This window comes from Plectrocnemia conspersa, unplaced genomic scaffold (assembly GCF_051122295.1).
Source record: "Plectrocnemia conspersa isolate PC_06_02 unplaced genomic scaffold, ASM5112229v1 ptg000005l, whole genome shotgun sequence".
NCBI classification, from domain to species: domain Eukaryota; kingdom Metazoa; phylum Arthropoda; class Insecta; order Trichoptera; family Polycentropodidae; genus Plectrocnemia; species Plectrocnemia conspersa.
In genome coordinates, this window is record NW_028277169.1 from 35,103,942 (window position 1) to 35,176,030 (window position 72,089).

At 30.4% G+C, this 72,089-nt stretch overlaps 2 protein-coding genes and 1 long non-coding RNA gene across 4 annotated transcripts; 2 read left to right on the forward strand and 1 right to left on the reverse strand.

Annotated features, from left to right (window-relative positions):
• Nucleotides 1-24,240: 24,240 nt before the first annotated feature.
• On the forward strand, nucleotides 24,241-25,548 carry LOC148235504 (uncharacterized). Of its 2 annotated transcripts, none has more exons than XM_088186141.1 (4): nucleotides 24,241-24,368; nucleotides 24,438-24,473; nucleotides 24,545-24,586; nucleotides 24,644-25,536. In XM_088186141.1, the coding sequence occupies exons 1-4, from the start codon at nucleotides 24,305-24,307 to the stop codon at nucleotides 24,841-24,843; spliced, it is 342 nt and encodes a 113-aa protein (XP_088042267.1). In that variant the 5' UTR covers nucleotides 24,241-24,304; the 3' UTR covers nucleotides 24,844-25,536. The 2 variants fall into 2 exon arrangements, with proteins under 2 accessions (XP_088042267.1, XP_088042268.1); XM_088186142.1 differs by having other exon boundaries at nucleotides 24,299-24,368; nucleotides 24,545-24,575; nucleotides 24,644-25,548.
• Nucleotides 25,549-38,947: 13,399 nt separating this feature from the next.
• On the reverse strand, nucleotides 38,948-39,396 carry LOC148235505 (uncharacterized). Its single transcript, XR_015809726.1, has 2 exons — nucleotides 39,217-39,396; nucleotides 38,948-39,156 (listed from the first exon to the last, which is right to left on the reverse strand). It is a non-coding gene; the product is annotated as an uncharacterized LOC148235505 (long non-coding RNA).
• A 7,607-nt stretch (nucleotides 39,397-47,003) lies between these two features.
• On the forward strand, nucleotides 47,004-51,674 carry LOC148235506 (uncharacterized). Its single transcript, XM_088185985.1, has 5 exons — nucleotides 47,004-47,204; nucleotides 47,269-47,334; nucleotides 48,155-48,333; nucleotides 48,398-48,566; nucleotides 51,520-51,674. The coding sequence occupies exons 1-3, from the start codon at nucleotides 47,051-47,053 to the stop codon at nucleotides 48,280-48,282; spliced, it is 348 nt and encodes a 115-aa protein (XP_088042111.1). The 5' UTR covers nucleotides 47,004-47,050; the 3' UTR covers nucleotides 48,283-48,333; nucleotides 48,398-48,566; nucleotides 51,520-51,674.
• The last annotated feature ends 20,415 nt before the right edge of the window (nucleotides 51,675-72,089 follow it).

Below are 72,089 nucleotides of genomic sequence, written 5' to 3' on the forward strand. Positions count from 1 at the left end.
ACGGCCATTGTTGCGCTACTTTATTTATTTATCGGTAATTTAGTGCCGAGATAAAAGATAGGTCAGGTGGGTTTTGACTGCGCGAGAAATTCCATACATACACTAAATCAGGCCCGAGATAAGAAGCTTAAAATGAGAAACGCTAGCTTTTAATGCGAAACTTGTGTCATTGTTCCGCGCTGCGAAAGTTATGAGCTTATGAGAAAGGAAAAGAGTTTAGGGCTCAGTAATAAATTGGACACACATCGGCCATTAACAAACCGCCGATAATTGAGCGATAAATCTCTAAACACACAACGCTCTAATTAATATCCGTCGCCACTCGACTACTCTTTGTTTTATTATACTCTACCTATCCGACGATATAACTCGCGTCTCTAATCAATATTAGAATAAACGAGCTCATACAATTCTGCAATTAATTTTGGCTCAAGATATTATTAACAAAAGTCTTCATTTTTTTTTTATACATTCCACTTATTAGATTTTTAATATTAATCAATTAAGAGTATTTCGGTTGAGATGATAAAAAAATGTTGTTAAGCGGCTTTTAATTTTTTTCTTATTTTAGAACTTAAATCAGGCGTAGCCAAGATATTAAGCGCGAAGTCTGTTGCTTATAAAAAATATATTTTTAACCCTAGTGATCAAATAACTGTCATTTTCTTTAAAGAAATGGTGGTTTATAAGCAAACGAACCACAATTTTAATGCTTGAATTTTTTATTGTTACAATATTGCAAAAATCGAGTTTCTAATACTATACAATAACAATATAAAAACCCGGTAGTTTCGCAATGTGATTTACTCTACATTGAGTAACATAAAGACACATAATCTTGATAGCACTTGTCTTAATCTTTATCATTGTTCAGCAACAAAAAAGTGTTTTGTTCAGCAACAAAAAGGCACACTCCTCGACGCGACTTAAAGAAAATATATCCCAGCAAATAGACTTGAATCCAAATATTTTAATAGTATAAAATATATTTGCCTATTTTTTAACTATACGTTTATATTTGTAGGGATTTTTTTTAATTTTTTTAAAAGTATTAAGACCCGACTAACATTAAAAAAATCTTTGCACATTAAAACAAAGCTTTTTTTGCTTCGCAAAATTTATCTCCTTATCATTAATTATAACAATCATGGGCATAACAACTAATAGCTGAAAAACAAAATTATTAAAAAAAAAACATTTTTTAATTGACGAAATTCTAGAAATTTGACATACTTCCGCGTTGACGTAGTGCAGCTGTGGACTTTCTCAAAGAACATATTATTTTTTATCTGCTTTAAATCAATACGAATTATATATAATTATAGTATTTTAAGCAGCGGATATAATTAAAATTATATTTTATTGATTCTCAGTATGTGAAAGCTTGTGATAAATATACGAACCTTGCAAATATTTTTAAATGGATTATTTTTATATTTCCTTATCTGAATAACAGTTTTTTGAACCATTTTTATAAAAAAGTAAGTCGGATGCTAGGTGATTGTACAAAGCACACAATTACTTCATGGGGGAGGGGCAGGTGAGGGTATTTTCACACCCTAGAATTTGAAAAAACACATTGCTTTGTATAATTAATTAATTTTGATTATACAAAGTTAATCTCAAGCTCCTCATTCTCTTAAAATAATACACCCAAATCGGTAAGCGATTTGGGTGTTGTATGATGAAGCATATCAATTTTATAATAATATTTTTTGGGATCACAATATTCAAAGTAATTTATTTACCAAAAAATATAAGGCTTTTTATCCAACAAGAGTCATGCACCAGTAAAATATTTATTTATTTCTGGGACCAAATCAGCGCTCGCCAGTTGGAGTGCCAAGTGACGCGACGCAGCTCGCGTACTCTCTCAGTCTCTCAGACTGCCAGATAATGTGTCCAGAGGATGATTTACGATTTTTAAATTCGGTTTTGATGTACCTCTTGATGTAGTGTGAATGATGTGACGTTTGATTCTGAGAAGTTTGAATAAAAATGTTTTTTTTTTCTTAAGTGTAGATCTAAAAAAATACCATAACCCAACTCTTTTTAGAGCTAGCATTGAGATTTAAGTTAATGTGAACCCAAATTATTTTGTTTGTTGCGTTATATGTGAGTTCTGGAATTATTTACTATTAGATCTGTATAAATTTATTTGATCTTTTTGAACGAAGAAACAGATCTTCTAACAAATTATAGTTAAATATGCTAATAAATCGTGGAAAAAAGTACTGATACAACGTTTCAACTCCATTCATTCAGTAAAATAAAAAATAATAACTACATACATATGTTTTAAATGCTTCGTTCGTAATGCTGCGACTTAAAAAGTGGTTATCTGTGTAATTAAATTAGTAACCGAATTTATCGAGCAAAGATCGACTTTTTCTTGATTATTTTTATCGTCGGGCTTAATATTTATTTATAAATATTTACAATAATTAAAATAATTAACATACTTTTGTATTTCTTGTCGTATTCATTATATCTTATTTTATATATCAAAGTAAATAAAAACGTAGCATTTTGTATTAATATTATATAAGCAACACAATTTTATATCCAGAGGTCTTTAATAGTTAGATTTCTCTAGATATTTCCTGCTAATTTATGTAATATTAGAGATTTTCATTGCTACAACACTCATCCCTATAATGTTTGAATTTAATCTTTCATTTTTTAGGTTGATGCATATGGGTAACATGATAGGATACATAAATTGTATTAGTTTTCCTATTTTAAAAGCAATTCGAATTCCACTTTATCGGAATTTTAATGAAGATCTTCTTTAATAATAATATTAGGAATCTTCCTATTTTTTTTAAAAAAAATAAACGTTTTACTTCATTAACATTTTTTGTCATTTATGTGTTTTTCAAAAACGTGATAAACATATATTATATAGGCAAAAAAATATATATTGTAAATATCTTAGCTAAATTTGATAGCCAGCTTAATTCGCTATCTTAATTTAAAATATCAGTAATATAAAATATTAAAAAAATATAAATTTGTTTAAAAAAACTATAGAGAAAACACTAAAGAAGTCTAAAAAGTGCTAGTGTTTTTTTTACATTTTTTTAGTCATTTATGTGGGATATAACGTTAAGAAGCTAACTTCCGTAGTTTTAATCCTATCTACTAGGAACTTATTTTATTAAAAGCTCTTAATAATATCAAGGCTTAGCTTAACTATTTCGTTCAAATAAAATTTAAAAATCGTAACTATGTTTAAAAAACCTTAGTAAAATTAAAATATTTTTTTTTTATAAAATATGTTATATAAATCGGTAACGAGCATACCCACTGCGATTGCGACGGCACGATTTTATTGCTTTTGCCGTGAATTTTTGACTTCTGAGAAGTGTTTTTTGCGCTCTCCTATTAGTCAAAATTTGGTTTAGATATACTTTCTTTGTTCGATTCTCACTTATTATATGTAAGTCGTAATTTTTATAACGTGACTGTTATTCTGAAAGCAAACACTGATGTTTACATATGTATGTATATATATTTTTTATCAGAATCCTATGGTGTAACTGAGTCAATTCTAAATTGGATGATCGTCATGTTTTATTTGCGTCCTCTTATTAATTAAAATTCGATTTGAATATACTTTGATTAATACTTAAAATAAAAATATAAAATCGCGACATCACTGCAACGGCGCCGACACGATTTTATTGCTTTTGACGTGAATTTTTGACTTCTGAGAAGTGATAATTGATTTTGCGCTCTTCTATTGCACAAAATTCGATTTGAATATACTTCGATCAATATTTTCATAAGTTTATTTTATATTTTTGATTGATCATTGAAAAAAAATTACTTACATAAAATAACTTTTCTGTCAAAATTAAATATTATTACAAACCCATTAATGAAATTTTATATTTTATTTTACTTGAATTCTTTCAATTTTTACATATTTTATTTTAACCATGGAACGAATTTAATTGAGGAAGAACAAAGATCATATTTCGCATGGAGGATATCGGCTTCGCAAAGACAGAAATTTGTCTGTACTGCTTCTTCCGGTTATTTCCCCTTGAGAGAGAAGTTGGGTTAGTTTGTATTATGGACTTGACCTAATGAAAGTTCTAAAGCTATAATTTGTTTTAAAACTTTTATTATGTTAGGTTTGGGTTAGAACAATAAATTTCAGATTGAGTTTCATATACATTTTAGAGCAACATATAATTTGACTAGCGCCAACATATATTTACCAGTGAAAATGTATTCTAATATGATTTTACTGATACGCCAGTAAAAATACAATTTTACTGATAATGCACATTCGCTGTAACATTCGCTTAAGAATCATTAGACATTCTGAATCATTAGACATTGAGATGTTTTAAGGACTATATTACGTTAATTCTATTGGGTTTCTCTGATCTTGAAATGTTATTTTATAAAAAAATATCTTCGTTAGTGTTTCATTCTGAAGATTTATGTTACGACAGATATTGAGAATTATATATAGTGGAGATAAATAATCAGAAGAACAATCGCAAAAGCTAAAATAATCAAATATGAGTTAATTAGCGTCATCAGTCACGAGACAAGATCGATGCGAACCGATCCTCCGAACACAATACGATCGTGGAATCGTCAAATATGATCATCGGCGCGGAGATGCAAATCGGATAAGATGTCTCTCGTCGTACGGCCAGGTGAGATATACCGGCCGTCATCGCGGGTCTATTTATGTCGGGGTCCGTCCGGAGGTCCCAAAAACAAAGAGCGGATGAATATTTTATACCTGGGCCCGTCGTGTGTTTTTTCACTCGGATAATTGCTCCGTATTTCATTCGACTGTCCACCGACCGCCTATTAAAATTATTATACCCACTCGGGTATCTATACGTACGTATATCGTATACCATTATGCCCGAATCGGATTCGGCTACCGGCGCTAATTATTTCGCCTGTCATCTTTACGACCGTATTGTCGGTTCATTTGCATGTAGGTTTAAATTTAAACCTATCATAACGCAGAGAACGAGAGCGCCGCCCACTCCGGTTATGATTTAATATCTGAACGAGCGCCGCCCACCGGCTCCGATTTGCCGTCTAATTTTAATATCTACCTATGCACATACGTTGCGATCGCATACTCGAGTTTCTCTTCTAATCGCACAATTAACGCACTGGTAGTTCCGACGTGTAGTTCGTTCTTTACACACCGATTGAGATATGCAGATGACATAATCATCAAGCTGATGTTGCATAATTGAATGCAACTAATTACGTACTAGTTTAGTATCTACGATTGTCTTGTAGTTCGAAATAGATATCTTATTCTTCGTTTCTGATTTAGTAAACATTACATGTTTTACATCAATTATTTTGCGTATTCATTACACCTGTACTGCTAATCTATATATAATGAAGACCCTCTGTTTACATCTTTTATTGTGCCATCATTGTTTTATTATATATTTGCCAATCAAATAATATTTGATATTTCAATAGTTAGGTTTTCGTGTAACGAGATCAGTAGCGATGAATCTGTTCTGTTTTTTTGTGAAAAAAAAACTTGGAATAGGCAAGTAAGTAATAGATGTCATTTATGCTGATTTTGAAACGGATCTCAATAAATCCTGTCTGTCATCTCTTAATTAAAAAAATAGATAAATCTGCGTTTTGCGATAATATGATTAGATTTTTTTAAGCATAATCAATAAAGGTTTTTTTAATTTAAAATTCATAGTTTTTGGCGATGCTATTGAAGTATTCCTAAAAATAGATTTAATGTTGAGAACTTCAATTTAATGTTAGAAATCTATGTGTGTGGTCATTCGCTAATAGATAAAAAATCATTGCATGTCATATTCTAGAGCAGTGATGCGCAAATTATTAAATTTTAATTTCTGATCCTCTATTTTGTTTCAAATTTTGCAATCCATGGTTAGACATTTTTTTTATTTTTAATACATATAAGCAGTGGCGTAGCTAGGGTATGTGCCGCCCAGGGCGATCAGCATTTCTTAAAATAATAAATTGGTTATTATTAAGCTCTTCTTATTCGTGGATTTTTGTATGTTTTAGTGCATTAAGGGTTAAGAAACACACTAGACGATCCCATCGCGAATATGCCGCCCCCAAGCAAGTGCCGCCTGGGGCAGCCCGCCTCCATAGCAACGCCGCTGCATATAAGATATTCTCTACGAGCTGTATTAGCCATTATTAGAGAAGTTTCAATACCAGATATGTACGACCTAGCTCGATTTTAATTAATTACCACGATATTCATCCGTGAGATCTAGGTAAACCTAATCTGTGAATTATAATTATATAATAATCACTAGACACGATAAAAATTTAAAAACACTAAGATTCGTATAGGATTCGAACCCATGTCTTTTAGGTCAATAGTCAGAGACTTAATATGGTAATCGCCAGCCAATTTATTAATCGACAATTAAATTATTAGTTTTATTCCCCTTAAGAGTAATAGCAATTGGTTTCGCACCATTTGACAAAGCATAGTATGAGTACAAGTCTTTTAATGTTAGATATAGAAAGCTTTCGATACAGTATGGAATGAAGGCTTCTGCATATTCAAAAACAATACAAATACAAAACCCCTGACTATCTGCTTCGCAAAATACGCTGAGAAGTAGAAACTATGTTGTTCCATTAAATAATGAACGATATATATTCTTTAAAGTTTTGCACAAATTCCTTAAAGTATATTGCATTTAAAACAGTTACTATAGCCCCTTCGCCCCCTAAAAAAATCTGAAAAAGCTCTGTAATTTATGAGTTTAAGAAACATTTCGTCCTATGCTTCGATTAACGCAATATGTTCTGGAACGTATCTACCGCGTAAATCGAGGGATAAGTGTATATAATGTTTATTTAAATTTAGCATATCTTAAAAAGATTGCAAAAAGGTTTGACATAATAAAAAAGTTTGTTCTGCGCTTTTTTTGACGCAACAAAAACGACCCATTTCTCGATTGTATTGTAACGTGCGATGAAAAGTGTATCATTTACAATAACAGAAAGCGATCTGCACAATAGTTAAACAGTAAAATTACATCAAAATAAACAGCGGTTTAGTAGTTAAACATTATAATGATACAATATTTTTTTTATATTCTATTTATATTTCTTTAAAGCTTCAGAAAAATATAACTTATTCTATCCTCTGACGTCTTATATCAAATTATTTGACTCATTGTCAATATTACGTAGTTTTACTTTTAAAGAAATACAATGTATGAGTCATAATTTGTCAAGTAGGCAAATTATGATATTTTAAAATAAATTTAATTTTTTTTCAAATACATTTTAGAAAGTAGCATTACTTAAAATAATCTCACAAGAAATGCTGTTTTGTACATATGTAAGCATATGGGATAGGCGCTCGCATGAACCAATGGGCTCTTCGGTCTGACGATGAAAATATAATATTTGCTTATGACAGGCGTCCCGCCCTAGCGCCCGCCCACCTCGAAATATGAAATATCATAACTGGGGCGAGCGTAGGCGGGCGCACTGCGCAAGTCGTGCACGCCCGTTGCATAACGCCCTCCAAGCCACAATCAATCATCTACTTTTGCTGTGGTTTCCAATCTTAAGCGTCGTGCTTTACGTACCATTCCAAGTCTATAGATATTTTGAAGCGTGCTTTTTAAACAATCTATACGTAGGTTTATGTTAAAACACTTTTAGAATTCAAATATTTTGGAAGATAGTATTGCACCATAGTATCATTTAAAACACGGTGCTTAAAATAAAGAATTAATATTCTAAATAACTAGAATGCAATATGCAACTGTATGCACGCGATATGTGAGCAAATCAAGATTACTCCAATATGCACATCGTCTTTTACTTCTCCGAACATCATCCGCAACTTACACTAACAGCCCTACAGCGAGCCACTTAAGAATTATAAATAAATATTGATATATTATTAGATGATATCAGCTTTTTTTTGTAGCTTTGTTTATCAGGATGTGAGCTTACAGACTTGTGTCATTGAAGTGGGAATACGCTGTTTTTATAGTATCGCAAGCACACACTAAAATATAGCTATTTTTTATTATTTGGATGTTCTAAGATCCATACTGTCATACATGTTGATGTTGATTCTGGTGATTCTTATTTCAGCATAATTTGCTGAAATTACATAGGATTTGATTTCCTTTAAATGGAGTATCTGAGAAAACTTTTGCAATCGCAATTTAAAAAAATGTCTAATACACGCCATGCGGGAGTTACAATTGATATTGATTATTCTTGTTAGTAATAGTAAAAACCTGCGTGGCACAACCCTAAAAAGCGACTCTCATAGAACGTCAAACAGAGCTTTGATTTATATATCTGTAACATCGATAATATTTGCAATGTATTCCAATAATATGGTTTACAGTGTGATGTGCAAAATATCTCGGTGAAAATAAATCTAAAATAGTTTTAAAAACAAGCAATAAAGTTATTGTGAATTGTAATGTGCACTGCAGACTAACTTCGGTCGACGCTAATGCACAGTTTATTAATTTGAATGTACATATTAATTATTTTAGATCACACTACAAATAAAATGTTACTCTTTTTATTGAATATATTTTTTTATTAAAACAATTACACATGTTGAAAAACCATAGCATTATTCTATTTGCAGTCATATGGGTTATAAAAAATATATTTTATATTCACTAAAAATAATTTTTCAAAATTATATATGTTTTTTTCTATTTTAAAGTTTTCTAAAAAGCTATTAACAAAACGATGTTTAAAATGGTGGTTTTTATCTGCATGTATTTTTATATTTTAATATATGTAATTAAAATATATTTATGATTTTTATCATATTTTATATCTCCTTACCATGATTATTTTATACGGAAACTTTAGTGTACGTTAAGAAGAGATGTTTTTCAGCTTTTTCCAGGGAGGGGCAAATGTTAGCCAGTTAGTCATTAAATGACATGTATTAAATGACATGTATTTTTTGGCCAAATTCAAGTGCCTGTTTAAAATCCATGTCAAAAGCAGTAAAATTAGCAGTGGAAACGCTCGGTTATCTAGCATTTTTATATCAATATTACGACTCACAATAAGTGAAAATCGAATAAAAAAGCACATCTAAACCGAATTTTGTACCAATAGGAGAACGCAAAAAACAATTATCATTTCTCAGAAGTCAAAAATCCACGTCAAAAGCAATAAAATCGTGCCGACGCCGTCGCAGTGGGAACGCTCGTTACCGAGCGTTCCCACTACGACAGCGACGACACGATTTTATTACTTTTGACGTGAATTTTTGACTTCTAAGAAGTGATAATTGTTTTTTGCGTCCTCCTATTGACCAAAATTCAATTTGAATATACTTTAACCAGCACTTTCATATCAGAAGTCTGTGGTGATTTCGGTAAGAATACCTTTAATCATATTTTTAAAACATAGTGTAATATCAAAGTGCCGATAAACTATGGAGCAATATGCGAGATGCGACATCTGTCTGAATTTCTTCTTCTGCTTATTTTCCTCTGAGAATTGAGTTGGTTTAGTTTGTGTTTTAGACTTGACCTAATGAAAGTTCTAAGAATGTAAACTGCTTTGAACTTTAACAGCAGATGTACGCTTCGCAACTGAAAAAAAATAAAATGTCAAATAGCTATTTTTTAAAACTGCACACTTAGTTAAATTTTCAATATATTATATAAAAAAAGTGTGGACTTAGATTATTTTTAGATTATTCCCTATAGTTATAATTTGGGATATTTTACATGTTTCGGTAAGGTATGGATTTAAAAATAAATTGATGTTAGGTAAATGTCAAATTAGGTTTTTATAAATATTTTAGAGACGCATAAAATTTCACTAACGCAGCTAATTAAAATTTCGCTAGTAAGAAAAAAATATATATATACTGGTGATTATATATTTAGACTTCACTAGTGAAAATATAACTTCACCGAAAAATACACATTCACTGTATCACATGTAAATAAATAATGATAAAGTATGTAAATGTATATATTACTAGGTATAAAAAAGTTTAAATCATATCATTTTACTAGCATCCACCAGATAATATATATTATATCTACCGGTGAAAATATATTCCGATATGATTTCACTAAAATGACATATTTTTTAAAATATTTTCGGGATATATTTGAGACTGTTTTTTATATTTTTTTAAGGAAAAAAATTGAAATTTTTGTTGTAGATTTTTTTTCAAGAGGGGGGCAGTTGCCAAATTAGTGGTTTGTTGCCAAACCAAAACGTCTTATCAGTTTGTTTTAATATTTTTTTTCGTTAAAATTTATAGTATTTAAATAAATAACATACACAGGGGGCAAATGCCCCTCCCCTGCCCCTGTAGTATGGACGTCATAAATCTGCGTCGTTTTATTTAGATTATTTTTTGTATGATAATCTGAGAATTTCTGGTTTAAGATTAGGTGTGTCATTTTAGGTTTTTATATGACGGGGGGGGGGGAGGTTGGCCAGTCACTAGTCGTTTTTTTAATATTCAGATTTTACTAAAAATAGTATTTTAATATATTACATGCATTTTTCTGGCCATATTCAAGGGGGGGGGGGCAAATTCTCCCACCTTCGTTCCCACAAATGATGTTACTGACGTTAGGTGAATATTTTGTATACTTTGACAAGCATGGTTTAGTGAGATTATACAATATTTATACATTATTTTGTGTGTACTGTAACTAAAGTGATTTGATAGTGCATACATTGACTAGGTAATGTATGCATTATCGAAATTGCTACTTTATAAAAAAATTAAAGCCTTACGCTTCGAACTCCACTTTCTGTTTTGAGCATCACTCCTAGGACATGTGCTCTAGACATTAATACGGTTATCTTACAAATATGCAAAGATATATATTGCAATAATATAAATATTTACAATACACATACATATCAATGGCTTAAAGTGTAACATTGCTAACTCCATATTTTATATCTTTTCAGGAGTAATAAAAAATTAAATAGACAACTTGAGCATGGGAAAATAAAACAATATTTTAAGTTTGTAGTGTTTAATTGGAGATTTTTTGAGTACGTGTATTTCAATTATAGGTACAAGATTGTTAAATCATATACACCCAAAAGTGGAGTTAGCAATTTTACACTTGTTTATAGATTCTCAGGGAATTTAAGTAAATTTCTCATTAATCGAAAAATGAGAAACACTAATTATATTCGATTTTTAAGTTATTCGTTTTAATATTTATAAAATAATAGTAATAATAATACTAACTTCGTTTTTCTTCTCTTGATAATATGTTTTAAAGTAGCACATATAAAATATTTTTTTAAAGTTATTATGGCCACGTGCTTTATCTAGCATTTGTGAATGTTCTATTTGTAGCTGATTACTGATTTCATCAGCATATAGAAAATAAAAGCAGCAATGCTTTGAAACACTGCCATAAACACAAACGTTTTTGTCTGTTATTTATAAAAGAACCGCCGTATGCAGATAGCCGGCTGAAATAATATAATATAATAGGTATAAGCCGAGGTCAAAGTACCGACGAACGAGTAGGAAGCGCAAATATTTCGCTGTCGCTGATATGTTAAATGAAAACGGCAACTTTAGATTAAGTTGAGCATTGCATATTTATTAGATCCGGCGTTCGGCCGCAAAACTCATTACTAAAGACAAAAACTCTTCTTCGCCGAGACCCTTCCTTTGTTTCTCCGACTGCGAATCGAAAAAACACTGTATTCAAATTCTCACCTGCTACCTATACCCGGGAATATCTATTACGTAAATCGTCAATGTCAAAACGCCGGCGGTGGAAAAAAATGTGGTCGATTTTTAAGGATTAATTATGCATTCGCTGCGCGGAACCCTTCTATTTCGTGTTGAAATTTTTAATTATTCATGTAAGGACTTTGTTATGTAAAATAAGCGTAATAAATAAAGCTCTCTCTTGATTTTTTATCCAATAACAAATGCAATATTCATTCCGTACCGCGATGAAATTACATAAAAACCACCATAAATTTGGATCGTTTCGACTGCTGTGCGCACTTAACGTTAACTGATTGTTTTTACGAATGTGTTATCCATATATACTATTACAGTATTGTACTTGTTAAAAAGTGCACAAAAGTAACCTTACTTTACTGAATTTGTAGTAACTCTAATATTAAAATCATACAATCATGAAATAAAAAATAACAAATTATTTAAACAAGTCTGCTTAGGTATGCACCATAATTGTTTTAAATATAAAATGTTAATTGCTCCTCGTGACGCATTGGAGAAATATGTTAAAATTTAAAAATATAATAAATTAAATAGATAACTTTTAACCTCTCATCATCAAAATATAAATGCCTATTTTTTATTTTAAGGAATGGAAATATGTTTATCCATTTTTCGTCTGTAAATTTTATATTCTGGCATACGGTAAAAAATAATCTTTTTTTATGGTGTCGTGTTTTATTTGAGCTTAATTTAAAAATAAATAGTCACAAAGCTTGAATCATTAAAACCGTGTTAATATCGCATTATTGTTGTATATATGTACTCTTTCTGAATAACCATATCTATGTATTTCAATACAAGAAGAAATTATTTTATATGAATCACATGAAGGGAAAATCCATACGTAGGGTAGAGTATGCTCGGGATAAGAATGCCGGTTTGTTATTGTGTGCGTGTACATGTATATGAGAGGGAGAAGCGATGTAGCGTGTACTTCGTTGTCTCGCTTTCTCTTTTAAGGACAGTCGCTGATTCGTCAACGCTGGTATTCTTCATTAAAGTGCAGTGTGGCACAGAAGTTCGATCCTCTCTAATGATTTATTTCAAATAATTTTGTGTTGATATTTGTTTAAAACCCAGATATGCCCACTGTCCCATGGGTAGGTCACTAAACTCGGTCCACTGTTTTTTTATTTATAAATGAAATTTTAAGAGAACAAAATTTCTTCGGCATATCTGGGTTAATTGATATCAAACCTTCAAATATACACTGTAAGTTATTCGTTCTCTTAGCCGTGGATTAAAATATTTTAATTATTTTTCCATTAACCCGTACGTTGTTGGTTTTTTTTACACTATTCTCTGTAAGGCTTAAAAAAGTCATTATTCTTATCGTTGCGCCAATGATAATTTTTTAATTTATTCAATGGATTCTAATGATTTAATAGAGTCATCGAGCCATTAAACAATCTGCGAAAAATTTCTTTCAGCATTTGAAGAATAGCTAAAGACTTCATTATTTTTTTGACTAGTGAAAGATTTTGAATTTTGCAAATATTTAATTAATGACGTCAATGTCTGGTTTCTACGAATATATCATATATTTTTAATTGTCCGTTGAAATTTCCAACTTAGCTCAGATGTATGTATGTTAAATAAACATATATTTTCTTTTAAAATAAAAAAATTAAATATTCTGAGCGAAATTGTTTTGAGCCACACAGTTCACGCACACAATAACAAACCGGAATCCTTATCCCGAGCGTACTCTAGAACTAAATGAGTTTTTGTCATCATATTTTTTTATTGAAAATGTATAAGGTTTTATATTTTTTGTCATTATATTGAAGTGATGTTCACCGCACTAATATTGAACATATTATTAAGGTCGAGATTGCTTAAAATCAATAACGATCTGGAGCACCAGAGTCGAAAAGTCAACGGTAAAGTTGGGTCGAGTCGATTTTTTATGATTTACTATACATCGCATGTGTGTATTTTTTGTGGGTGGTGGACGCTCTCAGACCGACCCTCTCGGCCGTTAATATTCCATAAAAGTAAAAGAGGATCGAGTGGCGTAGTAAGGGGGAGGCGGACAATAAAGGTACACGCGATAATTCGAACGGAACGTGAGTGCCCTCGCTGCGATAATAACCGCAATCTCTACAACTCACCTCATTCCACACGGCTTCTCTCCCGTTTCCGCCCGGTGCTGATTGGACAGCCATCGAGATAAGTATCATCGTTTTATTGGATTTGGCGGTGTCCGCGGATCGCTGCTTTCGCATCCCCTCGCTTTTACAACTATCTTAGCCTCGACCCCCGGGGCTCTCTTCCCTAGTAATTTCATAAGAAAACAAATATCTGCGTTAGTTTCCTTTCTCTTTCATCGACGAACGTGCGAAACTCATAAGCCAAGACCTTGGCTTCAACTTTTCTCTGGATTGATAGCTTGTTTATTGTCTTAATTCCTCGTTGCTGTTGAATTGTCAATCCCTTGAGGATTGACATAACTACACTTCTTATTGGGGTTTTATGTTTCTATTGGTTGTCTAACAATCGGAGAATCACTTTTTATTTTTTTATATTATATATATATAAAAGAAAATGAACTGGAGCTATCTTTGGGATCCAAATATTTAGGCCTTAAAATGTTCGATCAAACTCTCGTCTGGTCTAAAAATGTTTGTTTATACATCATCAGTGATTCATGATTGAACAGTTAATATCATTATTGAATGCTAAGTGAGGTCGATTACGTTTTGTTAAAGGCTCAACTTCCTACGCAACATCAACTTCAACCTAAACCTAAGCCTTAACCATAACATCAGATTCAACCATAACCTCAACCTTAAATTCAGCTACTTAAAAAATAAATCCCGACTATTGCCACTAATATTTTGCCATTCTCGAAATATGTAAATCTTATTAAAAAAATTTATCATTATCGGTTTCCTGATCTTAACAAATTTCTTTAGTAACTATTTTTATGATTTGCAATACTCAAAATAATATTTAATACAATCTGTAATTTCTTGAGGATCAAATCTTAGTCCACTTTCTTTTCTTCTGTTTGTAAATGAGTAAATGACAAACACAGAAATAGTATAATTGCATTTTGATCATTAATAAAAAAATTAAAATACACCCATCTCCCGATTTACGCGGTACATACGTTTTTCACAAACCCCGTGTAAATGGAAACCGCATTAAAAATGGCAAAGAATTCATAGAAAATCATAAAGACAGGTTTCATTATATAAAAAACCGCGTAAATTAATACATTGATTTCGTATTAAATTTGAAGATGCGTTCCGAAAAATCCGCGCAAAACGATACAGTCCGTTACATAAAAAATATTTATTTTAAATTATATTTACAAAATTGGAGTCGATATGTGACATCTTAAATATGTTTAACATATTTTTTTATAATATAACACAACATTATAATTTTTAAAACTCGGAATAAAACTAAAATTTATTCATCCTCATAACCATTTTCTAATCATTTTCTTTACAACTTGTTCGAAATCGCTTTCATCATCATTAAAAAAACTTCCATTCCACAATTAGCAGAAATATCCATGTTATCTTGAGTAGTTTTTTTTTATTAAAAATATCCATGATTTTTTATTTTTCGCAATTTTTTTGTATGTTTCTTCATACTGTGCACAAGTATTTCGCAGGTCTCTTTGGAATTTGAGAGCACTTCTATATTTGGATCAATTTTTAACACAATGTTATTCAATGGTTTGACACGATTTCACTTATATGGCCTGATTCAGATATTAAAATATGGCTTACTAATTAATCTTTGGTTATTTACTCATCAGTAAACAATTCTTCGATAGCATTAATATTTAAGTTTTCAAACCCATCTCCTTTAAATGATTATGACAAAATACTAATTTGTGAAAATTCATTATTTATGGATGTAACGACAATATCATTAGCAACCACTTCTGGTAATATTAAAAAAATATATTTAAAAAAATTACATTTTTCTTGACCACGTTAAAGTGAACAATGAAGTATATATTAAATTACTTATTTTTCATGTTGACAAGATGATTTGGATTTATTGTAGATATAAGCTACAGAGAATCTTTTACTATTCAGCATTATTAAATATCATGTTGTAACATTTTATGTTATGCTATCATTGCTATCCTTACAGTTTTATTCTCAAAACATAAAAATCTAAAATTTATCTTGCATTTGCTTTAATAATACCATTAAATATTGAAATATGTATCAGTAGTAATAAATTCCAATTCCAACATCGGATTTTTCAAAGATATTCATGTTTGGTCGTACTTGCAACAATCTAGTTTTTCACCGATAAAAATCATAAAAATATGACTGACACTTTCAGAAGATCATTTTTTAAAAAACAGCTGATTTTAAAAGACATTTTAAAAAAGCTTTTGGCTGAAAAAAATAGTAAAAAATTGCTTATTTTTAGACATCCGACTTGCTACTCTGTCATTTATCTATATTTATTTATTTATTTATTATTTTAAATAAATAAAAATACTTAATGCGCCATAACAGTCTATGATACATATACATGATATAAAATTTAACAAAGAATTTTAAAATGTACCAGCTCATCATATTTGTCATATTAAATTCCAGAAAAATTAAATTAACTTATGTAGTATTTTTAGAGATATCTTACCAATATCTTCTAACAACATTATTTTTTATTTCGGTTATAGCCCCTTAATAATCGTGGTTTAAATCTGTCAAATATAGGGATAACTATTTTGAAGTAGTATTTTTTAAATTTAAATACTAAAAATGTAACCAAGGGAAAAATAATATAATTGTATGAGTCTGGTGCAATTACATTGGAAATTCAATTAAAAATATCTGTTAATAATCAAGCATTTGTAAATTATTTAACATATACAAATCATTAAAAATAAATGTTAAGTAAACAACTGCGTGTAGCAAATAAGACCATTATTGATGCAAAATATAAAATATGTGGCTTTATTGAACTTTTGGAATTGTATAAAAAAAATGTTTCAGAGAAAAAAAATCGAGCAATTTTATTGACTACTTTTGCTATACCTGTTGTAGATCATTTTGGTAAAATTTATTGTGACTTAAATAACTTATTTTTAGATTTGAAAAAAATTGCTATCCTATTTTAGATAGCACAACTAGTATTGATAGATGTAACTGATGTAGTCAATCCGTGTATATAATAACTCTTAGAAATGCAAAATGATCTTTTAAAATAATATTCAACATAAAAAATACATAGGCATAATGCCAATTTGACTAAAATAAGGGACATAATGCCAATTTGACAGCTGATTTGTGCTCAGTTTGGTTTGCCATTACACCATTAATTACGTCAAAACAACGTTTACTAATTGTGCAAAGTTATTTCTAAAATCGTGGTTCAGTTCGCGAAACTTACCGTGCGCAACGTCATTTTACGGTCGACATAAACGTCCATCCGAGCAAGTTATTCGAATAACCATGGATCGTTTTCGCACAACGCACACTCTAATTGATAATACGCATCCGCAGAGACGTCGTACAGTGCGCACCGAAGAATTTGTTTCTGCTATGGAGCGTAGTATTACAAAGTTTTAAGTACTTGATATAAATATATAAATCGGTACAAGATGAAAATGAAACTCTTATGTTTTCAAGCTACCCTCGTATGTAGTCTTCTTATTGCTTTTATTTTAGTGCGGATTATACCTTGGAAATAAGTGGCATCGCTCAGCACATCGAGACACGTTCGACCAGTACGCGGTGTATGGTTTTATAGGCGCAAGTCGAGCGATGCGTAGGTCGAGCGCCCTTCGGGTGGAGACCCACCCCTGCTTTACAAGCCACGTTAGCCGCGTGATTGGCACATCGGATTCGACGCTCTCAATCAGACCGAACGAGCGCTCTGTGGGTTTTATTGTCGTCGATCGACTAACTTTTTCCGGACGGTTATCATCATACGACGGTAATTGGATTAGCGCGACGTAAACTTTGATTGCCCGTCTATAAGCGTAGGCGGACGGTCTCTCGGGAACTGCCGAACAAAAGCTTAGGTAGCGCACTACTCATACGGCCGCCGCCTAACTAAATGACAAATCGAATTATTTGCCGGGCATTCCGCCCTTATTAACCCCTGCGGGGTCACCCTGCTGGAGCTCGCAGCTTCTCGCAGCTTTTGTTTCGCCCCTAATGCGAGAACTCTGTGAGGCCAGTGGTGGCCAACGCCAGACCTAACATCATATTTTATAATAATTTATAAAATACTCGTTGTATTATTTTTAATTGAAAAAAAATAAAAATAAATTGATGAGCAAATTTTTATTCAAATCAAGTTGGATAATACTTTATTTGTATAAAAATAAAGTTTTATCCAACAATCATGCCCAAAATTGTTTTACTATTACAGTATAGAGGCATTTATGTCATGCTCAATATATTTTATATTTTTGAAGCCATATTAGAATAATGATGTTTCATTAAATTCTAATTAAATTATTTTATAAATGGTATGTTCATTGAAAGCCCTAACTAATGTATGTTGTTATCAATGCAATTCTTACAGCTTTTTCAAGTTTATTTTGCTTCAAAGTTAAGATTTTTATTTTGATATATTTTAGGTAACATTTAAATATTTTTTATTATTATCAGACACAATGCAAAATAGCTTACAGGTCAGATTCAAACCCATGAAATGTATTCTGCTGTGTAAAATTATAATTGCAATATTTGCTACAACTCTCAATTGGCAATCCCTGCAGCAGACATTATTCTCTATCAGCGTTTTAATCATTCGTTGTCCTTTTTCGTAGTTCGCTACCGGGGCGAAGACGAGAGAGAGAGCTACAAAAAGCCACGTAGGTGAGCGGCAATTTTCCAATTTGGTCCTCGCTGCGGCAAAATTATTACTTTCCATTGCAGCGTGTTACTTATTTACACAGGGGTGGGTGGGTGTGCAGCGATGGCCAGATTCGATTAGGGTGCACGCTCGACTAAAAGGTCAAACTGGAATTAGAAATTAGGCGTGCCGCTGATTAATGAAACTCGTCAAAAGAAGCTATTCTTTCGCTGAGATTAAAGGCCGTTCAATTTAATAACGATATATTTTAGAACACTAAAATTAAAAAAAAATCGTACTTTTCAAAAGTGCATATTAAATTTAATTTTAAAATTAAATATGCTATATGAATTTATTTTTTAATAAATAAAAACCGACAAACAAAATATAAAATAATAAAAAAAATACGTCGTAATTGCCGAAATTTCAGAAATTACTCATATTTTTGGGTTATTATTGTGCGGCTGTGGACTTTCTCGTTCATTAATTTGTATTGATTAAAAGAAGGTTATGATTTTTTTACCTCTTTTAATCAATACAAATATCTTTTAATTTTGTCAAAAATTATTTGTTATGATATTTTTTTTAGCACATCATAAATATTTTATTTTATTAATTTTGATAAACAATTATTTATTTTATTTGTTTTACTTCAAACCACTTGAAGTGGTGGGGGTGCTTTTAGATAATCTGAAATTTTATTTGCATGTAGTGTAGAGTCTGTCGCAGGATCATATGGTGTGAATACCTCCTTCAAATTAACTGCAAAAGTAACGACCTTTTCATTACGACATAGGTTTCTTTAAGTTCTTCGTAACTTTCCACAGCATGTAGTCGCTGCTTTTTGAGGCTGACAAGTTTTTTTAAGTAATTGTGAATTAAATCATTTTTTAAGTTGTATAATAGTACCTTTATTTATTTAACGGCTTTATTGAATTTTGTTTTATCGCTTTGTAATCTTACTTTGTAATTTTCTATTTTTTATTTTTATTAAGATTGGGTTTGGCTTTTTAAGCTGCTGTTTGAATTATCTTTGTTATGCGTTGAAGTGATTGTTCTACTTTAGCATTGCTTTTCAATTCGGTAATTTGGTCAAAGTTTACCTTGAAAAAATCTTAATCAGTTTTATAATTATATGGAGTTTGTTGTTTGTAGATTCGTTTGTAATATTACTACTATCGGCGAATGGTCTGATAACAGCTCGAAACATGATTCAGCTAGAATTCGTTTTACATCTATTCCTTTGACAATGCAAAAGTCAATCAGGTCAGGTAGATATTTTTATCGGTTTGCCAGTATGTTGAAACAAAAATTGCAAATACAAAAATAAAAAAAACTTTCTGAAAATTCGTACTTGTATAATATTTTTACAATAGGTTGTGAATATGTTCTGGTAAAATAAGGCAATCTTTAAGTAACACAACAGTAATCTTATTATAAATAAAAAATATATTTTATGAATGTGTTGATAAAAAAAACAAATAAGATATCATACTTAAAAATATAATAACACAAAATTTTGTCATAGATAAGAAAATGTTGAATCATACTCTGTTTCTGTTGTTTCTAAGAAATTGAATTATCTACGGGTTGTATGTACCTTACATATATATTTTTGTTATTGCATGCTTATTATCTAATGGTAATTTGTATTCATTCTCATAGATTGTTTTCTTAAAAATAATTGTTATTATACATTATTTTATCATAATATATATTATCGTTTATAAAGGTGTCCCAAAATTACCGCGACAAAGAAATATCTGATGCAATAATTTAATTGTTTCAAATGCTATATGGCATGTGGCACCGTTTTGTTGAAACCACATATTTGCCACATCAATATCATCCAATACGGCAGAAAGAACTGTGATATCGAGCACCAGTAACAGTCACTGCTTGACAAAAAAGTATGGTCCAATGATGCCTCCAGCCCAAAATCCACACCAGACAGTGACACGTTGTGGATACATTACTTTTTCAACAAACAAATGTGGGTTCTCCGAACCCCAAACACAGCAATTTTGGCGATTAACGAGGCCTTCAAGATGAAAATGTGCTTCATCACTTAGAATGGTTTTGCTCGAAAAATTAGCATCCACTTATTGATGTTCAATAATCCATTCAACGCACTCTCTTCGCTGTGCATGGTCATTAGGCTTTAGTTGTTGTGTTAATTGAATTTTGTAAGCATGGAGACATAGAACTTTTTTGGGTATACGTTGTAAAAAGCTTCTTGAAATTTGCTATTCTTGTTCACATACACTCTCACGCACTGCTTTGATATTGACATTTGAACAGCTTGTTTTTGGACCACCAGAGTGTTTAGCGTCTCCAACTGATCCAGTCCTTCTGAATTTTTGAATTAATCTCTTCGCAGTTGATTTGCGGCCGCCAAACTTTCACTATTTTTCAGATATTGTTCAATAATGAAAACACGTTGTTGTATCATGTAACGCTTCATTTTTACTAACCCTAAACTTTCAGCTGTCAATTTTTTTTTCAGGGTTGCCAACATTTACTGCACAAATGACGACAAATTCAAATCTTGCGTTAATTTTAAAACACTCTATATAATATTTGTGGAGTTTTTGCTATCTTAAATTTTAGGGTCCGCATTAACCACCGAACCAATATTTGATATTTAATTTTTTTTTTTAAATATTATTTTAGCCACTAAAATAATCATAAGTATGGTATACTGATACGAATTTATGTTAGTTTATCACTAAGGGCATCAAAGACGCGCCCTCGTCTCCGTCGAACGGGTACACCTATAAAACATATTCTAAACCGATGACACGATGATTATTAAAGCGTGGCTTGTTGGAGCCCATCATCGTGACCATTAGTCATGTCTCGCAGATAGTGAACCTTTTCTATCGGGAAAATATGGTAATGCACGGAAGCGCAGATCGCCGGCGGATAGCCGAGATGAAATATGCGCGGGTTGAGTACCCCTGCGACGAGAGGCGTCGTCATTTGTCAGACAAATCGCGGCCGAGATGAAAAATGCCCGTTATTAATGTAAGCGTTGTGAATCCGACAAAGGGACGAGATAATACCGAAAATGATATGGACGGTTAGACAAACACTAGCTCAAAGGGCGTAAGACAATGGCCGCGATGTCATTGTGCCTGTTTGAAGGGAAATTTGTAAAAATCAACCCGACGCGTCCGCTTAATTACAAATTGCGCCCATTTGTCATGTCGACTTCTTTCTATGCGCACTCTTTTATATCTAATCGCATCTCTATGAATAAGCCGTTTTCATATAGGAGCTCAAAGAGAACGCCGCTTTTGATATGAATAAAAAGAAAGGAGATCGAGCAAGAGGCTTTTGCGATATAAGAGAGAGTAGGTATATATGGCATAATCGTGGCTAGTTATATCGTATCTTTAAACACTTGACCGTAAATAATGTAATTTTGTTAAATTAAATTCAGCTGGCAGTATACGTAAACGCAGTGGATGATCCACTTATGACATTGCGATTGAAGATTGCAATACTTATAGCACGGATAACGGTAATACCGGTAATACCGGTATTGAATAAAAATAGACTATCGGTACTACCGGAATTACAAAATAAAATACTGGTAGTACCAAATATTTTTTCTTTCTCAAATCCGTACATTTTAGCATTTTAAAAAATATATATAAATGCATAGCTTAGGACTACAAAACCGTCGATTCCCACATTATTTGAAAGCAGGAGCAGAGAAAAAAATTGGAATCACTGTAAGTTATCAGCGTAGGATATCAATGTAAAAAAATATTATGTAGTATTAATATTTTTATAATATTTAATTATTGCACATTTGTTATATTAAACGTGCAATAATTAAAATAAGATAATAGAAATTAATCATATAGATCTGTTCTTGAAAAAAAGAAAGAAAAAAAATTCTCGCACTCCTTTCTCATTTTGTTCTTTCAGAAAATCGTAACTGGCAAAAAAAGATGACTATATGGGAATATATTTCATTGTAACAAATTGGTACTTGGGCCCCTAGTATAACAATTAAAAAAGCATTCAGAAGCGGTCGATCAAAGACGATGATTTATTATCCCAAAAGAATTAAACTCTGGCGCCCATATTTTTAAAAATATTTTTTCCGACAATACAGAAAATGAGAAAATAAATGGGACTAAAGGTTTTTGTAAAGAATCGTCATATTGCGTTTTATTAGTACTCGTATACAACGCAATTAAGGATCAGCGTATAAAATATTTTTAGAAGTACCTGAATGTAAGGAAGATTGTTTAAAAGCGTTTTATTCTTTGAAACACTTAACTCCATGAATTTTTTTGCAAAATTAGCAAACATTTATCAACATTCAACAATATATTACAGCATAAACATAAACAATAAAGCATTCAGTTCGACTTTGAATGAATGGACATTATTTTTTTTCTTTTCTATACAAATTTATAAAAAATAAAATAAAAATGACAATAACGGTAGTATCAATATTGACTGTTTTTCTCTCGGTAGTATCGGTTTTATTACAATGCCTAATTTATTCATACCTTAAACCACTTATTGCATAGATTATGCGTATTGAAAATTAAAAAAACCGGAATTAAATAATAAAAATTGCTACATTCCAATATAATAGAGAGCCCACCATTTTATTATCTTCAATACATTTGCACAGTTTTGGTTGTTTCATATGAATCAAAATAATAATAGGGTTCAATTTATTTACAACCAAAAAACTGGTAACAGAAGCGTAGCTGGATTTTTCGTGCCTTTTTGATTAGTTTATAACTTATACTTTTAATGTAAAATAAGAAATATAAATGATATTTTTTTAACATTACATTTAAAATCAATAAATATTTTATCAACAAAAATAACATCCTAAATGTCTGTGATTATTTCATATATTTTATTATAGTCATTATATCATTAAATATGTATCTATTTTGTTACAAATAGCTTTGAGTGCAAAAACAAAAACCATTTGATATTTAGATTGTTAGTGAAAATAATGGTAGTAGTCCGGGGATACAAACTTTCGAGTTTACTGGTGCTTAACCCTTTGGACGCGTTAATCAAAAATAAATATAATTTTTTTTTTTTTTTAATTCAAATTTTACTTTGGTTCTGTGTTTAAATGTTCTGATTTTTTAATTTTTATTAATTTAAAATGATATTTTATGTTTATTCACAAAAAAAAGTTTTTTCTTACAAACATTTTTTTTTACTGATTTTTGCGTAAAGAGATAAAAAAATCAATTGAGCGACTGTAGTCGATTATCGCGTCCAAAGGGTTAAGATCTGAATATTTTTAAGCTCGCAGTAAAAAATGACATATTTTAGCACCGTCTTTAGAATATTTCTAAAGAAATGCTGTAATTTACGTCTTAGATCTGAAGAGTAAAGGTGCAGAAACGATAGACTTGACAAATATTTTAAAATAAATTCAAGTTATATTAATTTTAAATTTTCGCAGCTTGATTATAAAAACAAAACATACGTAATTGTCACATGACTAGCAATTTTGATAAGATAGGATAATTAATTTCGCACGAAATTGAAGATTTATTCTTCATTGTCGTAATTTAGTGACTATTTTATTTAGCGATAAGAACACACCTTATCGGCTATTGATAAAATTTCGTATATAAAATAGCAGTGTAGTAATTTTAAGTCATTGTTATTTTTGTTGCTACAAGAAAACAATCCTTGAAAAAAAACAAGAAAAAAAGAGAGAAAAAAACAAGGAAAAAAATGAAGATTTCTCTCTTACTGTTGATTGTCGTCGTTTGTAGTTTTGCTTTTGTGCAGTGCAAATGTAAGTTATTTTTTTATTGAACTTTAAACAAATCGATTGTAAATAATAATGTTTTTCTTTCTCGACAAGCTATCCCAATCGATGAATCTCAATCTGCAGAAAAGTGTGAGTTTATTTATAGTGATTTTTTTTAATTACTCTATAATTGCTTATATTGATTTTTTTCTTATCAATAGTTGATGGATTACTTGGATCAATTTTCGAAAAGTACCTTGAGGGTAATATTTCATACTTAATAATAATAATTTTTATTATAAATAATGCTTAAATTTTAGATGATGATTATTCAGACTTCAGTGAAGACACCGACGAAGACTATGAAGATTTTGACGACTACTTCGATGAAGATCCGGTGCTTGTAAAAGAAGAAATACCTTCACCAAGGTTTTGCAGTGTAACCGGATGTCCTAAGTTGTGTGTCTTTAATGGATTCAAAACCGGAGAGTGCATCAAAGATAGTTGCGTGTGCTTGTAATGTGTTTTTGTTACACTGTGTAATATATAACAAAAATAAGTGAAATAAAATTTAATAGATCTATAACTAAAAATAATTTTATTCAACGCTTAATATTTATAATAATCTGATGTGTATAATTATGGAACATACTGCTAAATATGGACAGATAAAGTGCAAAAATATCTCTCAAATACTTTTTTGCGATACGTTAAATGAGATTACTATGTCGTTATATAAAAGAAAGTTTTTTAAAAATAATAATTAAACCATCTTAAAATTATTTCACTTATACTAACTGATATTCTTTAATTTCTACAACATTATTATTCTGTCTATTGTTTCAAAAGCTCTCTTGAAATCCAAGAAAACTGTTCTAATGATTTTGTTCGTATCCTTGACCATCAAGCAATCATTTAAAACTACTTGTAATGCAGTCTCAGTGGAATGTTTTTCTCTGATTCTCGATTGTTGTTCTTATAGAATGTTTTGAAAAAAATGAAATCTTCTAATTGTTTAATTGTTTTCCTCTAAGCAATATGTTAATTGCTCTCATTTCCTAAACCTTTATACTAATTTTTATTTTAGATAAAGGTATAATAGTAGCAATTTTAAAATTTTCAGGTATTTCTCCTTCGGAGAGTGCTTTATTTACTAAATAATTTAATTGAGTTTCTAGTACTTCCCATCTGTCTTTAATAATAATTACATACAATTCATCAGTATAGTTCCTTTTTTTTAATTTACATATTTTGTTGGAAATTTCTGTAAAGATACTGATATATTATATTCATTAAATTGTACATTCGATGTTTCATTATTGTATTGTACTTGAATTAAAATTAAAAGAAATAAAACAGTTGCCAGGTAAATTACATTTTCACTAGTAAAAATATATATGTATTCCGATATGAATTTACTGAAATGACATATTTTAAAAAATATCTTCAGGATGGATTTTTTACTGTTTTTTTAAAATTATTTTTGTGGGATACTCGAGAATTCAGATTTTTCAAGGGAGGGGGGGGGGTATAGGTGGTCAGTGGTCAAATTTTTAATATATTGATTTCATTGAAATTCATAGTATTTCAATAAATGACTTACATTTTTTTAGTCAAATTAAGTGGAGTGGGGCCTATACCCCCCCCCCCCTTAATAGTCTCGTGAGAAACGTCTGAAACTGAAGTTTCAAATGAGGTTTGAAGTATAGGCAATGTATATACATATAATCAGCGTTCATTGACGAAGTAGAGAAACTAAATTTAGACGTCACTGTTTATATAAAAGCCCACGTGTACATTATTTATTAATTTATACAGCCTTTGACATATGTTTTTCTTTAAAGACATACTTATTTTTGATTATAAAAATGTTTAAAAATATGCATAGTTTATATATAAAAATAACAAAAATTAGTTTATGACAATCCATTTAATTAATAACAGAAAATTTAAGAATGTTTAATGTATTATAGATAGTACGTCTTAAATGAAAAGGTCAGATTTTATTTAATAATACTTAAATATTTTCAATTAAGATTACTGTTATAAAAAATAATTAATTAATAATTCTAAAGAATATACTATATTTAACGTTTTATCATAAAATTCGACAGTACGCGTCAATCGAACTTTTTAACGATAATGAAAAATAAATATTAGTAAAAAACACTTTTTTTATATTATATATATATTTATATATATATATATATATATATATATATATATATATATATATATATATATATATATATATATATATATATATATATATATATATGTATTAAGATTAAAATTATCATTATTGATAACATTGTTTCGCTACGATTTTATCAACTTATCTATTGAATCTGATATGAAAATATATTGTGTTATGAATAATTTTTAATGATAATCAGGTTGAATCAGTAAGCGTTGACATTGAATTGAACTCTTTCTACGGTAAATTTGATTATTTGTATGCGCATATACAATTATTTCGGCTTATGTTTTTCGACTGAATTTATTATATCCGCCCAAATATAATAGAACAATGGCTTGATATAACACATCAAATTTGATAAAAGGAACCAAAAAAATACACACGGCGTTACGAATCGATAAACGTGATAGATCACCCGAGCGACGTTCAATGTTCGCCACTTTTTTATTATGTTATGGGTCAGTGCGGTGTGGTAAATCATTTATTTATACTATAACATTCAAAGTTTGTCATTATTTTTGATGGCCTCTTTGAGAAATGAAACATTCACAAATATATAGGTTATTATTTAAAATATGTTTTTATATATTTTAAGTCGATGCGACTCTAGTGATTCGAATCTCAGCATACGCAGCTGGAATAAAAATATGTAGTATTTGTTTCCCTACATAAATAGCATTTAGAATAAGTTCTGGCTACTAATATCATGTGACTTGACGCTGTTGGAGCACATAAATTTATATTATAAGTAGGGATATTTTTTTCAGATTTTTTCTAGGGATAACCCGAGAATTTCTAGTTTAGAATCAGGGACCGCACTTAAGAGTGGGGGCGAGTTAGCGGTCGTTTTTTTAATATTTCATTTTTATTAAGATTATATGATATGCATTTTTTGCCCAAATTCAATAGCATCAATATCATGCGATTTAACGTCGTTAGAGCACCTAAAACGTAATAGCCAAGATACCACCCGAACTGTACGAAAAAGTAATTGAAAATTACGTCGAAAGATTCGGCTGCTGCAAAAATTCCAGAGGCGTCCATTTAATTAATTTTATTATTCATAATTAATGAAATAAATTAAATTTTCGAATATTAAAAAAAAAATCATGGAAATCGCAAAATTGCTCTTGTATTGAATCATGCCAAAAGTATATATGTTTTACATATATATAGAAATCTTTCATCAATAGTGTAATTATGATAAGTAAAATAAAGGTCGACGATATCAATAGTGCGGTGTAATCGAGAGCGGTTGACCCTTGTACGGTTTCCGTCCGACTACAATTAACTTATGACTACACGTACACGTTTCTGTGGGATTTTGTGCATTAAAATGTTATAATACGCCATGGTGCCTATCCATAGGCGTCGCACGTAATGACCGCTACGAAACCATACAATATCGCCCGGTAATTAAACTAAATTTCCTGTCCAATACACATACACACACTTAACACACACGCACAAGGCGGAAGGGATTGGCTCTCGATTTTTCATGCTCAATTTCAATCAAGTACATTGCTTGACAAGATTTTTGACACAAGATTTTAGTAATGAAAACAACAAAGCTAAGTTTTACGGATGTTGTATTTAGTAGTATTTAAGAAAGAAACAGAATCAATTTTTACCCGATTTTTTTCTCTCAATAAAAACTACTGGCCGTTCTTTAAATAAGTTTACTGAGACAACAAGTATGTATTGTCGAAATTAAATAAGTGTCTAATATAAAGTGTATAAGTAATTAAATAAGAGTCTAATTATAGTATTTTACTCAGCTGTAATATTGGAAAAATGTTTAAGCCGGAACGGCGTAGCGTTTCTAGATATTTTGTCAGAATGGCGATTCATATGCCTACACTACATACTCTGGAAGTTGGCCAAGGTTGGCCAAGGACGGAGAATATACCCCGCTCTAAAATCTCTCGGAAGTTAAAGTGGGGGTAATTCAGTCGACTTGGCAGGCTTTGAGCGCTTCCGAACATTGTCGGCAAAAGGACCGGAGTCAAAGGGACCGAAGTTGGAGCTGCTCTTTCAAGCGCGAGCGGTGAGATACTTCCTCTTTCGCTCTCTCGCGTGTTAAGTGACGAGAATGAGAGAGATAATGATATGGTTTTTCGCAAACTGAGATAGAACGAGTAACTCGGTTCAATTTCAGAATACGCGTAGGCATCCTATGCTCAACACGCATGTCGAGCGCTTCATCGTAGTCACGTGGTCAAGTTATAATACCAAATGCTTATCGGGGACTTCAACAGACTCTTACTGACATCTTTGAATATTTTAGGGCACCAAAAGGGATTAATTATATTTTTGATATTATATTTTTTTAACAGATATCGTTATTATATTTTTTTTAATATAAAATTAAATAATTAAAAATTATTAGTGGTACTTGATTTTGTAAAAAAATCTTTATGAATATACTTTTGTATTTTCTTAGATTGGTTTATATAAATGGCATACTATAACGAATTCTTATTTAGAATCGATGGCAACAAATTCTAGGATAGTCACAGATGTGGTGTTTGTATTCTGAAGTATCATTTTTATGCCTTATGGAATTTTGCAAACGCCGACAAAGATTTTGCGTAAATTGAATATTTACGACCGAAAAGTTTTCACTTATATTGTATTGGTGAGTGCCCACACATACTTTTATAATTATCAGTAGCGTAATTTTATCAATATGACAATTTAAAAATTGCGATTATTTGGCATATTTTTTGATCGCGCGCAAATATGCCAGCTGTACATGACAGCAGCCGCCGTGCGGACATCATTCACGCCCGCCGCTCGGACGGCATATTAAATTTGTGGCAGGCGACCTCGGCCGACTTCAGTTGAACTTCGGTTCGGACAACTTCCAGAGAGTGTAGTGCAAGCAATAGAGTTTACATATTATCGAGAAAATATTTTACGTAGATTAAATAAATTCAAAGCAAAAAAATCCGTTTGTCAAAGACCGCAAAAAATACTAAAAGTATGTAAGAATCCTTATTTTTTCATAATATGAAATGTTTTTGTTTTTCATATTCTTTTTATATGCGATTTTTTTAACTTTTTAATTAACTGTTAATATATTATTTTTGCTCTCTTTATTTTTATTTTTTAATTTTAAATTTCATACCATAAATAAATTGAGTATGTATTTGTATCTTAATTTAAATAATAACTATACATTAATTAATAAAAGCAATATATAAAGCACCAAGATAAAAAACTGACAAATGTAATTTATGGATGTATAGACTTTTTTATAACTAATAACAAAAATACCATTTTATTTTTGTTTTCATGATGAGCATGGTAAATGAAATCCAAAATATCGATGATTTAAAGTATAAAATTGTTAACTCCATATTTAACAACTTTACAAGATTAACAAAAAAAGAAATATACAACTTGAAAATAGGCAAATAAGACAATATCTCAAATTTGTAGTATTTAATTGGAGATTTTGGAGATAGCTATTTTTTAAGCATGTGTATTTCGATTAAAGGTACAATATGTCATTTACACCCAAAAGTAGAGTAAGTAAATTAACACCTTAAGCCATCGATATGTTCTTCCATATTAATTTTAGTGCACTACAGTTAATTCTAAAACTACATCTAAATTGTTTTACAGCGTTTTTAAATTTATGAAACCATTTTATTAAAAACAATAAATATTATTTTATAAAAAAATATGTATGACGTAGCATCAAATATATTACATTATTTTGTAAAAGAAGATTAGATATAAGAAACGATGAAATGTCTCATATAATTTAAAAAAAACTTTAAATATTCGATAAGAAAAATTACCGCAAATAACTTTGAGCGTAACGCATTCCTGCTTCAGTTAACGTGGTTTTTACTTGCAGGTTCAGCAGTTTCGATCCGTTTTCGAACAATGGAAGTGTATATTTGAAAAATAACTTTTTCTACAAAAAATTCAGCAATTTAATCACAATTTCATATTATAAGAGCTACTGTATTTTTTAATAATGTATTGTAAAATATAAACATTAAACTAATTGTCGATATAACTTATACAAATATCTTTAAAATCGAGCAAACTAAAGGACAGTTGTGACACGTTTATTTTAATCAAATAACAAGATAAAGTTTGCATTGTTTTAGTTGAGCTCTTCAACTACTTGAATCCGAGCGGTAATCTAACGTTTAATAATAAACCCTAAATTTGTTTCCACTAAAACATTTTAATGAAACTCGTTAATGTTTGAAGATTATGTACACATTTATATAGGTAATTAAAAATTTTTGCTTCGAGTTGCTTCAATGCGCAATTTTGTTTACATCATTCATCACAACTTATGTTTCAAAATAAAAAATAATTGAAAAAGTCATCCCTTTGTGTACTAACAATAAAACAAAATAACTGATTAAATTTAGGTCTTTCAGCAGTAGGAGAGTTGTATTTAATACATAAGAAATAATTTGAAAACGAATTGAAACATAAATATAATAATGAGCGTTGTATGTTTGACACGAATCTAATCGGAGTCGGCACCTGTTCGTCCATCTATTCGAATCGTCATCGTCGTATTCGAAGACCTCCGGTTGGCCGCGCCTGGCTCCGATTCAAACATACGCATGCATATGAAAAAGTGTCCATTTGAAATGCACGTGTCATTAATTCGGCGTCGATATTACAAAATGATACTATTTTATTTACATACAAAACGAGCGCTGATCGTCGATAAACTGCCTTTGTGATGCGCATCGCTTTGTTTGCTTCATTTTCAATATATTATGTTATTTATATATTTGTATGAGGGAGCTCGTTAACAGTAAATTGTAACATAAATGCATAATTAATCGATACACCCAAACAGGGTGTTTCGAAACAAATGGGATTTTCATATAAATTTATCTTTTCCATGTCGAGTCTTAATCGAGCACGATCTATTTTAATAACGGCGCTCATTATTATTATAATTATTAATTTATTTTAAATAATAAAAAAATAGTAAAATTTAAATTTAAAAATAGTGGAAAAGATATTTATTTAAAAAAAAATTAAATTTAAAAAGTTATATTTGAACTATTAAAAATATAATTTTACTAACTAGGCCAGTGAAAATGTATCAAACAATTACTTTATTATTTAACTGGTCAATTTTAGTAGAATTGTATTAACGATTTTATATATTAAATATATAATAATTAATTGTATTGAAACTAATAATACCAATTAATACTATGTACAGCTTTTTATAGAATCACGATATCATTACTTATCCTTATATATTTAATTATGTTGATATAAATCTTATAATATAGACACCAGACTGATTTATTGCACTCAATAATACTTAACCGTGATTAAATGATCAGGATGGAGTGATTCTGTGATGAAAACTGTATAATTACCACTTTTATAAGGCTCATTAAATGTAACTGATCGATGATATAAATATTATTATGCTGCAAAACTACCAGCTTTAAATTATCATTTTCTTTTTGTAAAGTATTTTTAATTATAAAATAGATAAATTTATTCTCTATTGTCCTCAAATTTAGGATTTAATTTATTGTAATTTTTAAATAATCCATTCCTAAAAATAAGTAAAAATATTTAATCATAATTGCAAAAAAAAGTGCAATAAATTTATTCTTTTTCAATACCAGATTAAATGTTTCTCTATAATAATTTTAAATAATTTCTTATGCTTATCTGAATTTTAAGAACATCTTCAATAATAGTATTACCCATTTGGGGGTCAAGAGAAGCTTTTTAGTGTTTATAAAATTCAAATATTTGACAAAATTAATCAATTATGTGACGGCAGCAGTAGCGAAAGAATACAGTCCCGATAGCCGCCACATAAAAGGCCAGGCGACGCGGCGTAAATCGCGTACTCTCTCATTCTTTTAGCGACTACTAGACAAACAACGCGTGATTGAATTTGTTTAAGTTTTTAAAAGTATTTTACATAAATAAAATATTTATACTTACTGTGTTTTACTGACACCTCTTACAAACTAGAAAAAGTGCAGCAAAATTGTTTGCCCAAACTACTTAGACGATTAAAAAAACGTCGATCGAAAAAATAGGTCGCAACAAAATTTTAAACAAAATGAGAAATCAATTTTTTTTTAAACTACTATTTCATCACACTAATTTAAAAACTGAACTGAGGGCTTTATATTTACCATTAGATACATATTAAGTACTACTTAAAATACTAGTAAAAATATAATTCAACTTAGAAACTATATGCTGCACGAAAATGTTTATGAAACTTAATTTTCCAGTTGCGAAACGTCTATTTGCTGTTCAATTCCAAACCTAACCTACACCAATTACCCAAAATTATAGTGAAAACAAACTGAAACTAATTATAGTTTTAGAATGGGGAAAATGAGCAAAAAAATTACAGAGAAATGTCGCATTTCTCATATTGCTCCATAGTTTGTTTGTACTACGATATCACACTATATTTTTAAAATATGATAGTTATTCTTATTGATATTACTACAGACTTCTAATATGAGCGTATCAAAAATCCACGTCAAAAGCAATAAAATCATGCCGTCGCAGTGGAAACGCTCGTAACCGAGCGTATTGCTCCATAGTTTATCGGCATTTTGATATTACACTATGTTTTAAAAATATGATTAAAGCTATTCTTACCAAAATTACCACTGACTTCTGATATAAGAGTATTGGTTAACGTATATTCAAATCGAATTTTGGTCAATAGGAGGGCGCAAAAACCATTATCACTTCTCAGAAGTCAAAAATTCACGTCAAAAGTAATAAAATCGTGTCGGCGCCGTCGCAGTGGGATTGATTTTTGCGCTCTCCTATTGGTCAAAATTCGGTTTATATATGCTTTATTCGATTATCACTTATTATAAGTCGTAATATTGTTATAAAAATAAAGGACTTTGAATTTGACCAGATGCATATCATTTAATGAATTACTATAAATTGTAATGAAATGGAAATATTAAAAAAATGTCCACTGACTTGCAAACTTTTAACATCCTCCCATTAAAAAAAACTGAAATTACGTTCTTGAATACAAGATAGGCTACAAATATTTTTGTTGTAGTTTAAATATATTATGTACATGATTTTATATGTATATTTTTTAATGACTGTTATTATAATTGTTTGTAAAAGATTTTTTATATGTAGTAATATTTTATGTTTAAATTTTTTTTTATTAATATAATAAGATTTAAAAATTCATATTATTTACTAGCCAGCCGCTTATTTGGGACCCAATGTGTCCCAATTAAGCGAAATTCAGTCATATTGTATATATAAATTTAGTTTTTTTTATAGATTATCATCTTTGTAATAAATAAAAAAGAATTAATGAATATTTTTTTTTCTATGAAGCACAGACATGACAAACTAAACAATATATCGAACGATATCTTGAAACGCAATTATTTTTTTTAGATAAAGTTCTCAGAACCGACAAGTTAGCTGCATATTATTTTTAATAAATAAATTCGCATAGCAACAACGAATTTATTTTTTATACATATGTTACAAATTAATTAAATTATATGTAATTAATATTTAACACGTGTTGCTCATTAATAAGTGATTGTCATTAATACATGTATATCGTATTAAGTATTTAGTATAAATATGAAGCGATTAAAATAAATAAAGGTCATTAACCAATCGTCACGACGACACACCGTTGTGAGCATCTATGCCTTACAGCGCCCCCCCCCCCCCCCTACAGGGCGGGCTCTAAAAAGTTAATATTTTTTCATTTTTTCTTACTACGCAACATGCGTAAGCCCAATGCGTTACAACAGGTTAAATCAGTGAAACTGGGTATGTCAATTGGACACAAACAATACATACGAATAATTATTAAAACTGATTATATAAAAAAAAATCGAGTACGCTGGAGGACCCGAACCCGTGCCCTCTGTAAATCGGTTCAGCGCCTTACAAACTACGCTATTCTGATATTTTCTAACGTTTAAATACAGTAATTTAATATGAGTTTTTTCACTTTATTTTAAGCACGAATTCGTGGAGCTTTTTTAAAGCTGCTATGAAAGTTTATTAGTGTAAAAATCAAGATTAAGTAAGGGTTTTCGATAAGAATGCATCTTCTCGTGGCAATATTTATGATGTTTTCGTTTAACATCGCTCACCCTGTAGGCGTAATAAAAATTGCACGGACATGACAAAGCGCGGAGACAATAAGTGGGCGCGGGGGTCCATATTAAAAATCGAGCCCAAGGACCACGTGCTCGTCGATTCTATGAGAACGGATATGAACCTGTAGTCTTTGTTGTGCGGCCTGCCCACCGTGCTTCCCGTGTATTATTCATAACATGATACCTCCATTACCAGTCGCTTACCTCGCGCTGGACACTTGACCGAATGTCGTCTAATTGCTGCGACGCGACAAGTGCATGACTTCTTTTTCAGCTTTCCTATTCGAATAATTTCACGCATCGCTCGCTTTTCCCACCGACCAGTTGTTTCTCGAAGCGATTTAAAACTGCGTTACTTATTCGCGGTGTATTTCATCGGCGACAGTTAATTCGAGATTTATGAGTGTGGACGCAGCTTAATAAAACGCTCTCTTTATTCAACGCGGCTTAGCTGTGTTTTGATTTCATAGCGTGTTCTCTTTATTTATTTATTATTTTACATTGCTTTATTTATGTCAACAATTATCTTACTTTCTGAATTAATTTATTTTAATATTGATATTTACGTTACTTATTATATTGTTTAATTTAATACCAACGAGAAATTCATTTTATTTTGCTACAATTTATATAGATTTAAGAGTGACAGCGAAGCTTATTATATATTTATTTATGTTAATTAAATTATGACTACGATTACGTCAATGCGTCACCATTGTAATAACATTATATTTAGAGAGTATTCGGTTATTCCAAATCCAAATAATAGATTCCGATCGTATCATAGAGAATACGAATAAAATAATTCGCGTTCCTCATATTAAAGCCTTGCATCTTGAAAGATTTTTGGCAGACGTCGTTTACGTGCAGAGAGAATGTCTACATGCTCTCAAAAATAATTTAAAATCTTTAATGGAAATTTTTAAATAACGTTTCTATCAATATCGTAGGAATTTTCTGATGGCAAATACGATCGATAAAATAAAACAATATGGATAATTACTTCTCGCGTGTTATTTATGGAGGAACCTTTGTGTGAGTTTACCTATTGTGTAGTTTATCTTTCATTAAAGTAATTCACGCGAGTTTCAAGAATAAGATCCCCTACAAATGAGTCATCTGTGTGGTCCCCACAGATTACTTAAAAAATTGTTACCTGCCAGTTACATATGTAAAATTTCTGGCGATCAAAGAGAAAAATTCTGGTTTTGGGCGCAGATGAGCGTAGGTTTTTGATAGATTGGATAATTCTTAACTTAACTTCAATGTATCTATAAGAATTTCTGATATTATCCGGTGTTAATGTTGTGAGTAATGATCTTTATTTTAGTTTAAAAAATTAGGTCAACTAAATCATTAAAAGTAAAGTTTAAATATTTTCAGTTTTTGAAAGCTTTTTTCTATCTACATTTGTCATACATTTAAGGCAATTTTTCGAAAAAAATCTTTGTTTTAGTGAAAGAACACACGTGAGCTAGCGAAGTTGCACGTGTTCAGTTTCCTTGTATCCGAAATTCTATGAATCTACTAGTGTTTGTATAATTGAAGATATTTTTTTTATTTTTAGTGATCTATACCAGGGCTTCTTAAACTATGGGTCGCGACCCTAAATGGGGTCGCGAGATTTTAATGTAAAATATTTAAATACATAAATTTAAATTAAATGTTTTAAATCATTTTTTCAAGCTGCTTATTATGATCATATAACTTTTACTCACTGCCTAATTTATCGGGAGGTCCTTGCAGCACCAGAATTAAACGATGTGCTTCAGGATGTTGTTTAATAAGAGCCATGCCCTTAACAGCAGCTTATCTTAAGGATACAAATTCCCACTATACAAATTTATTATTACATGCAGAAGTAAGATGGATATCAAAAGGTCAAAGTTTAAGAAAATTATTATTATTAAAAGACGAAATCGAAATATTTTTACATGAACAAGAATGTGAAGCTGCGTTATCTGTCAGATATTTTTGAGAAATCAAACCATCTTAACTTGTCTCTTTAAGGAAACAATTGCGATATATATACTTCGAATGATATAATTGAAAGTTTTATTAAAAAGATCAACATTTGGAAAAGTAGGGTGAAAAAAGATTCGTACGAAATGTTTTCCAGTATCGACAATTTTATAATCGAGAAAAATCATTGTAAAACTTTTATCGCAAAAATTATTAAAGGTCACTTAAAAGCGCTAGAAGTACAGTTTCGTAAATATTTTATGTCAAATATTGATTTCAAAAACCATTTTTAATTAGCTTGAGTGAGATTGATCATCTGCCATATGAAGCTTAAGAGGAATTTGCTGAGCTTTCGAGTGACTCAAACTTAAAACTAGATTTTCCAAAAAAGTCATTGACTGAATTCTGGATCAGAACTAGAACTGAATTTCTCACAATCTCTGATATGGCATTAAGTGTTCTTTTGCCATTCAACACCACATATTTATGTGAAACTACTTTTTCAGCTTTAACACATATTAAATCCCAATATCGTTCATCGCCAAAAAATGTTAAAGAACAGTGTCAAATATTGCACCAAGATTTAATTTGTTATGCAGTAAAAAACAAGCACATCCGTCTCATTAAAAAACGACTTTTCCCTTTAATTTTTATATACTTAACTACTTAACGACTGCACTTGAATATATTCGAACGGACTAAGATGATCAAAATGCCTGGACTCGAATACATACCAGCGACGATATATTTTACTCAATATTATCTTTTATTTATGTTATTGCATAAAAATGCAGTTTTTAATTGAAAATTGGGCATGTTTTTTGTAATTATAATAAATACAATTTTACAAGTTTTGTGCAATTTTTAATTTTATATTTTTGTATGTTGCATATGTATGTATATTGTTACCAAATTAATAAATCAGCACAAAATATTTATATATCTTTATTTTATATTTATCTGGGATCGCGTAGAAACTCACAATCATAAATGGGGTCGTGAATGAAAAAAATTTAGAAGCCCTGATCTATACTAAGAAACAGGTATGTGACATTTGCACTTGTCATTCTGGCTGCCATTAGTTCAACTGTGCTATTTTCAACTTTTAAGTTAAAAATTGTTGTTTATTATGTACTATACTGCAATACGTGGCAATGAAACCGCTGAAGAAACTGAACAACGACGTACTGACGACCGATTTCATGCTACTGCAATACGTAAAGACAATAGACTATAAGTATTGCGTATAATATTAAAACAAATTTGTTATAACATGATGAATAAAATTAATAATAAATAATAAAAAATGATTTTGGATCTACTTCAGGTAAAGCCAGGTAATAAAGCTAGTTGTTTTATATTCCTTAGATATGCTGCAAAATAGTGTCAACGCAGTATGAAAAGAGCGATGTTAAGAATGAGCCGAGTAGATGTTTACATTTAAAAAATGGCCAAATCCAGTAGCCCTATCGGCGATTGGTTTTTAGGAATGCTTTGTAAAAATCGGTCGCTGCCTTTAAGCCAAAACAAAGGCCGGTTTTTTCAACACTTCCCACACTCTCGCGCATATATGTACGTACCTCTATATACCTCCCGTCCTGAAATCCGAGACGCGCATCCTCAAACGATGCAAATATTTGATTCATACGACATATCCATCCGTGCTATGAGAAAAGGGCGATTCGTGCATTATAAAGCGCCTTTTTTAACGCGGGCTCTTATCTGCGGTCGAAATCGCCGAGATATCACCGAGAATCAAAAGTCGACGAAATATGTAAATCTGACGCATTAACAAAGTCTCGGATTAATTAATCGTCGTGAGATTCGGAGGCCCGATATAATTATGGCCATATTTCTCTCGGAGAGGAAGAATGCGCCCGGTTTATGATTTGACTTACCGCCGCATCGAAGCATTTGCCTTTTGTCACTGCACCGATACCGACCCTTCGATAAAAAGATCATCTATAAACTACGTCTTTTTATATTTCAACAAATCAGTAGATAAAATAAAAACACGCGAGTTGTGACGCTCTATTCCTCTAGCGTGTAATATATTGGATGAATGCGCAGTAGTTTGACAGAGACCGATATAGAGGCATCTAAACGTAATATTTGATGTAATAACTCGACTCAAATCACTCAAATAAATATATGTCTTAACTCTAACCATATCTATACAAATTTCTAAAATTTCGTTCTCATAATACACTTGAACAACAAAACCTTGATATTCACTAAACCAACTTATGTTGGTTACTGAAAAAAGCAGAGCCTAACAAACCTATCTTTATAAGAAAAAAATGCATTTTTGATTGGTTTTAAATATGTTAAAAAAAACAAATGTTTATTTGGAAAACATAATTACATATTTGTTAAAGTATATTGAATCTCTATGTTGTTTCGTTGCAATTTCAAGTATTATACGTCATAATAATCAATAATTCAAATTAATTTGAATTCAATGGATTTCCTTGTTCCGCTGCGTATTTCAGCTTGATCTCGTTCAAGCTAGCCCGAAGGGCTGAAATCGAACATTTTATGAGTGCCAAATTATAGCCAATATTTAAATATTAATAATTACCGTTCCATTTGAAGCACCAGCAATCGTTTCCAATGCATAGGCCAAAGTCCCACCCGTAGCTCTTGCAGGCTGAATTGCAAGACGCATCCGAGCAAGCAGCATCGGTTCCTTGTGGCAGCAAAATTGCCACCAAAACCACCACCAAACACAAGAAAACCAGATACTTCGCCATCATCTCACGATTCTAAGACCACTGAAGTTTCATTCAAACCTCGGGCTATATATATATTGCTACTATTTTTTTTACCACTTGACAAACGCGTATCTTTGCTATTGTTTTGTATAAAAAAAATCATTGGAGTACTGCTTAATTAATATATAATCAGATGTTTCGCAATAGTATAAAAAAAATTTGTATAAAAAAATCATTGGAGTACTGCTTAATTAATATATAATCAGATGTTTCGCAATAGTATCAGTAAGTACCTACTTAATACTTAAAATTGATAAAGAAATTATATTAAAATATATCAGTTTTATCCATAAATCTTTGCGTTTTTTTCTCACATTTGTTAGCAGTAATCATATCAATGAAAAATTTTTTTTTCGATATTTTTGACCTTTGAATTAAAAACATTTGTAATTCACTCGGTATAAATGTGGACATAAAAATTTCATTCCAGAAATTATGACATTATATCTACGTATGGGTGAGTTATTAGTGAAGATATTAGAGCTGCCATCAAAGCAGGTTTGAGATTAACGATCCAGAAGCTAGCATAAAAACGCATCGTGTCGCCTTCATCAGTTCACAGAAATTTAAAACTTAGGAAAGGTATTCATTTTCAGAATATATTCGAGGCAGCAAATCTCAATATGCCAATAAATATTGATTTATTTTTGAGTAAAATTGTTACAGAGTATAAAAAGTGGATTTTTTAATTTAACAAGCGACGTAAAAGACAGTGGTTGGATGAGAACAAGTAATTGGCAAATTGATTTTTGTAGACATTTTGGAGCAGGATATAATTTCACTTTCCCCATCGTTTAAATTATATTTTTACTAGTAGAAATATATTTCTACCGGTGAAAATGTATTGCTAATATAACTTTAATAGTATTATTATAATTTAACAACAATAATAATTTTGAAATAAATCTAGAGAGACAAATCTCATAAACCTTGAAAGGTAATTTATCTAGGATAAATTAAAATCAAATCTCTGATAAAGGGCAGGAGCACTAATCGATACTGTCCTAACGCTAAAGATGTTCGAATTTGAAAAAAGATGAATCTGCGATACAGAAGGTATGGCGAAATCCAGAAAACAATTATCGTCAAGGTTGTCGTCAACGTCTAAAGAAATAACGTCCAGAAGAATAAACCTGATGACTAATTAATTCACAAGAATTTACCAAAAGCATCGATTACTAATTAGTTACGTAACAAAAACTCAAGTTAAATGTAGTATTCGAGCCTTTTTTTCTATTTTTAATAACTTTCAATTATGTAAGTCAATTTAAATTACATACAAACTTAAAACCGTGTTAAACCGAAATTATTTGCCTGTATATAAGCAAAAACCTATAAATTTAGAGATGCATATGTAATATATTTTTTTACACAAGCTTTCACTGAGAAGTCGATTGTTTTTCAATTACAAAAAAAGGTTCATTTTTATTCGATTGGTAAAATTTTAAAGTATTATTGCAATGGCATCTTTAACTAAAAAAGGGACTATCAACTAAGTATAATTATTTAACTAAGGGACTATCAACTAAGTATAATAAATAGCAGAGGTTAATTTGTGGCTTTTTGTATAAATATTTGAGATATTTAAAATAAAATAGCTACAAATTTAAAGAATAAGAGCAAATGAGTATACAAATCTCCATATCTTATTTAAAATAAGAAATAGTTGATCTATTCTTAGAAGAAGAAAAACACAATAACAAAACAAAAATAGTTGTGATATAGTCTAAAAAAATATTTTTGGCTGATGGGAAAAATAAGTTTTTGCAATTTTTGAATATGTCAAGATGCTGAGGATTTTTTTCCAGTATTTTTAATATTTTTAAAAGTGAAAAAACTTAATAACAATTCTTAAGGCAGCTATTAAATACAATTATGAAGTTTGCAAAACATCAGTGAAAATTATTCTACAAAGATTCCAGTAAAAATGTGTATAGTAACCAAGCTTTTTTATTTTTAAGATTAGTATTATTGAACAGATCGGCTTCCGAAAGTAGAAAAATCGAATTCAAAAGCATGATTAACGTTAATTTATTTTCTTGGCCTTAACAATCATACATATGACTTGGTTTTAACAACTAATATTAAATGCTAAATACTAATTTTTACATATATATACAAAAAATATAAAACCTACTGTGAAAGCAGCCCAATATAAGTTCTAAATTAAGTCAAAAGCATCGTTTTCGCATTTAAAAAAGCCGCGCGCTAGTAGGCCGTGAATTTATTTTCTCGGCCTTAACAATCATGCATAGAACTTGGTCTTAACCACTAATTTTTAATAGTAAATACTTAATTATACATATATATATATATATACAAATAATACAACAAAAACCTACTGTACAGAAATCTACGTTTTATTACTCAATAATGCAAATCAACATAAATTACATACAAATTGTGTTAAACCAAAACTATTTGCCTTTATAAAAGTAAAAACCTGTAAATTTTGAGATACAAAATTATAAATATAAACTTCTACGATATAATATGATATATATTCGTAGGTGTTTTTTTTATAAGCTTTCACACAAAAGTCGATAGCTTTTAAATTTTCATTTTTTTTCTCGAAGGGCGAAATTTTGAAGAATTAATATAAATTTTCATATTTAACTATCGACGAAGTGAAAGTATTTTTTGGTATAATAAATGATAGCAATAAAAATTATTATACAAAGATTTCAGAAAAAATGTGTATAGTAGTAACCAAGTAGTTTTATTTTAAAGGTACGTATTATTTATCAGATCAGCTTCGGAAAGTATCGAAATCAAAGACAAAAGCGTTGTTTAAGCATTTTAAAATAGGCCGTTAATTTACTTTCTTGGCCTTAACAATTAACATAGGACTTGGTCTTAACAACTAATATTTAATGCTAAATACTAATTTTTACAAATATATACAAAAAGCATTAAAACCTACTGTAAAAGCAGCCCAATACAAGTTCTAATTAATTAACTAAAATCGTAATTATTAAACGTCTCAGAGGAGATGATCTACTGACAAAAAAGGTATAAAATCTTTAAAAGAGTATCAAAATTTAAAATTCAGAATATGCCATTTAATATAAAATAACTTGGAAAATATATTTTTTTTAATACTATAAAATAAAATAAGTTAAAATGCTTTGAAACTTTGATCATACATACATAAACTCTTGAAAAGTTTTAGGCGTAGTTTTACTCCTACGCCTCAACATTTTCCAAGACATTAATATATATTTATATTTTTTAAATTATTTTAAATCATATTAAAGGAAAATTAGATTATTAATGACGTCATAAAACATGATTTAATTAATATTTTGCATTAGATGCGTCATATTTTGAAATACTACGTGAAAATGTCATATTCCGCTACTTACATGGCTTTGCGGTTAAGCGATCCACGCATTGCCTTTTATGTAAACTGATCAGTATACAAAAATGTACATGAATGATACTCGAAGAGAAGTTTGGTATTAATTAAGAAAAAACAAACGCGGGCTAGATAATGTCGGATTTGCGGTTTTATAATTGCGCCCTATCCGTTAGCTGATTGCACAAAGGGCGCTGATTTCAATTGGCAAACTAGAATAAACAGCGCCTGATTGATTAGATTTTCGATTGTGCAGTTTAATTAGCTGGCACAACAATGATGCCCTTTGACAAAGCAACGTCCGATTTTTCTCGATCGGATTCCGGTTTGCGTCCGTCTATAATTTATTTGCATAAGCCGAATCGAACACATTTATGTAACTGACAGTAATTAATTGACGCTAATCAATCTCTTCGACTGCTTTGCATATTATTGGCGCACTGAGAATTTATCGCCGGTATTAAGCCGTAAAGCCATAACCGACCCTTATTAAGATATATCATAATAATAAAATCATTTGCATTTTATATATTAACAAACAACGTCATATAAAAGTAACCGCCATTGCCGTATATAAATAAGAAAAAGTATCATTGTTTGCTTTAAACGAATCACCTCACAAGTATTGAAAATAATAATATTATTATAATATTTCAGTAAGGAATATGCTTTTTAAAAACCAGTTTGTCGTTATAGAATGTTTAACAAGCACTGGCCTAACAATCACAAAACATTAAATAAACCAGATTTCTTCGACTGTATTATAGTAAAATTGAATAGAGAGGAGAGAGAATGTGTTTGGTTATGATTGCGCGCCTGTTTTACGTCGCCGCTGTTTGTATCGCTACTCCTATTTACACTAATTGAAGTTTACAGCCGTGTGGTAAATTTAATTGCCCCATAGAGACGATTCAATAAACAATATGCCACCAGACGTTTTCCTTTTGATGTTTACCATTCTATGGATTGTAATTCACGCCTCTCCCAAAAACAACATGGAAACTTTTATTTCACTCCATTCAGAAAAATATCAGTATTTTATAAAAGATACACAACGCAACACCGCCATTGATAGCGAGTCGAGATCCTGGAGATAAGTTTGACACTCTTACGGACGGGTCGTCCGGACCGGTTTTACTTAAATCGTCTAATTTTTAAAACGAATCCCAATCATATATAAATACAAAAATATCTTCGCCTCTTCTTAACGAATGTTTATATGCGATGTTTATGCTATATTCTGTTTTAGTGAAATTTATATATAATAACAGAATTTAATTTAATCTTATTTATAACAAAAATCCATCTGGATAAAAACAGATATACTATCCCAATTTTTATTTATAAATTGAATAACTGAGCTTATTAGAGAGCTATATTCGTACATCATGCAAATGGATCATATTCTTGAGGAAAATTTTACAACTTCGTTTTGTTCAACGTAACGAACTCTGCGAATTTCGGTCATAGTGGATACATACAGCCGATAATTATTTTATTCACAAATATTTTTCAAATGCATAAAAGTATTTTTTGTTGAGAAAATGCGTCTCAATGTCACGTATTTCAAAACAATATAAAGACGCATAAATAAACATTGATTTTGGAGCGGCACATCAACAAAATTTGCTCAAGAATACAAATTGTTTCATCTAGGATATTTTTTAAATTTCATTCGTTAAAGTGTAGACGAATAAGAGATAAAAATTAATAAAAATTGTAATCAATTAAAGAAAAAAAATCGACAAAATAATGCATCGTAAAAACTGCTATAATTTTGTAAAAATAAAACAGTAGTTTCCATAAAATTTTAATTAGAAAAATAACAGGTTTTCTATTTTAAAATTCACTGATATATATTATTCATCTTTACTATTCATAATAAATCATTAATAGAATTAACAATAAATTATTATTAAACGCATAAAAAAATAATATAATTTTAGGAATTTGTATTAATTTTAATTTCATACTATTAATTATATTTATGATTTTAATTTTTTTCTTTATTATCGTAATATTATTAATTAAATACCACTATTATCTTTGTGAGCACTTTGTTATTTTATTCTACAGACACTTGACGATAACTCATATAAGAGTTTGATATCAATCATTGTGATTAGAGATATTTTAAAATGATATTGATACCTTTAGTTGATAGATAGATTATATCAGAATTTCAGTGGCTCTTTAGATTCACATTACCTACTCGTGAGAGCATGTATTTTAAGTTAAATTTTAATTTATTTATATGTTTAACCGGCTATTAAGAATGTAAATAACCGACATAAAAAATCCGCAAACATGTGTATTGTTAGCAGTTATCTCATGCTACGATATCGTAGCCAGTGCGGAAGCGAGTGTCGTAGTTCAGACTACGACAGAGTATATAAACAAGGTAAACTTTTGCGTCCCGTTCTGCATGTAATACCGCTTTATTCCCTTGCAGTCCCCTGGAAGACATCAAAAGTAAGCCCTTGGACGCACGAGTACTACTACTCCCTAGGCGCAAGTATCGTTATGGGATATGACGACACGCATAAAATCTAACCATTATTTCTTATGTGTTGAAGCGGATCCCCGATCTGCTTATTTCGAAAGAGGCCTTGGATTTCCCTGTATATTTTTAGTATGTATCTACATATATATTGTACTGCTATTGAATATCTATTATTTATTCATATTCAAGATCTACTTACTTAAAAATTTTACATAATAAATTACATAAAAAAATATTCAACTAAGGATTGAAATATATTTGTTCTGTAATTAAAAATATAGAATTATTAAAATCATGTCATTATGATAAAATATAAAACTCAGGATTCTATTGCCTGCACTACACTCTCTGGAAGTTGGCCAAGGTTGGCCAAGGACGGAGAATATAGTGGGTTACTTCGGTCGAGCTTGGTTCTGCCCGAGGTTACTGAGAACGGGAGGTAAAGTGGGGGTAATTCAGTTCACTTGGCCAGCTTCGAGCGCTTCCGAACATTGTCGGCAAAAGGAGCGGTGAGATACTTCTCCTTTCGCTTTCTCGCGTGTTAGGTGACAAGAGTGAGAGAAATAATGCTATGGTTTTTCGCAAACTGAGATAGAACGAGTAACTCGGTTCAATTTCAGTATGCGCGTAGGCGTCCTATGGTTAACACGCACGTCGAGCGCTGCATCGTGGTCACGTGGTCAAGTTATAATACCACATGCGTATCGGAGGCTTCAAAACTCTTACTGACATCTTTGAATATTTTAGGGCACCAAAAAGGATTAATTATATTTTTGATAGTATATTCTTCTAACAGATATCGTTAATATATTTTTTTAATATAAAATAAAATATTTAATGGTACTTGATTTTGTTAAAAAAAAAATTGTATTTTCTTACATCGGTTTATATAAATGTCACACCATAACGAATTCTTACTTAGAATCGATGGCGACAAATTCTAGGATAGTCACAGATGTGGTGTTTGTATTCTGAAGTATCATTTGTATGTCTTATGGCATTAAAGATTTTGCGTAAATTGTATATTTACGACCGAAAAGTTTTCACTGATAATGTATTGGTAGGTGCCCACACAAACTTATTTAATTATCAGTAGCGTAATTTTATTAATATGATAATTTAAAAATTGCGATTATTTGGCACATTTTTCGATCGCGCGCAAATATGCCAGCTGTACATGACAGCAGCCGCCGTGCGGACGTCATTCACGCCCACCGTCCGGACGGCATATGAAATTTGTGGCAATGTGGCCACTGCTCGGAAGTCAGCGACCTCGGCCGACTTCAGTTGAACTTCGGTTCGGACAACTTCCAGAGTGTGTAATGCAAGCATATGCGCTTAACAGACAATGGCAAAAAAAGAGACGTTTGTACTTTCTTGAGCTTTGTGATTTATTTTAGCGGACAAGTAAGATTAATCTAATTAAACCCTAACATCATAGTACTAAAAACAGCAATTTTCAAAATGTTTTGAAAATTTTTAAAATTAAAAAATATTGATTAATTTTTATTTGAGTAAAAGTGATTATGCTGTGCAGTGAATCATATAGTAGCGATGACTAATCACTACAAAGTAAAATTTACATCAACGTGCATATATGATAAGGTGGACGTCGTCCACTTACCGATTGCGCATTTGCAATTGTCATCACTTTTTGTGGTTAACTAAAACGGACGAGCGGTCTCACATCCTTGTTTTTGTGGTATGGCGATATATCATATATAAAAGTTTGTATCACTCGATTCACGAACAGTGCAAAGAGTTGGACTATTCTTTAACGATGAGTCCGATTTTAATTATTATGGGGTTGTTGTGCGCGGTTTTGGCTTGCGATGCTAAAAACTGCGACACTGCAGTCTGTAACAAATTTTGCACTTCGAATCAAATCACACATGGAAAGTGCGTATACAAAACGTGCGCTTGTTTTGTAACTGGTAATTTACAATTGTGCATTACTAATTATCGTAATCAGTACTAAAACTATAACTAACGTTTCAGACGCTACGGGTAAAAAATCCATCAAAAATCTTATGATGAAAGTGAAAAAGACGATAAACTCGAAAGGTATGCAAATTATTTTAGTACATAATCATCATTCTCTCACAGTAAAACGTATGTTATTGCAATTAAAAAATTCTTATCTCTTAACAAAAAATCCGCAAAAAAGTCAAAAGAATAGACTCAAATCATATGTATTACATTCAAGTTGAAAGTTTGATATTTTTACTTTTTTCTTTACAATTTTTTATTGTTGTAGTGATGTTTAAAAAAATTTTTTTCAATATTATATGAATTTTTTAGGTCGTTTTTAATATTTTTTCGACTGTGTGTGATTTATCAAATATAATATGTTATCTTTGTTTATAAAATGCAATATTTTACTCTAGATTATTTTTTTTTTAAAATTAGTAAACGAATGTCTTTCAAGGTAAAATAAGTTGTACCTTAAGAATACGGCAAAATTTAAGAATATAAGTGAAACAACCAAAAATAAATTAATACACAAAAAAATATCAGGTATTATAATTAGTTATACGAAATTTATATATTTTTTTGTATGCCATGTTTTTAAAATAAAATAAACTTTTTTAGTAAAAAAGATTAGCATTAGATATATCGTAACTTTCAAATGTAAAAATATAATTTGACTCAAATCTCATATGTCCGTTAGTGTTTCAAAGATTTTCCTAATCTCGCAGATTTATAAGATCATAAATAATTTAGATAAAATCGTGCACAGTGCTATTTATTGCTTGTAAGCTGTAATAATTATTTTCAGACTTTGGTTTCAGTCTGGTGTCCTACTACTTACTTAGTAGTTGTAACACATTAAGTCAACGACTGCTACAATAATTTCTAATATTAGTTTAATTTTATATTTCAGCCGCAAAAAAACTACCTTATAGTCATATCGTCAAGTACAGTAAACAATGCTCACAACATTGCAGTAAGTTACGTTTGGGATACACTGGAGGAAACTTTAAAAAAGGAAGTTGCTACTGCCACGTCTGATGACATCCGATATCCAATATTGTAAATAATTTTATTTAGATGCTGCTACAGGTAAGTCGTGGCTATATTATAGATTATTTGTATTTTTTATATTTTTCAATAACAATATTTACAGGCTCAGAGATGTGGCAATCCAGACTGATTCTTATATAAAATAAATGCAATGATTCAACATTAAAGTTGCCTAGACGTTTTATTATGAAAAATTATGCCAAATCGCATGAAAATTTTGTACCACTGTACCACTTTTACCACTATTCTAATTGTATTGTAACATTAAAAAGGTAAATAGAATAAATTCATAGATAGAATCCATGAATATCAGATAGTTATTATAGAGCTCCAGAATTTAAAATTGCTTGAATATGATCATGTTTATAATTTTGACATAATTAAAAAATTATAAGACACTTTGGAATTGCTCATAATGACAAAAATATAAAAAAAACAGGCATAAAAATAGTACTAAGCACATTAAAAATTTAATTAAATGAGCAGTTATATTTTTTACTAACTAGGCTAGTAAAAATAAAAAAAATAAAAAAGAATAGATTCGAGACTGTTTTCTTTAATTATTTTATGATGAAAAGTCCGCTTTTTTTTTTATTTAGAATCAGTGATGCAATTTCAGCTTTTTTAAAAGGGGGCAAAAGTAGACGAGTCAGTGACCGTTTTTTATTATTTCGATTTTTTTATATGTTTTTCCTCATAAGTAAAATATAACACATTTTGCGGTTACAATTTTATACATTTATAAAAATACAATAACCACACTTAAAATATTATTAATTAAATTTTAAGGGAACGAACATTAAAAATAAGAAGCATGGTAATGGAAAATTAAAATATAAATTATATAATGATATGATATACATGCATTATTTATTAACTTAATTTTATGATTAAAGTTGCATGAATTCATTAAAAAAAAATTTTTATATATATATTCCTAGTTGATTTCAGTAAATCATTAAAGGTTTTAAATGCAATTTATTTTAAAGAATATGTGCCAAGCTTCACAGAAAATGCTTAAGGGATGTGTAAATCATCGGCATATTATTTGGCTCTTTTCTAAATTTAAATTAAGTATTTATAATCGAATTTCTCTCTAGCATTTTTTTGGCTAGCATTATTAATTCATATTTATCAAAATATGTCTTTCGTGTAAGCATCGAAATGCAAACTTGACGAAAATTTTATAGCACTATTTTGAATAACCTGAAGTGATTTTAATTTTAATTTACTTGTAATTCCCCATAGATGACAAAAATGTTATAACTTATGCAAAATTTTTGACATTGGTAATATTTATTATATTTTATGATCAATAAAAAAATTTACCTAAAAGTATATCCAAGAATTTTATATTATTACTTTTTGAGATACTTATTTACAGCGATTTTATAATAACAAAATTACCATTAAATATTATCTAGTTATTTTTGTGTAAAATTTTTGCCATTGGTAAAAAAAAAATATATAATCAATATGGTTATAAAATTAATTTCGTATTTAAAAGTAGACTTAAGAATTTTATTTTATCTCTTTTTGTGATTAGAGAATTATTTACAGTGATTGTGATAAAAAAATTAGCATTAAAAACAATATTGTTTTTTTTTCATTAATTTTTAATTTGTTTAATCTCATCCATTTACTAATATTAATCAGATAATTTCGCATATTTCTAGGCAAATTTTTGTAGGTTTTAGAATTATATATTAACACTGTACCATCAACATATAGTCAAATCCTTCCTGCAAGTTTACATAGGGTTAAATCATTTATGTATAGATTAAATAATAAAGTTCCTAAAATAGAACCTTGCGGAATTCCACACTTTACAACTTCATAGTCGCTTTATGTACCATTTATTATAACTATTTGTAGTATATTATTTAAACAGCTGTTTAATAAATTTAGCGTTAGTCCTACTATTCCAATATGTTTTAATTTCTCTAATAATATGGTATGGTCTACTGTGTCAAAAGCTTTTTTAAGTTTATAAATAATGCTGAAGTTTTATTTTTATCCTTTTAGTTTTGTTGTATTTCAATATTTAAATCAAAAGCTGCATATTTCGTATTGGATTTGTTTATACATTTATATTTTTCATGGCCCCACTAAAACTATTACGAAAAAAACATTTTTTATACAAAACATTTCGCTGAAAATTTATGCTTTTTCTAAATATAATGTTTGTGGATACTTCTAATTATTTTAATTCATACAGTATCCTTAAAAATGGACAAAAAACGATCTGTAAACCTTATAAGTGGTTATTTTGATGCTGTAGTAATATGGTAATGTTAAGTAGATTTTTATAGATTGAACCATTTTGAAATTAAATAAATTAAAAATTTTAAGTAATAATGTCTAATTTGAACCATTAAATTTAAAAAAATCAGAACGAAGCCAAAATAATATTTAAAGCCCAAAAAGTTGAGGGTCCGGTATTCGCACACTCGCTAGCTTCGGTACCTCACGACAGTGAGGTACCGACAGCTAGTTATTTTAATTACATTATAAAAATCAGATATTTAAATTAAAGTAAAAATAATTAACTAATCGAAGGCGATGAGTAATTAATTTATGTATTAAATAGATCAAGTAGAGCTTTAACTGGCTCTCTAAAAACAAACTTTTATCTCTAAAAAATTATTAAAATTACATTCAGAAACATATTTCTGAATGTAATTTTAATAATTTTTTAGGTACCTGCAATGAATCTATGTGAGGGTTGATTTAATAAAAAAATAGATGCAAAGAACAATATTAGTTGCACCACATTTATTTTTCTAATAAATCAAGCAATATAAAAAAAATAATATACCAAATATTCAATTAAAATAATTTTATTAAATTATCAGATTACATGCTTTCCCTTAAATCTTTCTAGACCTTTAATGCTACTGATGAATCTATATTTAGCAAAACTGTGCCATAGAATATCTGTTGGTTGTATTATAAAAGCATTTGCACATTTGTATTGAAGACAACGAACCTGACTGAAGCGATTTAGGTTGGGAATGTATTTATTTCCAGAATCCAATTGATTCTTTTAAACGCCTATAATTCAAAAGTCGGGAATGAAAGCTATTGAGAAGAGATTCTTTAGTGGTTTTATTTTATGTATTACGTATTGTTTTAAGCTGCAGATTAATATAATGTAATTCAGGTATGCTGATTAATTAAACTAAAAATATTACGTAATTTGAATGTGAGTTTTAATTATTTCAGAATGGAAGATAACTCGCTGCCTCTTTCGTAGCCACATCTATCACGACCGAGGCGAAGGCTTCCGCAGAATCCGATCCTGTTCGTTAGCATATAAGTCTAGTTTAATTTATGTCAACGCTCGCGCTATAAATCGAGATTAAAAAATATTATGACAACGCCCGTTTATTTATTTATATTTATTGTGAAACTGTACGTCCGCACACGAAACGTATTCAATTTTAATATTTATGATATGCACTATTCAAGGCAAGATCTCCGCGCGAGTGTGAGCGCGTATGAGGGCCATAATTCAAATCGAAACGTGTCGTAGGCGAATGCGCGTGTGTCGGTGAATAAGAACAACAAATGGGAATTTTGGGAAAGAGAATCCGTTTTCGGTTTTACCGCAAGCGGCGGCAGATAAATCTTGTGTAAAAATAAAATCGGAGGAGGGTGGAGAGTGCACGCAGCATCCCTTCGTTTATGACACTGGGAGACCACCGTAAAACAACAAACGGCAGACGTAAATAAATACACACTAGGCGCTATGAATTATATTAGTCGTGTGCCTATGTAGGCACAATAAACCGCAGAACAGATTACTTTAACCTAACGCAGTGACGTCCTGTGTTCAAAGTTCCGTTACTGCTTTGACTCCGAACGTTGCACTGTCGAGTATGGTCGGTACTGCTCTGCAAATGTAAGACTACTTACTTTTGCCATTTGGATAACCGCAATGATTCCCAGATTGAGAAACAAGGGGAAAAGAGCTACAATTCGGATAAATTATCACCAAATATAATATTATTTTAATTAAAAGAATCTCTGAGGAATAAAATCATGAACATATAAATATGTATTTTTTATTCCTCATATTTTGTGTAAATTTAAAATATTTGTAATGGTTACAAACCAGTTATTTATAATTTAATAATATGTTTGTTTAAATGCTTTTATAACGATTTATATAAAAATATCCGTTTATAATATAATATAAATTGCACTCACCAAATTTTTCGGCGTCCTTTTTCTGCTTACAACTGTCACGAACACATTTATTTTCACCATTACACTTATAAACCACACTATATTATTATTTACACTATTTATATTTATAAACCACACTATATTTATATTTATTTTTATTATTGACACTTTTTTTATCTAATTTAATATTTTTTGATACGTATAAAAACATTCGTCAATATGAAGAGGAGTTTCACAACATCCGCACACGTATGTCTTTCCTTATTCCACGTGCGGAACAAACACGAAATTTTCTTCTCACATATTACGTCACACTTTTTATTTTTATTGGCTGATGGTTTTTCAGCCTTCCTGGTGGATCGACAGCACGGGCACGACAAGATGTGGTAGAAACTGGTGAAATGTCTTCAAAATTGATTGATTCCACTGAATTCTGCATCCATCCTTTAGCCATACTCAAAAGTAAACATTTGAATATAATTTTTCTGTTACGATTCAAACTTTAATAGACAACAAACGAATAAAACAATGCGCATTAAAATAAATAACAAACAGCATATTTTGTTTATTCCATTGTTTTTCAAAATAATCGGTAACTGTGTAACTAAGTATCGATCGGCGAGATCAACACCTTTCATTGTATTTCAAAATATTAGGTAACTAAGCATCGACGCAATCACCTTTCATATATTTATTACAGTCTGGTTTTTTCCCGTGTCTATCATATGGCTCTTATGAAAGGTAGGTATCATTTTGAAAGATATGCCTCTGTATTATATTTTTGTAATTATCGTTCACAAATATTTTTTTATTATTTTATCGTTCTAAATATTTAGAGTAATAACATTCAAATGTAATAATTTCTTAAAAGTGTAAATTAGTAATTTCAATAGTAAAACTGTGTTCGATATTTATATTATCTTATAAATGTTTCTGTTTTTTTCATATACGAAATTTTTAGTTTAATTTTATTATAGCTAAGCCGACATTTTTGTTTTATTCCCAGAGCTTTAAAAACACATGATTAAACTGGTTGTTCGTTTTAGATATAAACGAAGTCGATATTCTCGACATCAAGTACCGCTCTTTGAAGCTCAAATTTTTATTTCTGACTTTAAATTGAAGGTCTGTCCAAGTCATTGTTTTTTTGATTTGTGGAGATGTGACTACGATTCACAAAAAAATATAAATCGTATTTAAAAAAAACAGATTAGTGCCGTTTAAGGTTTTCAATTATTTGAATAATAAATACAATATGGGTGAAGTATTTTAATATTCGTTAATGAATTAGAAAAAAATACTAAAACCATTTAATAAGAAATATATATATAAAAAAGAACTATTTAATGAAGACCTAGCGTACTAAAAATAATAATTAATGCTTATATGTCGTAGTCACTAATTCTAGTTAATATGTTTTCGCGTATTTTAGTATGTTTCAATAGTATTTAATCGTTAGTATTATACACCTACAATTATGTTTTTTAGGTTTAAGATTTTGTAACTTGACTGCTATCATCAGGATACATTGATAAGTCAGAATTAAAAATAATATAAATTATACTTATACATAAAATGAAGAGGAACGGCCTGAGCAAACTGCGGGACTCACGAACAGGTTAGAATTAATTCGTTTTTATTTTAATTATTAATCACAATATTCATTCATGAAATTATAAAAATCTAGGAAAACCTCATATGGTGTATATATTAAAGTAATTACTAATTTCAATCTTCCAAACGCGATAGAAAACAATAAAAATAGGGTCCATATGAGATTTCTAATCCTAGATAATATACTGTTATTTTTGATTATGTAATTATAATGCTAGATAAAATTATTTTTTTATTTACAATTATAAACTATTGATATTATTAACTTCTGCTATAATAGAAAATAATTATTATATCACATATATTTATAATTAATAATCATACATTTAGTTTAAGTCATATTTTTATTATATAATACTTAATTTGTGATTTATTATTTAAGTTATCTATAAATTTTTACACATTAACACCTATGCAATAAATTAAAGTGTCGACTACAATGTGACTTACATTTTTCTATATTATTAATTATATCATTAATGTATATTTAAAAAAACAATGGTTCTAATTTGAACCCCTATGGTACACTTTGAGATATTATTTTAACTTTGGAATAAGCCTAATTTAATTTATCTTTTTGCTTTTTCTTTCTAAAATAATTAGTTAGCCATCTTACAGGAATTTAATTTATATATATAATTCATAATATATTTAACATTATACTTCTGTCTATTGTTTCGAAAGCTCTCTTGAAATCCAAGAAAACTGCTTTAATGATTTTGTTCATATTCTTGACCAACAAAGTTTTTCTTTAAATCCTGATAGTTGTTCACACAAAATGTTTTGTGAAATAATAAAATCCTTTAATTGTTTGATTACCACTTTTTTTACAAATTTTGCATTTAATTGGTCTCATTTCCTTAACCATTTTACTATTTTTTATTTTAGGTACAGGTTTAAATTATCAGATATGGAGTGCTTTATTTTATAAATAATGTAATTTAGTTCCTAGTATTTCCCATGATACTTTAATTATATTTAGATCTAATTCTTCAGTACTGGCTCATTTTTTTATTTACAAATTATGTCTTGAATTTATTCTAGAAATACTGATTTAAATTCTACAAATTTATATTAAATTATTTTATTTTTGTATTGTATTAATTTATTGAACTGATGTAATAAATTCACAATCTCTTCAATACTCTTAATTTAGTATGTAATTATTTTTCGGCTATAATAAAATTATTAAAATTAAAATAAATTACATTTGCAATGCAAAAAACTCTAAAAAATATTTTTACATCTGTTTTTTAAATATTTAAAATGAATAACAACTGATTTTTAGACAATGGTGAAAAATAGCCGGTCATCTGTGTTTCATGCTCGTGAGCTAAGTTTTATAAATATTTCATAAAATACCGATTTTAGCATGCAACAATAGTATAACACTCGCCCTTCGATGTTAAATAAAGTCTGTTCGCCTTTACAGTCATTTCGGTACACTCTTGAGTTAGCCAATTTACCAAAATGGCAGTGCTCCTGTGAGATTATGCGGCGAGTATGCGAGTATGTATTGGAATCGCGACCGACATCTTTCTATGTAAATAATATTCATCTCATTGTCCAGCGTGTGTTGCTCAACCTGTCAAACGCAAATGACGTCTGTTGCGGCGCAATTTATCGTGCAAAATCGCAATAAATAATCGGCGGACGCGGCTCGCCGGGAACAATGCATATTTTTGAATACGTCAAATCGGCCAGGGGTCGCCAATCGCGCACTCGCTCGGCGGCGGCGAGGAGCTAAGCGATCGGATCTAAGTGCAGTCCCGGAGATTTACAGCCCGGCCCAGTCAGTTAGCGCTAAAATACGCCGGCGGAAAAACCGTTTTCAGCCCTGATACATCTGTTTTCGCAAACGGCTTAAAACTTAACTCCTCCTCCTTTATTCAAATCGGATGCGATCGGTGATGCATCGTTCCCGAAAGAAGCTTTAAGCGCTTTCCGCTAAATAATTACGCTTTTCATCGAGTCTATTAAAAGAAGTGTCTCCGAGCCGTGATCGACGGCGGCTAGGCTCGACCTTGCTCTCTTAATCGCTTAATAGTCGTCGTGCGACATCTGTTTTATTATATTTTTATTACAATCCAATCATCTGACTGCGCGTCCGCATCCATCGCCCAAAGAATATCTTCTCTCTTTTCGAAACAAATCAGTTTGTATATATTTTTTTAATAAATACTGATTTTATTGCTATTGTCTTATAAATGTTTTACTACATGCGCTATTTCCTGTATTTTTTAGTTCATAAACACTTACATTCAATGTTTCTTAAGAATAAAAAAAGAAAACAGTCGTTATCATTCAAGCACTATGCTCAACTTTTGAAGCATGTTATATGCATTGGCTATCTTGGTTAAATTTTTTTTAGAATATTTTTCACGTCGGCTTCTTGCTTTTTATTGTTTTTATCTTTTTTGACAGAGAGATTTTGTTTATGAGCTTAAAAATTCTTCGCCAGCAATTCTTCCCGACCGCAATCTTTCAATGCCTTGAAAATTCTTCACCGCTTACAATAAAAAATATATTTGCAGTATGATATATGAAAGCATAGTATTAAAAGCCTCTGATTACTCATTGTATGATTCAGCAGGTATTTTATAGAAAATATTTGAACGATGTGCTCTTGAACTAGTTGTGTCAGCGGTGAACATTATTCACTTTCGTGAACTTACATCGACAATTAAATATTTTTTATAAAAATTCAGATCATCATTGTTTTTATTTTATTTTTTGCACTCAGAGAAACAATTTAAATTATTCTAAATCAGTAAAAACGTGCTCTATCAATTTTATCAGGCACTAAATGTTTTTAAATTTACCATTTCTCTTCTTGCTTTCACAAGCGCAATTTCAGCTTTTTCCAGGGGGAGGAGCAAAAATTAACCAGTTAGTGGACGTTTTTTTTAATATTTTAATTTTATTTGAATTAAAGGTATTTCATTAAATGACATCTATTTCTTTGGCCAAATTCTTTCACCTGCCCCCCCCCCCTCATCCAAATATATTTTTTTTATAACAATAATAAGAATTACAATAAGTGAGAATCACATGAATCATATCTGAGCTAAATTTCGCCCAAGCTCAAAAAACAAGTATTAATATATTAACGTCAAAAGCAATAAAATCGTGCCGTCGCAGTGAAGACACGCGATTAGCTAGCGTTCATATTAAGTATTTTTTATAACAATATTACGACTTACAATAAGTGAAAATAAAATTAAGCATTTCTAAATGAGAATTTAGAGCAATAGGAGAGCGCCAAAAAACATAATCCCTTCTCAGACATACGTCAAAAGTAATAAAATCGTGACGTTGCCGTCGCAGTGTAAACGCTTGCTTATATCAACGCTAATGCACAGTTTATTCATTTTAATGCACATAATAAAATAGGAACAATAAGACTCAGTACCATGCGCTGAGTTATTTTTTATGACTTCTTCTAATTTAATTCGATAGTTTGAGCCATATTTGTGAAAGTGTTTATATCGTCAAAGATAAAATGTTCCAATTAAGATAAATTATTCATCAGCTACTTTTTTCTCGTTTTTATTTTCTAATTTATTTTTGCTAATTGTTAAAATATTTCTCCATATTTTAAATTGGTTTTTATTAGCATCATTAAACATTTTATTTTATTATTCTAATTTTATTTTTCTGCGATAATATTTATAGTATTTCATTAAATGACATTTTACTGGCCGAAATCTATGGGGGGGAACGCCCCCACCTGCTTCTTCCTAAATGATGTACCTGTTAATATATCAACAAAACAACGAAAAAATATAACGAATTATCTAAGCGAGCCATCGGGCTTAAGAACGAAAGCTGTAAAATAAGGCAAAGGGAGCCCGAGGCGGACGAAGGGCAAAGGCGGCCCTGCGCAGATGCGAGCGGCCGCAGCGCCGGCGGCGGATTAATAAATCGAAATATGATATACGCATTGTAGGTTCCGAGAAGCGAGCAGCGACAGTGGCCACATTGTCCGCATGCAAATTGGAGTGGCAGCAACAAACATGTCCGAGCACAACGGCATCATTCACCCGCCGTTTCGGTTCGCATCGGGGAATGCCTAATTCGAAACATATCTGCTCTGATATAACCAGAAATATTCCTCTTCCTTCCTCTCCACAACTCTCGAGTCCTCTTCTACTTGAACTATCGTTAGTGAAGCAAGTGTTAGGTCAGACCATCTGGTTGATAATTTTCATCGATGTTATCCATTGCATGGATTCTTAATCCGCCGTTGGTCGCGCGGCGGCGCGACGCTCACTTCGATCTCATTTATTTTTTGTGTGAGAGATATAACTATTTGGGTTCATCTACTTTTTAAAAAAATCTGAGTAGCTTATATTTTTATTTTCATTACATAACATTATTCTATACGCAATTTTTGGTCATGGTGTATTCACCTTTTTTAAGTGTAATTGTCAATCACATTTTCGATTCAAAGAGTAACTCTTTGGCTTTGGATAAATTGGTTCTCTTTGCTGTTCATGGTATTTGAAGCATTGCTCACCAGTGCCAAATTTACATCACTTTAATAATAAACACTTTGACGTCATATAAAACAGAGCCCAAAAAATTAGGGGTCATATTTTAACAAAGTGGTAAAATGGCAATATAATATTTACTTATTAATTTTTAAAATAATTTTAGCACGATAGTCATCATATCTTCATATAAACCCTATTCTTTTTTAATTTTTATCGTATCTGGGAGATCAGAATTAGTGATTCTTATATAACTGTGTTTACTATTGATCATCACAGATTAGGTTTTATTAGCTTTTTCTAATCTCTTGGATGAATAATTAAATTAAAATTGAACTATGTCGTGCATAGTGACATATGTACATCGATTGTAAGCTGTAATAAACGTTTATAATTAATCAATCTCACTAATTTACGAACTGATGTCTCAATCTTTATTTAATAGCTGTTAATTGTGTTTATCCTGTTGTAACGCATTAGGCTTTTGCCTGTCATGCTACAATAAAGGATTTGCAATGAATAATTAATACAATTAGAACTCGCACTTCAGTGTTTTCATTTTTATTCCAATTTATTAAAATTTATATGGAAACTAGTAGTAGTTATAACACAAACAGACAAATGTAAATGTTTTTTTATATTTTTAAGATATCATTTAAGCTACAACTTTACTTTAGAACAGAATACTAATTAATGACTTTTGAATTGAGAGCAAAGCTATTTTGAAAAAAACCGTTATATTCAAGTCTTAAAAAAATATTTTGGTAAGATTCATTGCATTTATTGGCATTACTAAAATGTATTTATTACTTTTTAATTAGAGTTTTAAATTTAAAATACTATAGAAAACGCTAGTTTATTTGTTAGAAGACGTTTCCAAAATTGTCCAGCTTTTTCCAGCATAAATAAAAATTTCATCCTTTAACAAAACTAATCACTAAAAACTTTTTCATTACTGAGCCTTCAAATGTAACAATATTTAACAAGATAAGGCTTGAAAATATTATGCCCGTAAGAAAAATTACTCACAAGACATTTCAAAACCGTTCCGCTAGATACATCTTGCAGAACCCTGATATAGAACATGTTCAAACTTTTGTGATACTGTTTTCATTTTACAGTCGTTTACTTATTTGTAATCATAGATAAATGCTCACTAACTAATAATGTGACTTATTGTAGCTATTTATTGACAATCCGATTTTTTAGATTGTCACTACTATTCTAATTTGTATTTATATAAATGACAATTTGTATGTAACCTTATGAAAAAAAAATTACCACATTCACCTATACGAGCGTTCCCAAAAAAAAATCCACAAAACCCGAATAATATATATAAAAATATGTAAAACAAATTAGCGAAATTTAATAATTTAAAAGTGTTAAAATAATTTATTAAAACATACTAATATAAAAATTTAATGAAATATTTCTTTATATAATTTTACGAGCGTTCTCTCTGTGAAGGCGACGGCACGATTTTATTGCTTTTGACGTAGATTTTTGATTTCTGAGAAGGGATAATTGTTTTTTGCGCTCTTCTATTGGGCAATCATTTGATTCTCACTCATTGAAAATCGTAATATTGTAAAAAAATATTTTAAATGTAACTTCTTATCTTTCCGTACATGTACGGTGGTCGATCATTCACTGTTTAGAGGTGCTTTATATATTTATATTTACAAATATAACTAAAGTAACAATGAATAAAAAAAAACATTATATCGATAAATTATTTTTTTTAATTTTATATAATGTAAATGATTTCTATAGAAAATAATATTTAAAAAAATACGAAATAAATGCACATAACAAAAAATATTTGATATGAATTTAATAAAAAATATTGAGTGCCTCTGAATTTATTTAAAAAAAAATCCACAAAAGCCAAATAATAAATAAAAAAAATATGTAAAATAATTTAGCGAAATTTAATAATTTAAAAGCGTTAAAATAATTTATTAAAACATACTAATACAAAAAGGAGTGAAATATTTTTTTATATAATTTAATATAAATGCAATATAAAATATTAATAAATAATTAACGACAAAAATAATTATGTAAAAATACATAAATAACTAACTCCTAAATGGATAATATCAAATTAACTCATGTTGTATTTCAGCGACTATTAAAAGAGTGAATTGTAACTAAAACATTATTAAAAGGCAAAAAATGTGATCTTGAATATATTTTTAAAAACATTTAATAAGAAAACATAAATCGTAGCTAATGCGTCGAGACAAAAATACGATCTAAACGCTGCGCCAATATTTATTTTATAGAAACAAATTATATAGAATTAATCGGAGTCGATTAAAGATAAGTGTTATGGGAGAGATTAGCGTACACTCGCTTGACATATATCTTTCGGGATCATGCGCATCTGTGAACGATGACAATTAACTGTCAGGTGTATGAAATTAGATCGGAACAGTTTTCCTTCAAAACTGAGGGATCGATACACGCGAGCTAGCGAGACGCAGCGACAACAAACAAGAGTAAGAAAACCTCTCGGACTTTCACTGACGCAGACCGAGACGATATTTCTCAATTGCGCCCAGTTACCGAACTCATATATACTAAATAATAATAAAAAGGAAGAAGCGAGAGAGAGGGAGCTAAAGGAAAAAAAAAGTAAATAATGCAATATAGTATATTTACAGAGGAGCACGAGCGGCTAAATAAAATAAACTAAAGAACCTATAACCCTTTGACAGATGTAGATATGCTTTTACATTTTAAGAGGTCAATATCATATATAAAAATAAAAGCTTTCGTACGCGTCTCCGAGAACGTGCTCCACTTTTAGGGAGGTCCTCGGGGATTTTATTACTTCGCTCTTTTATACCGCATATATACCTGCGTCTATTTTGCTTCCTTTTTCCACTGTCACATAATTATGACGCGAATAAAAAAAGGCGACAATATCCTAATGCATTTCTGTAGAATCGTGCTTTATTATATATATTTCATTAAAATACTAAAAAGTAAATATCCTCATGTAAACTACATATATAATTGTTGCAATATAATCGACTTCAAAGTTATCAATCTAAAGGATCCATTCCTTTATACATATAACTGATTAACCAAAGGTAGATAGTTCATAGGTGCATTTATCATCTTAAAAAGTAGCAATATATGATCATGTTTTAAGTCCCACAGATACGATAGGGTCGATCGCAATACATATAAAATACCGATGCTGTATGTAACGTTTTAGATCTTGATACCGAATCGAGAGTCCATTTAATTCTAAACACAGATTGTTGATTTTGTTTACAAGCGGCCGGGACAAAACGGACAGTCGCAAGTAAATAGGAAGCTGACTAGGAGCGAGTAGTCGGAACCGGTCGGAGCGAGCGGTTTTATCTGAGGGCCGAGTACACGAAAATCCGTTTAGGCGCAAATATTTTATTATTATAAAAGGCCGCAGCCACCCCTGGCCATTATTCTCAAGTCGCGTCCCGAAATAGAGCGGCGGCCGGAGAAAGAAGTGCACGTCGCCTCTACCATAATGGATATGACGGAAATAGAGCAAAAAGGCTCAAATATTTATCCGCGGCGAGACACCGAGAGATGATCGCGTCTAAAAATGCTCCAAGACAATGCACCAGCCCTTCTCCTTCGTCGGCTCGAATAGACTGTGACGCATGCCATTGTCATGCAGTTTTTCACTAAACTCACCGTCAATTCATCTTGAAAACTACGTCATTTCATTGACTTGACGTAAAATAAGTTATTTCGTCATTGCTTTTACATAAACTAGTCAAAGATCGAGATCAAGTGATAAAAAAGATCCACACTATCTTGAACTGCATTGTGCATTGCATCATCGAATTGTATTAATTTATTTTTCACCTGCAGGAAATCAATATTAAGAGCTTCTCAACAGGGACGTCATTTCAACTATTTAATTAAATGACATCCATTTTTTGTCTGTTTAGAATCCACACCAAAGGAAATAAAATCGTGCCGTCACCATCGCAGTATAAACGCTCGGTATTCTAGCATACATATTAAGACTTTTTCTAACAACATTATGACTTACAATATCTGAGAAACAAATGAAACAGATCTAAACCGAATTTTGTCCAATAAGAGAACGCAAAAAACAATTGCCACTTCTCAGAAGTCAAAAATCCACGTCAAACGCAATAAAATCGTGCCGTCGCCGCCGCAGTGCAAACGTTCAGTATTGAATGAAGCACATCTAAACCGAATTTTGCCCAATAGGAGAGCGCAAAAAACAATAATCTCTTCTCAGAAGTCAAAAATCAACGTCAAAAGCAATAAAATCGTGCCGTCGCCGCCGCAGTGGAAACGCTCAGTATTGAATGAAGCACATATAAACCGAATTTTAACCAATAGGAGAGCGCAAAAAACAACCATCACTTCTCAGAAGTCAAAAATCCACGTCAAAAGCAATAAAATCGAGCAGTCGCCGTGGTTATAAGTACGCTCGTAATTTGACTTTTTAAAATAATATTACAAATAAAATATAGCACATTTAAACCTAATTTTTACCAATAGGAGAACGCAAAAAACAATTAAAACCTTCCCGTTGCGACGGCGCTGACACGACTTTATTGCTTTTGGCGTGAATTTTTGACGTCTGAGAAGTAATAACTATTTTTGCGCCCTCGTTTTGACCATAATTTGATTTGAATATACTTTGATCAAAACTCAGAAGTCCGTAATAATATCGCTAAGAATAATCATATAGTGATATTAAAGTGCAGACAAACTATGGAACAATATGCGAGCTGAGACACCCGTCTGTACTTCTTCATTCGCTTATTTTCCCATGAGAGATATGTTGGCTTAGTTTGTATTTTGAACTTTACCCAATAAAATTTTTAGATCTATAATTTTTTATTAGAATATCTTTAGGTTAAGTTTGGGTTTGAACAGCAAATGGACGTTTCGCAACTGTCAAATAGTTTCATATACATTTTAGAGCAGCATATAAATTCACCTATTAATTGAATTAAATTTTTGCTAGTAAAAATATATATTTACTAGTGAAAATGAATTTGGTTTTCACTAGTGAAAATATATTTTCACTGAACTTCACATACACTGTAACATTTTTACATCATAAAATTTCATTAAAACCTGCCAGATCGATGAAAATATATTCGATGAAAATCGGGCTAGATTAGAACCAGGAACGTTATTTCAGCTTTTTCAAGGGGGGTGGGGAACAAAATTTGAACAGTCAGAGGTCGTTTTTTTAATATTTTGATTTCAATTATATTCTTAGTACTTCGTTAAATAACATGCATTTTGCGCCCACATTAAAGAAGGGGGGGGGGGGACAACTGGCATTTAATATTATGCGATTTAATGTCGTTAGAGCACCTTAAATCCAATATACAAATTCCTAGTATTTCATTATATGACATACATTTTTTTGTCAAAATTCAAGGGGGAGGAAATTCAATTGCCATTCGAGCCATTTTGCACACTTGTGCTATTGCAAACAAGCTTATCCAACTATACTCTCAGATGAGTGTGGTATTCAACCAAAAAGTGGGCGAGCACTAAGCTTCCCTCTGGTCGACCATGTGCTTTATCCGCAGTTGGTCGTGCATAATTTACTCGTGCCTAAGCGAATGAATATTATAAATTAATAATATAAATTTTCGAGAACATGATTATTATAAATTTGTATTTAAAATTACCACAATATTTTATTGTTCATTACAACGTTATGTATATATTCTACACATAAAATTAATTTGCATTGACTATTTACAATATCTCTACAAGAGTATCCGCCACAAGTCGCTATTGGGTGCTTTCGGTAATCCTTCAATGCTCGGCGATTTTCAGATGCAAGCTTTAGAGTGCCTAAGTGAGTTGGGATCGCATCCCTTGTTCTTGACCGTCGCGGCCAGATTCTCAACGAGCTTTCTAAACACACTTTCAACGATAGCTATACTATCTACAAGAACAGAAAAACTAGAAGTTATTTTTATAAATAATAATTTGTTTCCTAAATTATGGCTAACTAATTACCTACATAAATAGGGATTTGTAAAGAACTTCAAAGCTGCTTTTGATTTTGATGCGCTTATAATAACATAAATCAAAATGAGAATACGCGCATTTGACTCAACTCTATTGATGGTATTCGATTGTTTCATGTGATGCAACAAGGTCGTAAAATAAGAGTCGAAATATGGTAGATAGAGGCAGTGTGAGCATAAAATGTATTTTTTATAGTTTTTGCGCAATTTTGGGGCTCCATCCCCGGGGACTTCATATATTACAGTGTCCGGTGACAGCGAGTATTGAAACGTATGACCGCTGCGAGCTGCCCCTCGTTAGCTGACCCCTGCTACCGGTCCCGTCATACTTTTCCATTTTAATCTGCCTGCGACGAATCGGTTTTTATTGCGCGAAAATCGCCGTGCGCTTTATGCGCAAATCTCGGGAAAATGCCCAGGGGTCGCATCACTCGACCGGACACGTCACTCGCGTATGCAAGACGCTCGAGGGGGTGGCGCTGCATCCCTTAAAGGGTACGATCCGTAATCGAGGCGGAATCGTGCCGTTTGATGTATCGGGGGTGTCGCCGCGTTATTTTTTCCACTAAAACCCAATGCAGCATTCCCCGCGGACTACTTTTTTGCAAGGCTCGTTGCCCCCGGCCCCACCGATTCCTCAATAATTTGCAGTAAATATTAAGTGCTCGTGTTTGATCACAAAATCAATAATGCACCGCGAGAAAGAGGGCAGTACGCATCGCCGGACACTGCATTTTTTACAAAATTTATAAGGCTTTTAACCGTTATATATGACGGTCAAAATTTAACAATTTATAAATATTATATCAATATTCGTATGAGGATATGCATTATCAATTTGGTCTATATGTCTAATTCAATATATTTTATAACCACTCCTCCAAGTAAAGTAATAGATGATACAAAGTTTTTAATTAACGATGCGGTTTAGAAGATTCAGAACTACTGCTTATAAGCACATAATTTTTTCAAAAGCAATATTTTACTATATGACTAATATATTTTTAGCATAATTTCAAGTTGCAAAAAAATTATAAAATCAATAAGCAAAATATATGTAAAATGTATTATATACTCAGTACAGTTAGTTTTGACTCCATTGAGTTGTCATTGTCATTTTCTATCTGATAACTATGTTAATAAATTAATTAGTATGCAGTCGTTAGGAAACAATGCATAGTAAAAATAAAAAGCCATATAAAAATAAATTAAGTAAAATGTAACACGGCAAAGTTGTAACTGCGAATGCGATGTGTTTTTTTAGATCGTTGATAATTCGCGCAATAAACTCTTGTTAAAATGTTACGATGATTACACAAAGAAATGTAGTTAGAAATGCAAATGATCGAACGACGTTTCTCAACCGTAAATACGTTTTTCTAATCGGTTAATTACATAATCATCGTACGAATACACAAAGTCCGGATTTACATCAAACTTAAAAATACAATACGATTCTCAATCTTTTTGAAATAAACACATAAACACAAACAGTAATCATAATTTTTTCTTAATTATTTATATGGTAATACATACATACATATATATTTAAAGCAAGATTTTTAATTTATATTTTTTTTTGTATAAATTATTAAATTAATATATCTAATTTTGTATGGAGTAAAATGCATTTAAAAATAATTAATTATTGCATTGTTTTATATTTATTTTTGCTTATATGTAAAAAGAGAGTCGTTCTGTATTTGTGAATGTTAACACAATTTGAGAACATTGTTTATATGAAACGATTGAGAAACAAGCTATTTAACAGCCGGTAAACCAGAACGCAAATATCGCGCAAAAGAATACGTAGTTACGAAACTTTTAATCGCATTAAATAACTAAAATTAAGAAGAAGAAGAAGAACGTTAATAAAACATTAAAAAATACAATATTTACGAGTATCGAATTGAATAGAATAAATTTAGTGGATCCGCCTAATCTCGACACACACGGTTATGACATTCGAAGCTAATAATTTAATTTAATTTCAATGGACGGCTATAAATAAAGCGTTTATTAAAAAAATATGCAAATCTGGTGTTATGATCTGAAATTATTTATGCGTATTTAAAGCGAGCCACAGTAAATAATATTAGCATACGAATGGGTTATGTGAAGAAAATGTGAAGAATTCGTGATCGCGTAATTTATAGTCGGATCGATCCGAATACGTCAGCGTTTGTAGAAAAGTCACGTATGTACGAGAGCAATAACGATTAATAAATCATTAGATCGTTTCTCGGAAAAAGTGACGCAACACATTAGAAAGGGATCTTATTTAACCTCCGTGCGGCGATCGAGTTTAACCTCTTGTCGGTCGGCGGAGGGTTAAAAAAAGACACGACAAAATGTAGCAGTGCGCGACGTGTCGTTCTCCATCATCGCCATGTGGCAACATGCGCTAATTAATTAACTCACTTCACGTCCGACTCGGAATTCTTAATTTCATATTTCACCTTTTTATTTACCTACTCACTTTTTCAACGCCTCATAAATACAGTCAACTCTCTTTATCTTCTTGTTAATATTTTTCTCGCGGACAGTCACTCAGATTTTTCAATTAGTAATTCGATTTTATTTAATAGCATTTGTAAATTAAAAAAAATTTAATATTATAATTTTAATAATTATCAATTATTGTTAGCGATACAATGGATTTATCTTTTTTGATTCATTACCGATTGGAACGTTTCCTTTTTTCGCGATGTTTCTATTACTTCAAATGCTCGCTATACTGATTCTTATCTCTACCTCGAACTCGCGTCTACCAGAATAGGTGATTAATGAACATATATGTATACATATACAAGGTTAATGATGTATTACATACTTATAATTAGATATGCAAATCGTATATTTTCAATATTTTCACTGACAAACCAGTGTTTCTTTGACTTGTGTAAAATAAATACTATATTCATATAAATCTATACACACACAACAGTAGCGACGTGATATTTTCACATGTCAATCTGATTACCATCTGAGCTGAACAACGACGCGCCGACTACTGTTAATGTGCTACTGAAATACGTAAAAACGAGAAACTGAAAATAATGTATACAGCCAAGTATTGCGATATTTTTTTATTAAAAGTATAAGTTAATAAAATTTTGCAACGTCGGATAATAAAACTGGTTTATTTATAAAATAAATAAATGTATTACCCTATTGTTAGAAATCTACTTTAACATGAAATACACAAAAAAACTGAATTTCAGATGTTTCTTCATTAAGTAATAACTTTAATTATAAATATTTTATAAATTTACAACTCAATTTTACATATATTTTGCTAATTGAATACGAGCAAATATGATTTAATGATTTTTTCGCAACCAAAAATTTAGCTAAACATTTATTAGTTACTGATTTTGCAGTAAGTCACAAAGTAAATTCTTGCTTTTAAGAAACTATGTGCTCATAAGCAAAAGGAAGAGGGCGCAAATTGAGAAGCGCAATTCTGAAAAAAAATCATAGCATGAATATATTTATAAAAAAAGTAAAAACTGACCTCAAATAATGATTTTAGGTTTATGTTTATTTAGCTCTTATTATACATATTATAAAATAAATAAAAGGAGCGGAACATTGTCTTCAAAAGTACCCACTTTCTAGATAGTACATTCACAATAAACATTATTATTCAAAGGGACAGATTGTAGTTTTTTGGCGTAGCTACGTTTGTGTCAGTGGCGTAGCTATGGTGGGGCAGAAGAAGCGGGCTGCCCCAGGCGGCACTTGCTTGGGGGCGGCATATTCGCGATGGGATCGTGCAGTGTGGTTCTTAACCCTGAATGCACTAAAACATATATAAATCCACGAATAACAAGAGCTTAATAATAACCAATTTATTATTTTAAGAAATGCTGATTTTATGATCCTGCAAAAAATATATGGGGGGCGGCAATTTTAAGGATCGCCCTGGGCGGCACATACCCTATCTACGCCACTGGTTTGTGTTAAAATTTGTTTGCAAATTATTGTTGACTTTATTGCTTTTTAAACGTTTAAAAATATTGAGTATGCGAGAAAATATTTAACGAATATAAATTAGTAATAATTTAGCTTTTCGATCTGAAAATTCAGATTAAATACCTAAGGAAGAAGCAAAGAAATAACGAAAAATCAACAACAGCACCAGCTGAATTATATAAATTTAATGTTTTTATAGATTGTATTATCAGTAATTTGACAACTGGACTTAATGCAGAAAAATAAATAAATAATACATTCAGTTTAATTTGGTTATTCCTAAAAGAAAATCTAGAAAAAACAGCCTCGAATCTATCCTGAAAATATTTTTTTAAATATGTCATTTCAGTGAAATCATATCGGAATAGATTTTTACCAGTAGATATATATTTTTACCAGTGAAAATATAAATAATCTGGCAGATGCTACTAAAATTATATGATTTACACTTTTCTATAAGTAGTAAAATATATATATACAAACTTATCATTATTTATTTACATTTCATGTATAAATTTATATGTTCACTAGTTAAGTACAGATACATATTCACTAGCGAAAATTTAATACAACTGATAGGGGCTAATATACTGCTCTAAAATGTCTATAAAGCCCATTTTGACAGTTGCGAAACGTCCATTTGGTATTTAAATCTAAACCCAACATGTTTTGTTATTACTTCTGAATATAATGATTATTTTCCTGTCGGTAACAATTCAATTAAGTTCAGAGAAATAAAAAAATATTTACTAATATTTTTGTATACTAAGTATTAATTTCGATATATTTGTTATTATCAAAAATTATTACATTGAAATATATTTGTAAGGTAATAAAAATAAAAAAAACAGTCTGAATAATGATATTGATATAATAATATTTCTGTATTAAAAATAAAATGTATCGAAACCAATTATTTTAATCTTTAGAATAATGGAGCATTAAATGTTTAATTTTAAATATTCCTGCTACCTAAAATACTCATTTATTTGCTGTTTATGTGGATTTATTGCCAGCAATATCAAACAGATGTTAAATTAAACATTATTTGTATTGATTTAAAAGAGATTAATAATAAGAATGTCCACAGCTGCATAATAATAACTCGAAAATATACAATATTTTTGCAGTAAGAAAATTTTTTTTTTTATTTTGTTTGTGACTAATAACAATAGATTCTGAGCGAAACATTAGTGAGAAAAAATGCCTACATGCGTTGCTGAAAATATACATATTTTTAGAGTCGCAATATTTTTCTATAATTTTTTTTTAAATATTTTACAACAAATATAAAGAACTAGACTAATATTCAAATAACAAATAAAAAAAGAGGGAATATAATTTATATTCAAATAGTCGAGTCGCTTTTAAGTGACTCGAGTAATGTGATTTAATTAAAAAATACAAATAATTACAATCTACAGTCTGGCGCTCCTTATCAAAGACGCTTATATAATTATTCACCACGTGTACTTTAAATTTATTATTTTTATTTAACAATATGGCAAGATCTTTAGTAGCTATTTTTGTGATTTTGCACAGCCCTGTTTGAGTTTTCCGAGAGACAGTCTAGCGTGTGACGAGGCCGACGTTTTTCCAGGGCTGAACGAGATAATTGAGCGCACTCGTGTGCTCTCCCCGGTACCTACCTACCTACCGATCGCACATAAATCTCCGTTTCTTCACCGAACATCTTCTCGCTCACTTCACCTCGGAGATTTATGACGTCCAGACGTCTCCGAAATTGCCACACTCATACCTATCGGATATTAGCCGAGCATAATTCGGAAAAATAGCGCTCGCTATCGTCTCGATCTGATCTCGCTCATAAAAACGGTCGTTGCACACGTTGCGATTGTTCGCCTCGATGAATATTCATGTTTTCGCGGTGTAAATTTGTCTTGAAATTTATGCGAGACAAATTATCGTAATCGCGCCTCGCTCTGTGCATAAATAAGCCCGGCTCTGTTAACTAATCGAACAAACTCGGCTAAGCTCGGACTCGACCCATTATGCTTACCGACTAAACTTATTAAACCGACTAATTGCCAATAGCGACTGGGATTTTGGGACTTGGATCTTCGAGGGGAGTCTGCGTTTCTTTTAATAGTTGGGATTACAACGTTTAAGGCGACTACCGACGTTTAGCGTTTCTCGCTGCTCGACAAGAGAAACGTTAAACTGTATTCCTCGAGAATTCTCGAGATATTTATTAATATTCTTATATAATATATTCTCAAAATATACTAATAATTCACGTTATTTAATATATATTTTTGTATGCCAATGATTTATTTAGATTCTCGATGGAGATGGGCTTAGGTCAAACGCTTGCCCTTTAGTAACGGAAAGTGAAACAATCGATTTCGTTCGCCTTTAGATTATTCCTACGATCTCGGTGGGAACGTTTTGGCTGGAGAAACTTTGACTAAATGTCTCGGAATCACTTTTGAAATCAAGTGAAGATTCTCTCTTCACGTAAACGACGTCTGCTAAAAATCTGTCAAGATACTTGGCTTTGTTATGAGAAACGCGTTTTATTGTCCTCTGTTAAAGTGTTATTCAAACTTTTTACACTTGTAAAACAATTTGCAGATCGCTGACGCGCCAATTAAAAATATTATTTATACTAATATATATAACAATAAAAAACTAAAAAACGTCATTTTGATTATTAATTTTTAAATCGTTTAATACACGATATTAAAGAAAAACAACTTTTAAATAAACATATCGATGCATTAAAATGTATAATTTCAAACTCTATATTTAAAAATTTTACAAGAGAAAAAAAAACTAAATAGTCAATTTGAAAATAAAACAATATTTCAATTTTATTGCTAAGAAATTTTGATTTTTAGCAATTTTTTGAGCATGTGTATTTTGATTAAAGTTACAAAATGACATTGTTGTCATTTTCACCCAAAAGTGAAGTTAGCAAATTTACACTTTAAGCCTTTGATATACAGAAAAAAGTAACTGCCAAATTTTATTGGTAAATATTATAATTAGAAATTAGTCAAAAAAAATATTTTTAATTATTATTAATATTTTTTTTTTTTTGATTAAGCAATGGTTGAAAAAATATTAAAGAACGGCAACTAAACAAGAGATTTGAAACATTAGTTTGCTACTGATTCTTGTCTTACTAATATATGAGTGTTTAGATTCTTAACTACAGCCAGCCCTTGACTTTGGAACGTTCGACTTTCGCACATTTAAAAAAAAAGAAAGAAGAACTCATAAACTTCACACGATTCGAAACAAAGATGGAAATTATTAGATGTTCTGATAGCTGTGAATCTTTTTCAATTATTCAAGCAAAAGCTCTTAGTTTGCACAAAGATTGGAAGGAAAGGTTAAAAAAAGATTTAACACGGGTTTTCAAGCAAGTAACAATTTTAAAACAAGGTATTTTTTTCATAATATTAAATTTACTGGAGAATCGGCTGATGCAGATAAAGATGCTGCAAAA

Coding starts and splice junctions, on each gene's coding strand:
- LOC148235504 (XM_088186141.1), top strand. CDS start 24,305: ATGAAGATTTCTCTCTTACTGTTGATTGTCGTCGTTTGTAGTTTTGCT. Junction 24,369..24,437: donor TGCTTTTGTGCAGTGCAAAT/GTAAGTTATTTT, acceptor TTTCTCGACAAG/CTATCCCAATCGATGAATCT. Junction 24,474..24,544: donor ATCTCAATCTGCAGAAAAGT/GTGAGTTTATTT, acceptor TCTTATCAATAG/TTGATGGATTACTTGGATCA.
- LOC148235506 (XM_088185985.1), top strand. CDS start 47,051: ATGAGTCCGATTTTAATTATTATGGGGTTGTTGTGCGCGGTTTTGGCT. Junction 47,205..47,268: donor GTGCGCTTGTTTTGTAACTG/GTAATTTACAAT, acceptor CTAACGTTTCAG/ACGCTACGGGTAAAAAATCC. Junction 47,335..48,154: donor AAAGACGATAAACTCGAAAG/GTATGCAAATTA, acceptor TTTATATTTCAG/CCGCAAAAAAACTACCTTAT.